Genomic DNA, 72,089 nt, shown 5'->3' on the forward strand with positions numbered 1-72,089 from the left:
ATGAGACCTTCCAAGCAGGAACAGAAGTTACATAATTACAAATCTGTGAACAGATAAGTGATCTAAATCTACCCTTAAGGGATATTAATCGAAAAAGAGAATATTAGTTCTGTAAATAGAGTTAAATTAGAGATATACATTCTATAGAACTGACTGTAATCTAAATAGAGGATCAAAGAAGGTAACTGGAGTATGCATGTCATCCAAAGTAGAAATATTGTACTAGATAAACTAGAAGAAAAAGTAGACAGAGGATATCATAGACATTGAGGTATGAAGAGCTAGTAATTTATATGCTTTGTATAATTCATTAACCAAAGTACTCATTGTAAGAAATGCTAGTCCTCATATGCTCAGTATAGTTCATTGACAGGAAATACTAAATGTTGTGATATTCAATTACTCCAAGCAGACAACTTCTTGAAGATTGTACTACTGTAACAGGGAGTAACACCTTATGATAACTAGTTTGAATCTTCCTGGGTAAACATCAACCAAAAAGGGAAGAAGTAAACTATGGCATGCAAACATTCTCTAAATATGAAAATAATACCTTCTACCATTTTATACTCGATCTTGTAAATGAAAGGTTTCAACCATCTAGCATTCGGTTCCAGAATGGAACAAATATAATGGAAGTTTGTTCATACTATTAAATAAAGACTGCAAATCACAAAATAGAGTCAAGTCGACAGTTTCCAGTCCGGCTTTAGAAGCCATTTAGTTTCAAAAGAAATAAATACATCCTTAACACATTTAAATTATGCCTTGACGACAGAAAACTGTAAAAGTTGTGCCTAAACCTCTGACTCAAACATTCTTCAACAGAGAACCTAAGCAACTTAACCCTCGGTAGAAATGTTCAGACTACACCGTAAAGGATGGGATGTAGCATAGTTCACAATAAAATTTCCAAAACCCTCCATTAAAACCCTAGGTTATGGACCAGCAATATCAGGCACATATCCACTACCAAAATTCAAAGCACGTTCACAAGATGAACCACCAGCACAAACTTCATCTAAGCACCTAAAGAAATCAGTAAGAAAAGTCGTTTCCAACCTGTAAATATTGACGAGGACCCATGAGCTTTAAGTATGTGAATAAAGTCTTCACGGTCACGAAAATCACGAAGTCGACATGAGGTAATACCTGCACCACGCACATAACCGGTTTAGGAATCACTGTGGGAAAAACCAAACAAGATCTCCATCAAGCCTAAAGGTTAAAACACGGAGAAAGCTGCCAGAGAATACTTGAGAGTGGGTAATTCCAATAAATGGCGGTTCGCCTGTACCCAAAAAAACTCGAAGTTAGATAACAGAAATTAAATACTGTTAAGAACTAACAAAACTTAAACCAAACTTGTAGCTCACATTTCCGAGGTCAATAACTGTCCAGGTTTCCCTCCATAGGATGGGAAAGCCGACGGAAGACCCCTGTGAAGTTAGGCAAATAGTCAAACCCCCAAGCTAAGCGAGCTCCCGAAGTAAAATACATCAACAAGCAGCACAAAACACAATAATAGTGAGAAATCGAGTGTGATGGAGTATCTCCTAAAGAGGGCACAGTGTAACTCTCCATGGAACTAGATGGAACGAGCACAAACTCTCGCAAGGTAGCGGAAGACCAGAACAGTTGCAGAGCAACAAACCAAGAACTCAACCTTGCCAAATGAATCATCTGACATCCGAACATGGGAGATGCAGTTACAAGGCTAAACCTTAGCTGCTCTAAGCCGTCAGATCACCAACCCCAGATCAGAGGGGGCAGATCCATCCAGTTATCCCATGCCAGCAAAGCCCTCTGGCGAGTACATGCAGAGGCATTAACCATGCTTGTACCACATATGTACAATGCTGCTAAAATCTAAATAAAAAATTAATTATGTGTGTCAACCCCAAAGATTGTTCATGTGAATCATAAATAGTGGACTAACATGAATTGTGGATGGATATGCATCGAGCCTCGATGTAAGAAACTTTGGGAAATGCGATACATGGTAATAAATATGGTTATAAGGTAAGTTCCATGTTAAAGCTTGCAATCATGGTAAAACTGTTTTTTATTATTATCAATTGATTGAATGTGATAAGTGTTACAAATGGTATCAAAGCTCAGGTTCGCACACTGAGACTTTTGGGAAATCTGTGTAGGTATATATTTATATGTAATATAATAAACAACTAAGTAAATGTGATTGTGAACACAAAGACCGACATCAACAAGAAAAAGGCAGAATGCAGAGGAGTCCTAGACCATTGAACCAACCAGAGACAACTTATATGGAAGCCAACCTTGACATATGGATACGGCTAGGAGTGGAATCTCGTCAAGCCAATGTTGTCCTACTCGAAACTGTTCAACGGTTGCATGCTGAGATGAAAAATTTAAGGACAGATAATGAACGATTACGACAAGAACAGGAGATAATTCCTAAAATTTTATCTAGTCGACAGAATAAACGAGAAACAGATCCCAGTGCTGAAGATAGAAAGAAAACCCCGATAGCCCATCATGGAGAAGATAATGTTGAGTCGGCAGAACAACATGGGGAAGATGAAGAAGGAAGTTCATACAATGTTTCCAACCAGCACAAGACAAAAAGACAGAAATCTGAATTACAAGGGGAATTTAAAAAGATAAAACAGTCACTCTTCGAAGGAGAATCCGAAGAGGCAGCGGAAGCTTGGCTAATTGACATGAGTAAATACTTTCAGATTTATGATTACACTAATAAACTTAAAGCATGTCTGGAAGTTTATCAGTTAAGGGGTAAGGCTACTCTTTGGTGGGAGGAAATCAAAATTGTAAGAAAAATCGATGAAGAACAAGTCACGTGGAAGGAATTTCAAAAGCATTTCAAGGATAAGTATTTAATTGAATGCTATTATGATGAAAAAGCAAAGGAATTTCATGAATTAAGATTGGGAACCTTGACCATGGATGAATATGTGAAACGATTCACCTCCTTACTGCGATATGTACCATATATGCAAGAAGAAGAGGCCAAGATTCAACGTTTCATTAGTAGCCTACCCAATTTTATGAAGGAGAAACTTGAGTTTGATTACCCAAGAACCATGGATGATGCGGTGCAAAAAGCCCACATCTGCTACCAGCAAATGAAACAAAAAAGTGAGGGACCTAAAGGAGGACTAAGTAGGAGGGGGAGGAACCAACCCCCAAACAGACAGACAAAGATTGCTAATGGCAGGAATATACAGCAAAAGCCCTTCAGTAAATTTCCAGCAAGGAACCAGTCCAAAGTTGCCTACTCTGAAAATAGACAGTCGGAAGGGGTTAATAAACCTGTGAATGATTAGCAGCCAAAACAACCCCTGCAATGTTGGGGATGCAGAGAACCCCATTACTACAAAATTGTCTGCATAAAAGAAATATGAAACAACTCTCAAATATGCAAGAAGCTTCCACGGTTGGGGAGGTGGCCAGGAGTATGCCCAGAATTAATGTTGCTCTGGATGACCATCAAGCGGAATACCAACCCACCATGATTGACTGTGAAGGTAGTCGTAACTGACTAATTTCTCATGATTTCTGAATAGTCCACTTAGCAGTCATTGCATCGGGTGATGCCCGCAGGGGTGAATAAGTGGGATTGAAACTAGTGAAATGAATCACAAAGCATCAATCATCACTTACGGGGCTTGCACCCGCTAACCAGGACTTCCCATGAGGTCACCCATCCCAGATCGCCTCTGGCTCAAGCACACTTAACTGTGGAGTTTTCCCCACAGTCAAGCCCACTTAGCTTGCTACCCCATTTGCAAAACCTTAGCAAGTATTGTGTCTCATGAACCATTCAATTAGAGTTCCCTTCACTCTTTTGAATTAAGTATTGGGGGTTTTCACAGTGCATTATATTAGATATCATTTTTTGGGATCAACTGTGTTAAGTAAGTCTTTCATCTATGACCATTTCCATGAGAGGTAGTCATAACTGACTAATTTCTCATGACTTTTGAATAGTCCACTTAGCACTCATTGCAATGGGTGATGCTCACAGGTGGTGGGCTCCAGTATTGCAACAATAATGCTGCAACTCCTGGGACTCCCTTCTTTACCTTTATCAACCCAGTAGTTCGTAACAAACTTGGAAACGACGGTGCTATATGCACAAGTACTAGCTCTTGCCGTGGCTGTCACTTGATTAACTGGCACAAGTCCGCTAGGAGCTTAAGCCAACTTCTATGAGCTCTTAGAAGAAGATTTTAACTGTGATGGATGAAATCTAACTCAAAAGAGGCTAGTCTACTTGCAGAAAGAAGATGAAAGCTAAAAGGAAATGCAAATCCTAGCAAACCCTAGTTTTACTGACTAACCCTACTGATGCAAGAAAAGAGATGAAAGCTGCTGAAATGGATGCCATTAACTCTTGGAAAGGTAAAATGCATGTGACTAAGCTACTTCTGAAGGAAAATATGGGAAAAGCATCTTTTTGTATTTTTGAGTAATTTTGCAGAATTATTATGCATGTGCTTTAACTGTTTTTGACTGTGCAGAGGTTGATTGATGGAAGGAAATGGTGAGGGTGCTTGCAGGAGGTTGGGAAGGTGAGAAGAGGGCCTAAGGGGTCCCTAGCACCCTTCCAGAGAGTTTCACAGTGATTAGATCTCAAGAAACTGCTCATATGATCTTCTACAGGAAGTCTGCAGGGGTTCTACAGGATGTTCTACAGGAAGATCCGAAAGATGATTTTTGAAGGTTTGGAGGAGGAAAAATGGTGGGAAAAAGGAAATAAAGGTTGGATGAGGGTGTTAGAGGGTCTAGGACTCTGTTAATTAAGATAAAACATGAAGGTGATGGCTGGATTGGTTCAAAGGATAAGAAAGCGATTTTGCACAAGAACATAGAAATTATGGTTAGTTGGGAAAGTGTGGAAAATGGAGGGAAGAAATCTTGGATTAGGGGTTGGAGTAGGTTGCATGATGGAGGAAGGGTAGGCAGGGAGGTATCATAGATGCTCTTCACACTATTTCTCAAAACTAATCAAACAAAGACTATGCAAACCAAAGATCTAACTATCTTGACCTAATTTGACCTAGAAACCCAGCAATCATGATGAACAGAACTTTATTGGTAGGGAATCATGTAAGATAACTATGAAAACTAAGCAAGAACAGAGCTACACATGTAATCACAACTGGTATCAACTTTTACAACTGAGAATCTAACACTAGCAATTGCATGAAGAAGCAAGAACAACGTTTTTGTGGCAACAAGGACACCTTGGTCTCAGTTCATGGTCCCAAGGGGGGAGAGGTGAGATCAAGGGTTGCTTGATGGCCTTTTTCGAAGATATTTTCTGTTACCAACCTATCAAATCAACCTAAACATGAAAAGATATTTCAATCATCAAAATAACAAAGCAATATGTTAATCTAAGTAACAAAAATTATTCTAGGAATGCAACAAAGACACATAAAAGTACACAAAGGAGGTATTGGGCACTTGGGTTGGGCCCAACCCCAAGAGCTACAGCCTCCTAAGAAAGATTAGAGCTGGTGCAAAGCTGGATTCATCTTTATTGATCAAGAAATAATAGTTACATCCCAAAAACTGTCTACAAGAAAAAGCTCGAAAATGTGTTGAAATGCAGAGCTAACCTACTGACTAAAATAGAACTAACATCTGACTACAATCTGACTAAAAATTGACTAACATCTGCCTAAAAAATGACTAAATGAAATGAGGCCCTAAGCCTTCTTATTTATACAAATTGAGGACCCCAACAGCCCTCCTAAACTTTAGGGACTCGGCTGCCAAAACTTGCAGTTAACAGCAGTCCTACTTGACTTGCTTGGCTGCCCCTTGTGCTCCGAGTTTTTGATGGAGAATTCGAGGTAAGGGCTCATAAATGAAGGGTACACCTTCCTACAAATCCTCTCCACGAATTTGGTTACCAAGTGCTCATTTAAACCTTTGATTTTGTCTCAAAATTGACTAAAAATCTACATAAAGCACACATTAGACTTGTTGGCATAATGACTAACCCAATTCACTCTATTATCATAAATATAATCAAAAACATGCAATAAACTAATGATAATGGTGGATTAAGTCGAATTAGGAGGCTGAATGAGCCCATATAATTACTCATTTCTGGGGCTCATCATCACCCCCTACTGAAAGTGTTGCTCATCCTCTGAGCAACTAATCTATCTCTTCATCTTTGATTGCTTTGACTGCCTCTCTCACATCCTAGGCTTCTGAGGTGATGTCCTCTTCTCGGTCATGAAACCATGCTTTTCTTTCTACTTCCCCCCATTGCCTGTGCTCCTTTTCCTGTAGCAGTTTTATTAGTGCCTCAACCTCAGCCTGCAGCTTGTCCTCTTCCTGTTGTCCATCAGATGCTTCCTTGCCTGATGGAGGTCCCTCTTGCTGCTGTTGTTCATCCAAAATGGAGGGCCTATCTTCCTTATAGCATCCCTGTAGTTGTAGTTGCTGTTTCAACAACTAGTTCTCTTCCTGTAGTTTGGCCCTCTGATTTCTTTCCACATGCCTTACCATGGCCAATTCCTTTCTTGATTCCTTGAGTTTTCCTTCTAGGTGACCTATGTCTGCCACAACCTTGGACTTGGCAATCCTCATCCAAGTGTGAGTCCTCCCCTTTCTTGTTCTAGTGCAAACTAACATGTTGTAGTATGAGCCCAAGCTAGGCTGAGGGCTTGGTTCCAATATTTCCTCAACCTTTTCTTCTTCCTATGATGGTTTGGCTGCCTTTTCCTCCAATTTCTCAGTCTCTTTTAACTTAGCCAGAGTTTCCTGTAGAACCGTCTCAGCTTCCTGTAGAGTTGTCTTTGAGTCCATCATCCTAATTCTCTCTCTCCAGGTGGAGGTTTTTGGGCTTCCTCGTTCATAGGTGATGGATATCTTTGAAGGAGACTCCTCATTTTGTTTAGTTGTGATGTCCTCAATGATAATTGGCTCCTTTGACTGTGGCTGGGATTTGCCCACTTTGATCCGTATGCTCCTCCTTGCTTTAAAGTACATGGAGGTTTTCCTCTTTCGCTTCCCTTTTTGTTTTGGAGGTGTGCTTAAGGCAGCAAGCACAACTGCTGCCTCCCTTGCCCATATCTTAGGTGATTTCTCCTCTTGCTGTTCTTTTTCCTTGCTTCCTGTAAAAATCCCTGTGTTAACTGTTTCTGTGTGTGTTGCTGAGATCTCAGGGTGTGTCCTTTCCTTTTGTTTTTGTGTGCCTGCTTTCGCTGTGGCAGCCTTCATTTGGGCTTTCTTGGTCTTTTTCTTCCCAACCTTTTTCCTTTTTCGCCTTCTCTGTTTTTGTTGTTGTTTCCTTTTCTGTCTCATGCTCAGAGGTCTTGTCAAATTCCTCTTTTTCCTTCTGTTCTTTCTCTGTTTTTCCCTCTACTTGAATGTCCTATGCTCCCTCATCAATGTTCTTCTCAATTTATTCAATTGGCATGGTGTTGAGTTTGTGTTGTAACCAGAAAAGAAAATGCTCAAGTGGGAAAAAAACACAGTCAATCACTGAAGCAGAGGATGACTGAATTTGATTTTTTTTCTGAACCCAAGAAGGAATTTTTCATGTGCTCCTTACAACATCAAGTAGCAATAATTCTTCTATTTTAAGACTACTGTCACCCAAAATTTGACTGTCTGCTTATGAAAAGAATTTTTTTTTTTTATAGAACAGAGTATAGGGGCACGGGTTCTTTTCTCAGCACATAGATAGATAGACACAGTCGTTTTTTCACACACTCACACAGGCTGGCCCGTATTGCTGCATGTATCTTTCTTACAGGAGAATTTTGAAGAAGGATGGGGAGATTTCAAATGCAGAGAGAGAAGGAAACTGTGTAGACTCAGGGAAATTTGCAAGCAGACTTTCACTTTTTTAATACACAGGCAGACTTCCACTTTCCTTTTTCCCAATCTACTATCGTGTTCAATTTACCCTCTTACTCAAACAAATCATGCATAGAGGATTGTTCTCGAGCCTACCTCATTTGGAGCTAGAAGTTCGATGAAAATTTTGGGTTTTCCTTCCGCAGAGTTGTTCTTTGCCTTTCCTGTAGAAGCCTACCTATAGAAGGCTCTCGTTTCTTGTAGAACGAAACTGCGCTTCCTGTAGATCCCAATAGGCAGGAGATTTTTTAAAAAATGGTAGAAATATTGAAAAATCAGGGAGGAATCTTGCAGAGGACCACTGGTTAGCTGATCTGGAAGTGGTAGATGCGTGCTTCAATTGTGAATGTCATGAAGATGCAGTGAATAAAGAGTGGTGAGAGTTTCAGCCGAGCATCGTTTAACTGCAGCATGATTCATGTGAGAAGATGAGGTGGCAGAAATGTGCATTGTCATTATTCGGACCGTTGGTCCCTACTGCAGTGTCATCATGGGACTGGATGTTTTCTGCCTGTGATCCCTTACCATCAGCTGCGCTAGAGTTCAACATCTGCCACCACCTGTTTTTTTTTAATTTCCCGTGAATGACTATACACGTGTGCTGGGTGACCTCGGATGAGTGCAATCGAACTGGCTAAGGATGTCGGGTTAACTTGCTAGCTTCCTGGCTTAATCCCACCATTTCATTCGTTTATGCACTTTCGAATCATACAGATGCAAAATAGAGGAACGGGGTTAGACACTTACCTGTAAGTCGACGTGCTGCTTGGTCCTTTTTGTTGTTGCATGCTCATATTCTGTGGATGCATGCTGGTCTGTTTGCTGATACATGGCTTATTTTCTGGTGCAGGTATCCTCTGGCTAGATCTACGCTGCAGGAGCCTGCTTCAACGTTCAGATTTGCACCCTCATGCTGTTGATGCTGAATTTTTACAAGACAGCAACTTGTTTTCTCCATAGCTCCCAAACGATAGATCGGATTGACCTGAAACTTTCTGAGCATGCTTCTATCATCATTATGCACCTCCCATAGCAAAATTGTGGTCAATGGATGCACGGATATCGAGAAAAACTGAAAATGGCTGAAGATGACAGAGGTCAATTTCTCAGAAACCGTGCATCAGAATTGGCTGAAACTGCTTGGGTAGGTTACTATCACCTATATGCATCTCCCCATGAAATAGGTTTTGAAATGGATGCACGAATATGGAGAAAATGCAAAAATGGCTGAAGGTGATGGAGGCTAATTTCTTGGAAACCGTGCACTGGAATTGGCTGAAATTGCTCGGGCATGTTTCCATCATCCCTATACAACTCCCCGTAAAATGGTTTTGTAAATGGATGCACGGTTTTCACGTGAGGGAAAAAACAAATTTATGTTCTATGTATTTTTTCTTCAAAGCATTCTGTAGTTTTTTTGCACAGTAAGAAAAAACGAGCTTGGGCTATAATGCAGACTTGGAATTGATGGGAGAGAGGTTTGAAGGTTGTATGAGGACTTATGAACCCTTTAGGAAGCTATCATGTTCGCCAAACTACCTTTTAAAATCCATTCCTAGCTTCCTATAATTTCTACAGGAACTTCCTGTAGAACACCCAGTTTTTAGGAAAGAAGCACAATGAGATGGAAAAAATAATGGAGAAGGGTGAGGGATGGAAACATGGATGTTTCCAGGCCTCATGGACATATTCCCAGCCTTCGGGTCCTCTTCGGAGATCAATTTGGCTTGTTTGTAGGCTTCATGTAGAAGACACAGAACTTCTTGTAGAAGACACAACACTTCCTCTGTCTTTGTTTTGAGCGATCCTCCTAACCTGCAATGTCCTTGCTACAACCTGCAATTATTCAATGGAAATTAAGTTTATTTTTCTTTTTCTTTTTCTCTTTTTTTTTTTAAAACAACTAGGGCGCCTCATGGAGGTTTTCACCCTAATTGCCTGCCCTGGGCGCCTCCAAGGGAGGTTTTCACCCAGGGATCTTATTCTCTTTTTATTTTCTCTTCTTTCCAACCCATTGACCGCCTCATGGAGGTTTTCAATCAATGAGCCAATCTAAGGCACCTCCGAGGAGGTTTTCACCTTGGATTTTTATTTTCCTCTTATTTTCATTTTTTCTTTTTTCTTTTTTTCTTTTTTCCTACCCTACCCTACTTGAAAAACAAAATCATTTTCAAGTATAAGAATACTTCCAATGGAGCCATGTGCACATCGAGATTAGAGACAAAATGATGTGGAGGCTTGAAATGCATGCTTTGACAGGGATCCGGATTTCAGAGACCAAATGATCTGACTTTGAAGGGATCAAACATAGCTGAGGAAGAGAGTACTGCTGCAACTTAGTGACCGTCTAGAACCATATCTCAATATAGCTCTGATATCCTTGGTCCTTTTGCTGATCTGGATCATGTTTCATGTCACCTTCTACCATGACCTTCTCATCTTCCTCTTTTTGCTGATTTTTCTCTTGAATACATGGAGGATTTGATGGTAGCCATGAGGGAGCTCTCTCAATCTCTAATTCTGTTGTCTTCTCTTCATCAAGTGCAGCCCATGGTTCTTCGATCTTCTCTTTTGCATCTTCATCTGCTAGATGAGGTCCTTCAATGATATCAATATAATCTTTGTTTTGCAATACTCTTCCTGAGCTATGGTGAATATCTTTGAGCTCAAGAGGAGTTGTTTGGGCATGTTGTGCCTCAGCATTACAATTGGGTTGAGCTACTCCAATGTGCGGGTTGGGAAATGGTGGTACAGGTAGTTGAGTTGGGGTGTATATTTGAGATGGATGTGGATGGGGTTGTGGTTGGGCAAGCATTTGGGGCTGCCTTGGTGGAGTAGGAGGCGATGGTTGCGGTTGAGCAAGTGGTGGAGGAAAAGGAGCGAGAGGAGAGTTGTATTGGGGCCTCCACCCCTAATGAGGTGCATTCCACTGAGGTTGTGGCTGAGCGTAAGGGTGAAATGGATGAGCAGCTAGTTGGGCATAATATGGATATGTGAAGGACAAAGGAGGAGGTGTGGACCAGGAAGGATGAGTAGGGGAACCCCAAGAAGGCATGGAAGTGGCTTGATAGGGGTTGTAATAGGTCTGGGATGTCCCTTGCATTCCCTGTTGGTAAGGTATGGGTCCATGTGGCCTCCTTTGGTTCATATAATAGAGTGGTTCAGTGGTTCCTTTAGCCCTCTGATATGTAGCTTTAAGTCTGGGCAAGGAGGGGCACTGATTCGTAGGATGGTCTCTTTCACAGACAAAACACACTTCTATGGAGTGCAATGGACATTCATTCCTAGGATGCTTTCTAGTGCACCTAGGACAAAAGATGGCCAAAGCCCTCTCGGCTTCCTCTTGCTTCCTTTGGATCCACAAGGTATCCATTTGCATGGAAAGAAACTGCCTCACCTCGCTCTTGAAATCTTCCATCTGATTTGCAAATTCATTTTTGGATAAGGTACTGCTTCCAACATTTCTGCTTGTAGCCAACATTTCTGGGGGGGTGTTGTGCAAACATTTTTCTGACTTATCTCTACTCCTACAAGGCATGAAAGGAAATCTTTTTCGTTGATTTTTGTTTTTCAAAACTAAAATAGATTGAACTGCGACTAACTAAAATCTATCTTGCTAAAATGAAAACTGCGGAATTGAAATGAAAGCAGGAAAGGACTAATCTATTTTGCTGAAATGGAATTGCAGGATTGAAATGTTAGGCTATGCTTGCAAAATTGAAATTGCGGAATTGAAATGCTAATCTATGAAAGCGGGAAATATCTAATCTACGCTTGCTGAAATGAAATGAAAGCAGGAAATGTCTAATATACTTTTGCGGAAATGAAATTGCAGAATGGAAATGAAACAACTACTCCACTCTTGCTGAAATAAACTACTTAGCAGAAGGTTGTAGTAGAAAATAGAAGAAAAGCAACAATCACCAATACTTTGACGCTTCCCTGGCAACAGCGCCAAAAATATGGTGGGCTCCAGTATTGCAACAATAATGCTACAACTCCTGGGACTCCCTTCTTTACTTTTATCAACCCGGTAGTTCGTAACAAACTTGGAAGTGACGGTGCTATATGCACAAGTACTAGCTCTTGCCGCGGCTATCACTTGATCAGCTGGCACAAGTCCGCTAGGAGCTTAAGCCAACTTCTATGAGCTCTTAGAAGAAGCTTTTAATTGTGATGGACGAAAGCTAACTCAAAAGAGGCTAGTCTACTTGCAGAAATAAGATGAAAGCTAAAAGGAAATGCAATTCCTAACAAACCCTAGTTTTACTGACTAGCCCTATTGATGCAAGAAAAGAGATGAAAGCTGCTGAAATGGATGACATTGACTCTTTGAAAGGTAGAATTCATGTGACTAAGCTACTTCTGAAGGAAAATATGGGAAAAGCATCTTTTTGTATTTTTGAGTAATTTTGCAGAATTATTATGCATGTGCTTTAACTGTTTTTTACTGTGTAGAGGTTGATTAATGGAAGGAAATGGCGAGGGCACTTGCAGGAGGTTGGGAAGGTGAGAAGAGGGCGTAAGGGGTCCCTAGCACCCTTCCAAAGAGTTTCACAGTGATTAGATCTCGAGAAACTGCTCACGTGATCTTCTACAGGAAGTCTGCAGGGGTTCTACAGGATGTTCTACGGGATGTTCTACAAGAAGATCCGAAAGAGGATTTTTGAAGGTTTGGAGGAGGAAAAATGGTGGGAAAAAGGAAATGAAGGTTGGATGAGGGTGTTATAGGGTCTAGGACTCTGTTAATGAAGATCAAACATGAAGGTGATGAATGGATTGGTTCAAAGGATAAGAAAGCGATTTTGCACAAGAATGTAGAAATTAGGGTTAGTTGGGAAAGTGTGGCAAATGGAGGGAGGAAATATTGGATCAGGGGTTGGAGTAGGTTGCATGATGGAGGAAGGGTAGGCAAGGAGGTATCATAGATGATTTGCACACTATTTCTCAAAACTAATCAAACAAAGACTATGCAAACCAAAGATATAGCTATCTTGACCTAATTTGACCTAGAAACCCAGCAATCATGATGAAAAAAACTTTATTGGTATGAAATCATGTAAGATAACTATGAAAACTAAGCAAGAATAGATCTACGCATGTAATCACAAATGGTATCAACTTTAACAATTGAGAATCTAACACTAGCAATTGCATGAAGAAGCAAGAACAACGTTTTTGTGGCAGCAAGGACACCTTGGTCTCGGCTCATGGTCCCGAGGAGGGAGAGGTGAGATCAAGGGTTGCTTGATGGCCTTTTTCGAAGATATTTTCTGTTACCAACCTATCAAATCAACTTGAACATTAAAAGCTATTTCAATCATCAAAAGAAACCTAAATAACAAAGCAATATGTTAATCTAACTAACAAAAATTATTCTAGGAATGCAGCAAAGACACATAAAAGTACACAAAGAGGTATTGGGCACTTGGGTTGGGCCCAACCCCAAGAGCTACAGCCTTCTAAGAAAGATTAGAGCTGGTGCAAAGCTAGATTCATCTTTATTGATCAAGAAATAATAGTTACATCCCAAAAACTGTCTACAAGAAAAAGCTCGAAAATGTGTTGAAATGTAGAGCTAACCTACTAACTAAAATCGAACTAACATCTGACTAAAAACTGACTAACATCTGCCTAAAAAATGACTATCTGAAATGAGGCCCTAAGCCTTCTTATTTATACAAATTGAGAACCCCAACAGCCCTCCTAAACTTTAGGGACTCGGCTGCCAAAACTTGCAGTTAACAGAAGTCCTACTTGACTTGCTTGGCTGCCTCTTGTGCTCTGATTTTTTGATGGAGAATTCAAGGTAAGGGCTCATAAATGAAAGGGACACTTTCCTACAAATCCTCTCCACGAATTTGGCTGCCAAGTGCTCATTTAAACCTTTGATTTTGTCTCAAAATTGACTAAAAATCTGCATAAAGCACACATTAGCCTTGTTGGCATAATGACTAACCCAATTCACTCTATTAACATAAATATAATCAAAAACATGCAATAAACTAATGATAATGGTGGATTAAGTCTAATTAGGAGGCTGAATGAGCCCATATAATTACTCATTTCTAGGGCTCATCAACAAGGGTGAAGAAGTGGGATTGAAACTAGTGAAATGAATCACATAGCGTCAAACATCACCTCTGGGGCTTTCACCCAGTAACCAGGACTTCCCGAGAGGTCACCCATCCCAGATCACCTCTGGCTCAAGCGCGCTTAACTGTGGAGTTTTCCCCACAGTCAAGCCCACTTATTCACCCCCATGAGCATCACCCGATGCAATGAGTGCTAAGTGGACTATTCAAAAATAATTAGAAATTAGTCAGTTATGACTACCTCTCATGGAAATGGTCATAGATGAATGACTTAATTAACGCAATTGATCCCAAAAATGATATCTAATATAACGCACTGCGAAAACCCCCAATACTTAATTCAAAAGGTTGTCCCTATTTTGGTTGATCCTGGTGCTAGTCTAAGCTATGTTAGTCCTAAGGTTGTAGAGAGTTGTCAACTGCAGAGCAGTAAGTTTCAAAAAACTTGGTTAGTGAAATTAGCCGTCAGGGCGAAAAGAAGGGTAATTACAAATACCAAATGTTTTCCTATAACAATTTCAGGACAACCAATTTATGTGGACCTTAACATACTCCCTTTGGGTTCATATGATATTCTAATAGGGATGGATTGGTTGGAAGGACATTGGTCCCTAGTTGATTGTAAGGGGAAAATTATACGTTATATCACTGAGTTAGGGGAAGGAAAGGAATTACAAGGAATCAAGAAAAATATTAATTTGTATCCTATTACTGCTAGTTAGTGAGGAAAATTCATTAGGAAAGGTTGTCACATTTATGCGGTCTAGGTAGGATACATGAACTCCAAAAGTAAAATGACTTCCTTGGAAGATATCCCTGTTATTCAAGAATTTGCTGATGTATTCCCTGAATCCATTCCTGGATTACCACCTAAGCGTGATATCGATTTCATCATTGAATTAGTTCCTGGTGCAGCCCCTATATCCAAAGCCCCTTATCGCATGAGCATACCTGAGTTAACAGAACTCAAAATGCAACTTCAGGAACTTCTGGATAAAGGTTATATCCACCCCAGCGTGTCTCCTTGGGGAGCCCCCGTACTGTTTGTATGGAAGAAAGACAGAACTTTGAGATTATGCATCGATTATCGTCAGTTGAATAAATTGACTATCAAAAATAAATATCCTTTGCCACGTATTGACAATTTATTTGATCAGGTGCAAGGAGCTAGAGTATTCTCAAAAATCGATCTAAGGTCCGGCTACCACCAGATAAGGATAAAGGAGGAAGATATTTGTAAAACTACCTTCCGAATTCATTATGGTCATTACGAGTTCGTGGTGTTGCCATTTGGCCTCACAAACGCCCCAACTACTTTTATGAGTCTGATGCATAATATTTTTCAGCCATATCTAGATAAATTTGTACTGATTTTTATTGATGACATTTTAATTTACTCCAAGAATCAGGAGGAGCATGAAAAGCATTTGAGGATAGTGTTGCAAATTCTGCGAGAAAATCAATTATATGCTAAATATAGCAAGTGTGACTTTTTCAAAAGTCAGATATAGTATTTGGGTCACGTTATATCAGCAGAGGGAATAACATTGGATCAAAAGAAGATTAAAACTATCATGGAATGGACCACCCCAAGGAATATTTTTGATATTAGATCATTCTTGGGCTTGGCCGATTACTACTATCGGTTCATTGAGGGATTTTTGAAAATCTCTTTTCCATTGACCTCATTACAAAAGAAGGGACGCACCTTCCGATGGACAGTTGAATGTTAGCAAAGCTTTGAAAGATTAAAACATCTACTTACCACTGCACCCGTGCTAAAGGTAGCAGATCCAGAAAAATCTTTCGTAGTTTGCACGGATGCAAGTAAAGAAGGTGTTGGCGGAGTGCTGACACAGGAAGGAAAAGTTATTGCCTATGAATCACGTAAATTAAAAGAATATGAGCAGCGATATTCTTCTTATGATCTTGAATTGACAGCAGTAGTGCATGCACTTAAAATGTGGTGACACTACCTATTGGGGAAGAAATTTCTGTTATTAACAGATCACAACAGCCTTACAAATTTATTTAACCAATCTAGTTTAAATGCTCGACAGGCCAGATGGACAACATTTTTGAGTGAATTCGATTTCGAAATGAAACACCTTAAAGGGAAAGAAAATCGAGTGGCCGACGCATTAAGAAGAAAATTACATTGTATTTATGAAGTTCAATTCAACCAAGTGCGATCAAATATTCCTGAAATAATTAAGGAAGCCTCCCTTAAGGACCCAAAGTATGCTTTCCTTTGGCAGCAGGAAAGAGAAGCTCAATTGAAGGGAGAAACATCAGATTATGAAATAAATTTAGATAAGATACTCACCTTCAAACATTGAGTATATGTTCCTAATCAAAATTCTGTCAAACAATTGATATTGGATGAATTTCATAGGAAACTGTATGCTGCCCACCCAGGATACCAGAAGTTATTTTATGCCATCAAGAAAGGTTATTTCTAGCCTGAATTAAAGAAATATGTCACAGAGTACCTATCCAAATGTTTGGAGTGTCAATTGGTGAAGGCGACGCATCAGCATCCCGCAGGGCTACTACAACCATTGCCCATTCCAGAGTGGAAATGGGAGACAATTTCTCTAGATTTCATCATTGGCTTACCTCGCACTAAGAAGCAGCATGACTCAATTATGGTGGTGGTGGACAAGCTAAGAAAAACCGCTCATTTTATACCTGTGAAATCCACTTACAAAACCGTGGAAATTGCAGACATATTTATGAAGGAAATTTTCCATCTGCACAGAATACCCAAAGTGGTAATTTCTGATAGGGATGTAAAATTTACATCCACATTTTGGAAAACACTCTTTTCCGGGTTGGGTACCCAGATTCAATTTAGTACCACCTACCATCCTCAAACAGATGGTCAAACAAAACGAGTGAATCAAGTTCTGGAGGACATGTTACGAATGTTTGTGATGCAACAACCACATAAGTGGGAAGATTACCTCCACTTAGTGGAATTTTCTTATAATAACGGGCATCATGAATCACTGGGCATGAGTCCCTTTGAGGTGTTGTATGGAAGAAGGTGCAGGGTGCCCATAGATTGGAATAGTCCAGTCAATAAACTAGCCTTAGGCCCTGACATGCTAGCAGAAATGGAGGAGACAGTTAAGAAGGTTCGTCAGAATCTAAGAGCTGCCCAGGATAGACAGAAGATGTATGCAGATAAAAAAAGGACATACAAAGAATTCTAGTTGGGGGATCATGTATACCTAAGGGTAAAGCCCCGAAAAATCTCCTTACAGTGGAGGGGTTGTGCTAAGTTAGCACCCCGGTACTGTGGACCTTTTCAAGTCTTAGAATGGATTGGACTTGTAGCATACAAGCTTGCATTACCAAGCCATATCCAGGTCCACAATGTTTTCCATGTTTCCTTGATAAAAAAATATGTGTACAACCCTCAACATATAATTAACTGGGAAAATATACAGGTAATAAGTTATTAGAATACATAACTTCTAAATTAATTGTTTTGGGAAAGTTTTGACGACAATTGTATATGTGCAGGTCGAACTGGAAGGAGAGTTTCTTGCAGAACCTCTTCGTATTCTCGATCGGAGAGAAACCACCTTGTGGAAGCGAGCCATCACCTAGGTTAAAGTGTAGTGGAAGCACTTTGGCCCAGAAGAGGCCACCTGGGAAGAAGAGGAATTTATGCGAAAAGCTTATTCGACATTATTTTCTTAAATCAGAAAGAACACCAGGGACGGTGTTCCTCACATGGGGGGGAGATGTAACACCCCAAACTGCATAGACAATTACTGTGGTTACTAAGTTTTACTTATTACTTTAGCTTTTTACTGTATTAGCTTTTTAATTTATTTTTGAATGTTAAATGACTGAGGCTGAGAGGCCATGATATATTTTGTTACCTGATTAATGAATAATTAGGAGTTAAAGTATTTTAACAAGAATTGAAAGAAACAGTTGTTAACCTCCAGAAACAGTTAAATAAAAGAAACAGTTACCCATCTGCTCCCTCAAGAGGAGGTGGACAGAAAGATATGGGGGAGAGAGTTAAGGGAACAGAAAAGGTTACCCAGGTATCCTTGAGCTAGGTGAAATAAACCAGTGAGAAAGACTTGAATACAGTCGGAGAGGTACGAGACTTGAGGCTGGACTGTGAGTCCTAAAGCCCAAGGTACTTGACTATGGTGGACTCAATTGGTTGTGTGGAGGAGGAAGTGCTCGGGGGAGAGTCTGGACGTAATTTCCAGACTCATGGCTAGGTGGTGAGACCTTCCAAGCAAGAACAAAATTTACATAATTACAAATTTGTGAACAAATAATTGATCTAAATCTACCCTTAAGGGATATTAATCGAAAAAGAGAATATTATTTTTTCAAATAAAGTTAAATTAGAGATATACATTCTATAGAACTAACTGTAATCTAAATAGAGGATCAAAGAAGGTAACTAGAGTATGCATGTCATCCAAAGTAGAAAGATTGTACTAGATAAACTAGCAGAAAAAGTAGAAAAAGGATATCATAGACATTGAGGTAAGAAGAGCTAGTAATTTATATGCTTTGTATAATTCATTAACCAAAGTACTCATTGCAAGAAATGCTAGTCCTCATATGCTCAGTATAGTTCATTGACAGGAAATACTAAATGTTGTGATATTCAATTACTCCAAACAAACAATTTCTTGAAGAATGTATTATTGTAACAGGCAGTAACACCTTATGATAACCAGTTTGAATCTTCCTGGGTAAACATCGACCAAAAAGGGAAGAAGTAAACTACAACATGAAAACATTCTCTAAATACGAAAATAATACCTTCTACAATCTTATACTCGATCTTGTAAATGAAAGGTTTCAAGGATTTAGCATTTGGATTCCAGATTGGATCAAATATAACAAAAGTCTATTCATACTATTAAATAAAGATTGTAAATCATAAAACAGAGTCGAGTCGACAGTTTCCAGTCTGGCTTTAGAAGCCATTTAGTTTCAAAGGAAATAAATACATCTTAAGCCTTGACTACAGAGAATCGTAAAATTTGTGCCTAAACATCTAACTCTAGCATTCTCCAACAGAAAACCTAAGTAACTTAACCCTCAATAGAAATGTTCAGACTACGCTGTAAAGAACGGGTTGTAGCATAGTTCACAATAAAATTTTCAGAACCCTCCATTAAAACCCTAGGTTATGGACCAACAATATTGGGCGCGTATCCACCACCAAAATTCAAAGCTCGTTCACAAGATGAACCACCAGCACAAACTTCATCTAAACACCTAAAGAAATCAATAAGAAAGTTTGTTTCCAACCTGTAAAGATTGATGAGGACCCATGAGCTTTAAGTATGCAAATAAAGTCTTCACGGTCACGAAAATCACAAAGCCGACATGAGGTAATACCTGCACCATGCACATAACCGGTTTAGGAATCACTATGGGAAAAACCAAACAAGATCTCCATCAAGCCTAAAGGTTAAAACATAAATAAAGCTACCAAAGAATACTTGAGAGTGGGTAATTCTAGTAAATGGCAGTTCGCCTGTACGCAAACAAACTCAAAGTTAGATAATAGAGATTAAATACTGGCAAGAACTAACAAAACTTAAACCAAACTTGTAACTCACATTTCTGAGGTCGATAACTGTCCAGGTTTCCCTCCACAGGATGGGAAAGCCGACAGGAGACCCCTGTGAAGTTAGGCAAACAGTCAAACCCCCAAACTAAGTGAGCTCTCGAAGTAAAATACATCAACAAGCAGCACAAAACACAATAATAGTGAGAAATTGAGTGTGATGGAGTACCTCCTGAAGGGGGCACAGTGTAACTCTCCATGGAACCAAATGGAACAGGCACAAACCCTTGCAAGGCAGCGGAAGACCAAAACAGTTGCAAAGCAACAAACCAAGAACTCAACATCGCCAAATGAATCATCCGACGTTCGAACATAGGAGAAGCAGTTACGAGGCTAAACACTAGTTTCTCCAAGACATTAGATCGCTAACCCCAGATCTGAGGGGGCAGATCCATCCAGCTGTCGCATGCCAGCAAAGCCCTCTGGCAAGTACATGCAGAGGCATTAACTAGGCGTGTACCGCATATGTACAGTGCTGCTAAAATCTAAATCAAAAATTAATTGTGTGTCAACCCCAAAGATTGTTCACGTGAATCATAAATAGTGGACTAACATGAACCGTGGATGGATATGCATCGAGCCTCGATGTAAGAAATCTTGGGAAATGCGATACATGGTAATAAATATGGTTATAAGGTAAGTTCCATGTTAAAGCTTGCAATCATGGTAAAACCTTTTTTTTATTATTAATTGATTGAATGTGATAAGTGTTACAATAAGGCAAGATGTCATTTTAGCACTTCACGACAAACGCCAGGCCTATATTGACTTAATGGCCATGATGGACCTACTATTCCATGTCATAAAATTGTTTCTGTATAATATTGACTTGACATTATTATCACTATGGGAACTGGCTAGCTAGGAAAATTGGGAATGATGAATAATTAGGAATGGTGTTGATTCTTAGATAGGGTGTAAAATCTTGGTTAGATTCGTAGGCAAAATGACAGAGATTATTCATGACCAAGGGATCTTCACATTTAGCCGAGTGGCAAATCAAGCATCAACAATTTATGGCATCAATGATGGTTGAATACTCAAACATTGCGATTAGAACATGACAATGTAGCTCTATGGAGATCGCCCAAATCTGGAGATCACTGACTCCTATGACTTGCAATGGTATTAGAGCCCACTCCATTTACCCTACAATACACAATAACAAATCTGGAGGGCTTCAAGCATCCCCAAATCATGCAATAGAACTCTGCACGCTAACGATATCTTTCCAAGACAAAAAAAAAAATCAACATAAATTCCAACACTATTGATTATGTTCAGGAATGAGGTAGATGATATATAAAATAAATAACAGAATGTTACAACATTGACACACAAAGGAGCAAAAACAAAGGAGGTAGTCAAAACAATTTTAACATATTCAATTCTTTTCACACATTGCTTTACCTATGAAGAAACATTTACATATATAAAGACTCAATTCATGCACTATCAACATAGGCATCTAAAACCTCCAATGAAAAATATTAAAATACATACAATTCCATAGAGAACTTTTGCTAAAGCTTTTTGGGCATTTAATACCTACGTGATAGGCAAGATTATCTATAGTACTACACTACAAGGATAATATGTAATTAGAGGCAATTGTCAACAATCAAGAAGAAAATAGGATGAGACTGTAGGAGATTTTGAGTTTGATTAATGGAGCGCGACATTGTTTGTGAAAGAATGTAAATTAACATATGTATTGGACTATAGTAATCTTTGAGTAAGATTCAATTACAGAGATAAATGGGCATATGCTTAACGTCGGGTGTAGTAATCAAGAAGCAAATAAGATGAGACTACAAGGGATTGTGAGTTTGATTAATGGAGCGCAGCATTGTTTGTTAAAGAATGTAAATTAACATATGTATTGGATTGTAGTACTCTCTGAGTAAGATTCAATTACAGAGATAAAGGGCATATGCTTAATGTCGGTATAGTAATCTTTACCTATTGTATTTTCAAAAGTATTCAACCTTAAAAGGTAGATGAGAAACCAAAAATGATTTGACTTTGTTATACTAGTCAAGAAGAAAAAGTATTCAGCCTCAAAATGTAGATTATAAAAGGAGAATGCTTTGACACTATTATACTAGTCGAGAAATGAAACCAAGTTTGTACCATGGTAGAGTATTAGTCTAAACCACTAGTGCATCTCTATAAATGAATATATCTCTTTTCTATTCTAATTCTTTCATTATTCTTCTTTTTCTTTTCTTTTTATAGTTTGATTTGTTATTTTATGTTTAGATTTCCCCATTCACTTATTGTTATCATTTCAAGGATAGGGAAATTCATTTTATTTCCATTCACCCTATAAATGGTAAAGTAGATTTCAGTCAAGCCTAGCTATGGAGTTCTGTACACTTACAAGTAAATGTAAATGTAATATTTTTAATTTGGTGGACTACAAACATGAAAAAGACTATGGAGGTCTTTTTTCACTTTTCTTACTAATATTTATTTAGTCATTCGGTATGACTAATTGTATAAAAAAGGCTAAGTATTGTAACCATATCTACATACCAATCCTGAGTTTGACTATTTGCCATATGCTACTAATCTTCATTGCTTGATGTGTGGTTGGGGCATTATTAAAAGAAATCTTAGCTTTTTATTATATCTTATATTTTAATGGTTTTAGCTCTTTCTCTTATAGAAATTAAGTTATATAAACATTGTAAATAATTTAACTATTGACAAGCTCTATAAAGAAAATTTTTATTTTCATCATCTTAAACATTGAAACCAATTATATCTTAAGTTTTTTGTTATCATTATTATTACCTTTTTTAATGGCCCTAGGGTGGATCCCATAGTGGTTGTTAGTCCATACCACTACCTTTTTGAGCGGCCCAAGATAGATCTTAGAGTGGCAATTAGTCCATACCATGTTGAGTTTTCAGTTACACAAAAACCCAATCGACGGGCTTAAGTGGATCCCATAAGGGTGATTAGTCCATCTGATCAATTCCCAACAAAATAAGTATGAAAATTCAACACTATAATCGCCCCATTATATCATGATATGATATTGACAAAGTTCACTCAAATCAACCTAAAACATATTCAAAAAAAAAATATTCAATAAGTGATCGATTAACATTTCAAATTGATTACCGTCCAGTTTGAAAAATTAAAATATTTCTTTGATTATCAAATACCATTTATATATACGAAAACGATTTCATATACATGTTTTACTGCGAGTTTCAAATATCATATCGAGCTTAAGCACTTTCCATACCCCAATTAAAATTAATATATTTGTTAAAAGAATGCGCACTCAGAGCAACAAAATATTTCTAGTAACAAAACAATGATAAGCCAACTTGATAGACGACTTCTTGCTAGTGTGGTCTAATAGAGGCTACAGGCTGAATCCTCGAGTTCATGTTCTTGCAAACTGCCTGCCTAGTGTAAAGGCGCGGGTTTCTTGCACTGGATATGCTCTATTTATATGTGCCTTAATCTTCCCGGGATTGAGGTAACACAATTCTTCAATAATTTTTCTGAGAGAAGGATCCACGAAGTGCGAGACAAACAAGGAGACTTCATGATTTTTCTGATAGTTCGAACTCTTCATGGTTTTATACATTAAACCCATTTGGCCAGCGAAGGAATGGCTCGCCCTGCAATCCATAGGACACATAAAAATGTCAGCGCAAAGAGAAGAAAATTAACCCTGCGTGACAGGTGAAGGATACATGAACCTTCGACTTAAAAACCCGAAAACCTAAAATTGAAACAGAAAAGAAAATGAATCTTTTTAAAGCACCAGCAGAAGGATACATGAACATTTGACTTAAAAACCCGAAAACCTAAAATCGAAAAAATTAAAATTACGCATATCTCACTGCACCAGCCGGGAATCGAACCCGGGTCTGTACCGTGGCAGGGTACTATTCTACCACTAGACCACTGGTGCAGATGTATATACAGTTTTCTCTCTTTTCTTCCTAATTTATAGAATAATAGTTTCTTTTGCGTTAATCCAATCAACTAAAACCATGTATCTGGTCTGGGTCATTTATATCTGCATTTCACCATCCTGGAATCTGCAGTCGTGCCTGTCATATATGTAATGCCGGCACCGAGGAGTTGGTGTTTGTTGCAGAAGGTCTCCCGTCACAAATTTTGTGATGTCCTCTGCTATCAATCGACTTCCGACAAGTTTCTAGAACAGTCTAGATATAAATTTGAGCCCACATCCCGCGAACTTGTTCAGAGGTCCGTTCTCTCGAATTTTCCTGTCAGGTAATCTTGAGGCTTGAAAATCTCATCAATTTAATGTGAAAATTTCTATTAAGAGTCTTAAGCGAATCATCATGGCCAAGAATTTAAGGACATTAACACAACATGTCGAAATTTCTCGAACTTAAGTGGATTTGAACCAAACCCTAACCTCTGAATTGCTCTGAACGATAATGTCGCGTACCTCGAAAAACTTGCCGCTTTGCATTTGAAGAGAATTACAGCGGATTTTACATACATAATGCGCTACCGCCTCCTTGAATTATTTGCATTTTACACCCATGATCCTACTCTGCTTCTCCTGACCCGTTTTCATAATTTCAACCCAGAATTTTGAAGGCCCTTCCACCCCTGCAGGGCGGGCAAATTGCCCGTTAGGAGGTGATTTGACCATTAAATATAGTTTAAAAAATTACAAAACCGCCAAAATTTTGGTTTGAAATTATAAAATTAAGTCAGGAATGGTGAAAAACGCCAAAATTTTGGTTTGAAATTATAAAATTAGGTCAGGAATGGTGAAAAACGCCAAATTTGATAGGTGGATTTCTTTTGAAATTCCAATCTTTCTCCATGGCCACTTTTCATATGTTTTGGGCTTCTTGTTTTTTTAAGTGGATCTCTTTTGAAATTCCAACACTGCACCCTACTATCCTTCTCCACGGCCACTTTTCATATTTTTTTTGGGTCCTTGTTCTCTTTTTTTCACCTTTTTCAATGGACTTCTTGTTCTCCTTTTTCAATGGAGACAAAAGGTCTTCCAATTCTAACCTTGCATCCTATTATCCTTTTCCATGGCCACTTTTCATTTTTTTTTGGGTCCTTCTTGTTCTCCTTTTTCAATGGAGACAAAAGGTCGTTTAAAGGGACAACGCACTTCAATTTAATTTCATTAATGATATTTTGAAAAATATAAGCTAGTCAAGTTAAACAAGTTGTCTTTAGTGTGATTTTTTGGAAGTTTTTGGGTATTCCTAAGTTAAATCATTAAACATCATCTAGTCAAGTTAAACAAGCTGTCTTTAGTGGGGTTTTTTGGAAGCTTTTTGGGTATTCCCAAGCTAAATGATTAAACACCATCTATTATTATTACTACTAAGTCTCCGCAGACATACATATTGTTGTGGCCACTTGCACTTGCTATGTCTAGGAAGGCATACATACTCTACTCTCTTTTGATGTTGAACCTGTGACCTCTTAGGAGGAAACACATGCTCTTATCCATTAGGTCCACTCAAGTTGTATAAATTTATGATATTGATGTAAGAAAGAAATACCATTGTTGAAAAAATTTAAATGTTAAAATTGGAATTTAACTATATAGTTGCGTCCAGCTCATTATGTAAAAGATAGTGTGATCTCATTTAATTAATAAAATTAAGATATAGTCTAATTTATAGATAAAATATATTTTTTCAAGTAAGATTATGCTTTTATTAAGCAATTTAAACTCAAGTTTTTAAAAATCTCTACCAATTTTTTTTATAAAAATTAACTAGAAAAATTACTCTGAAATAGGTTGTTTCCTCTATAAGTTAATATACTTCTTTAACTATAGAGTTGCTCATAGTATGCAAAAGATGTTCTAATGTCCTCTCTTTTAAACATTTTGACTTTGTCAAATTACATAATATATATATATATATATATATATATATATATATATATTGAGGCAAAATAATCAATTGTAGATTCTTCCCATGATTTAGTTTACCTATGGTTTTGCCAATGGTATCGTTATGTAAGAATATATATATATATATATATATATATATGAATGATCTATCCATCTTATCTCTAGATCTACCAAGCCTCAAGATGAATAAGATTTCTTGACGTGCAAACCACTAAGAGATTTGATCCCTCTCGCCCCTTGGTAGATTGAGAGTTAAGATAGATCTAGGCTAGTTAAAAAAACATTTAATAATGTGAATTATCTCAATTTTCCATTTATAAAATGTAAGTAATTTGGGAAATTTAACCACATTTTTTTATTCCATGGTGATAATGAAAAATATTCATTTTTATCTCACTCGAAACATTGGACCTCATTAAACATGCACATAGTATATTTCAAGAAACCGACATCGACAATATATAGATCAGCGTAGATCCATCTTAAATCCATATCTACCAAGCATCGAGAGGGATCAAATCTATTTTCACTCTAAAAGGTGTTTGCATCTAGATTTAAGATGGATTTAAGTTGGTTTAATTTTCCCCTTTAAATAGGTTGTATTCCACATGAATACCATGGGTCATTTTTATTTTTATTATTAGTTTATCTTATAGGATTTTTTTTGTATTTTTTTATTTTGATGGAGTTAAAAAAATTATATTAAATTATATTAATATTCTTATTTAATTTGGTTTAATATTTTTATTTATTTTTATGTAATTTGACTTAGTAAAAAATGTTAAACATTACATTACAACATCTCTACCATAATTGTTGGAGAGCACCTCGCGGCGCAATAATATTTGTAATTAAGATTAAGACACCATACCATTGCAAGAAAAAAAGACAATTGTGACAAACAATGTAAACTTTGAAATGGAGACTATAAACTCAAAACGAGAACTCTTGCCAAAAAACCCCAAAAAAACATCAAAAACAGTGCTAAAAACGAAAAGTTTGTATACTGGAACGATGTTTTTATTTTTTAGGCGTCAATTTTGAACATGTTTTAAAAATGGCAGTGACTACGAAATTTACTATGAAATTTTCATGCAAAATATAGCTTCAAAATGAAAGTGATGATACTGAAACAATGATTTTTTTTTTTAGGGTCAATTTTCAAAATTTTAAAAAAATGCTAGTAAAACCAAATTTTTATGTGTCAAACAAAGTTGTTTATGAGGAAAAAACACATTAATGTTTTTGGTAGAATATCATTTTTCTTTCCTAAGTATAAATTTAACATGTTTTCAACAATAACATGCTAGATACAAAAGAAATTGAAATTTTTTCAACTATAAAATTAAAAAACCATGACATTATGAACAAATTACATCACTAAATGAATTCAAAAGTCATTATTTGTATATTGAATAAAACATACATTATATCTCTAATTTAATATTGCATTGTAGATATTTTAAACAATAAAATTTATCATAATTAAGACATATAATCCAACAACATAAAAATGCCTCATAACTTCTCATTTAACACCATATGGAAAACATTAATTTTATTTGAACATACAATGCATACATCAGTTATATAAACTGTCCTAAACAATTATTCAAAATCACTCATATTTTCTTGCACACTATCAGAATTCACATCTTCAGATGAGTGACTGGATGCTGACAAAGATGTTCCATATTCTTCTCTTTCATCAACTAGTGCCCCATTTGAGTCCACATGCATGCCCAACATTTCAGGTTTCAAAATTCTTCTAGATCTACGAATGGTTTCAGCAGACTCCCATGTCAACACTATTCCTTCTGGTAACAACCTTTTCAGAATCTCTATCGTCTTGAAGCGAAGAGTTCCTCTCTTTGTTAAATTGAAGTCATAAACAAGTATGTCAACATCCTCCAATTTTAATATGTCTGTGCGGCGGCGATTTATATTTGTACCCTTTCTTTTTCTTTTTCTGCCATTTCTTTTGTCAACTACCATCTCTGGCTTATACACACCATTGAATGGGTCTGTATTTGTGGCATACCAATGTACTTCAACACTTGTAACATCCTCATTTTCTGTAAAAACCTTTATAACTTTAGCAACTTAAAATGGATAGCCATTGGGATCTCCATCTACTAGCACTGCAATCATGCAACTCTCCTTAATATCCTGTACTGAACCCCTATAAAGGTCTTCCGTGGCTTCACGTTGTGCACGAGATCTTCTGGAACCAATATACATCTCTCTTTCTGTTACCTATGAAGAATTAATAATACCTTGAGATTGTTGATGTTCAACAATGTTTACTTCCTCATGTTCATTCGACACATTTTGTGGCCAAATAAATGGATTTTTCAAAGGTATATCTTCATTTGTTGTTGTTGAAATGATATCACTTTGATTATTGAAAAATGACTCCCACCAAACTGAATCAGCAATGTCAAAATACTCATATGTATATCTAATACATTTTTTAATTTCTTCCAGGCAATCAGAATAATTTATATCTCTATTCTGTCTGTGTGCATTCTGAACTTCACCAACTGATTGTAATAACAATGTTTTTGATGCAAATATTGGATGATCTGGAATGAACTTCAAAAATTGCAAACCTGATGACGGTGCCCATTCTGTAGTAGTTGAATACTTCTTGCCCCATATTAGTGTTTTCCCATCAATTTTTTTGATACGAAATTGATGTTGGAAGCTAATGTCATTAAGTTGTTCAAAGGATTTCCCCTCACCATATGATCCCAAAATAAACCTTCGCATGTCAACAGTTTCTTCCAACACATCAAAAGTAGGTTCTGGCATGTATGATTTCTTAATACATTCAATTAGTGATGGCAAGCTCCCAACTTTCTTCCTCCTCAATGTGACTGAAAAACGACTGAACATCTGATCAATATGGTCATAAGTGTGCCCAACAAGAAGGAAACCAACCTTTACCTTTTGAAAAATTCTCAATTCAACAAGCATGTTTAGATATCCAAAAACAACCTGATTTTGTTTTCACGGCAAGTGTTGTCCAATTGTAGATACAAACCTTCAGGAAGATCACCAGAGCAATGAAAAATCACATCATGAATTATGGTTATGGTCATATTTGCATCATTATGAATATTTGGAGCTGTGAAGTATACCCTTGGCAACATTTTCCCATTGAAGACCATACAATCGACCAAGTGAAACTGAATAAAATTTTCCTCCTGTAAATTTTTGGGTGTGCGAACAAAATGTGGTAAAAGTGTTTTCTTCTGGTCCATACCATCAATTATCAAACCCAAATATTTATTCGGATTATCATAACACTTCTTTCGATGCTTGTACAACTTCTTCCTTTCGTTTGTTTGTTGTTCGCGATGCTCCTGAAGTTCTTTGACAATTAAATCTACACAACATAAAAGAAATTCATTAAGAAATATGTCTTCATAGTTGATGACTATACAATTTTAAAAGTTAAAGTTATGAAAAGATGATAACCATATGTCTATGATTTTTAATCGGGTGGACGGAAAGAGTCATAGCCAAATACTGACTTATGATGCTGTTGTGAGAAAACTAACATATGAAGACAAAGAAACAAAAGGAGAGATAGTTAACATTTATCAAAAACCACAATTATTGATTAACTATCTTATAGACATATGTTCAAATGAAGGAGATTGGGTTCTGGATTTATTTTCTGGCTCAGGTAAGTTTTATTATATGGAATTGAATTTCAATATGTTCTTTTTTTAATTAATATGTCATTGTACTAATTTACTTCATTATTTCTTTTGTGCTTGATAATTAGGTACAACACTAGCATGCTGCCTTCAAAAATGAAGAAATTGCATTGCAATTGAGAACAATCCATTACAGTGCAATTTCATTCAGCAAAGAATTAATTCTCTTCAATTTCTTCCAGATGCAATGCAAGAAATTCGGTTGAAGAAAGGGGACTTTAGTGAATCACGTGTGGCAAAAAAGGCAAAGGAACCCCAACCACCATTACATGGAATGTTTGGAAAGACATACATTGGGAGATTCGCAGACATCAAATATTCATTAGAAGAGGAAAATGAGTAAAAGGAAGCAGAAAATATTGTGGAAGAAGACAATGATGAAACTATAAAGGACAAAGAGTTTGGATTACGTGACATTGTTGATTAAATTTAAGTTATGCTTGGAAAACAAGCTTTGCAATGTTTTGACTTTGATATTTTATGAGAAGAATAATCAATCAATTAAGGTTGTTATGCGTTCAATATTTGTAATATGCGATTTTCGCATTGATTTTTAAGTTAATCATTATATTTTGAAGAAAAAAAATGATTATTATTATTTTTTTGACATGAAATTCATTAAAAAAAAAACACACACACACACACACAACAACAACAACTATTATTTAACCATTTTTAGTTAAAATTTTCGTATAAAAATTGTGATTTTGACATGTCAATTCTAGCAAAAAATTATCAAAACGTGTAGTTTTTTTGTTATATTTATGTTAAAATGGGTTATTTTTATGTCCATTGTTAAAAAATATTGTTTTTTAGAAACAATTATGTCATGTGGATTGAAAAATTAATTAAGAATGTATAAATATGTAGATTATCTAAAATTCAAAATATCGACTTTCTAATTTAAAAATGCAAAACAATAAAAACCTCACTACAAAAAAAATTAAAATTAAAATAAAAAACAAGAAAATATGAAGAAAACAACCACTTCAAAAACTATCAAATTTAGAAAATAATTATTTACATTTCATACACTAGAAAATTTAAAGTCAAAAAATAGGTATTTTAAAAAAGGGTTGATGCAGAATACTCACTTTTTTAAACCAACATGAAAATCACTACCATTCTAAAACGTAATGTACATAAAAAAATTAAAGTGGCAAAAACTATGCTCTAAAAAAACATGTGTGTTCTGCATCACCCATTTTCAAAATCAGGGCACTTTTTTGCTATCTCTACGAGACGGGTAACAGTGTCAGTTCTCGTTTCAAAGTTTACATTGTTGACAACATGGTTGGTAATAATTCAAATTTTAGGATTGAAAGTAAACTATATGGCTAAAAAATTTTAGGTTTACTCGAAACTTCCACTTGCCTGCTTTACCCTTGTGATTTAGTTTTTTGTTGATTCCTTCTAATAAATTTGTTGTAATGATTCCTATGCAGACTCTTGGTGTTTCCAGTCTTCGCATTTTTCATGTTCTGAATATTTTTTTGTGACTTTTTACTAACCCAACTCTTACTACCTTCTCCTTTTGATTTCATCTGTTGATAACAGATCCATGCTTTTCGAATGGACTCGTACATGGTTTAATATTCTTAAATTCCAGTCGTTCTTTCATGAACATTGGTAGATTGCTAATGAAACACTGAATTTTGGACTTTTCCTCCCGAATGTAAGGTACATACCTTAACAGGGACGTGAATTTGGTTACAAACTCATCCATAGTGAGTTATCCCAACTGAAGATCATGAATTTATTTCGCCTTATCATCATAAAAACCACTTTGTCAAATACTTCTCCTTGAAATGTTTTTAGAAAGCTGCCAGAGAATACTTGAGAGTGGGTAATTCCAGTAAATGGCGGTTCGCCTGTACGCAAACAAACTCAAAGTTAGATAATAGAGATTAAATACTGGCAAGAACTAACAAAACTTAAACCAAACTTGTAGCTCACATTTCTGTGGTCGATAACTGTCCAGGTTTCCCTCCACAGGATGGGAAAGCCGACAAGAGACCCCTGTGAAGTTAGGCAAACAGTCAAACCCCCAAGCTAAGCAAGCTCCCGAAGTAAAATACATCAACATGCAGCACAAAACACAATAATAGTGAGAAATCGAGTGTGATGGAGTATCTCCTGAAGAGGGCACAGTGTAACTCTCCATGGAATCAAATGGAACAGACACAAACCCTTGCAAGGCAGCGGAAGACCAAAACAACTGCAAAGCAACAAACCAAGAACTCAACCTCTCCAAATGAATCATCCGACGTTCGAACATAGGAGAAGCAGTTACGAGGCTAAACCCTAGCTGCTCCAAGCCATCAGATCGCCAACCCCAGATCGGAGGGGGCAGATCCATCCAGCTGTCGCATGCCAACAAAAAGCCCTCTGGCGAGTACATGCAGAGGCATTAACTAGGCTTGTACCGCATATGTACAGTGCTGCTAAAATCTATATCAAAAATTAATTATGTGTGTCAACCCCAAAGATTGTTCACGCGAATCATAAATAGTGGACTAACATGAACCGTGGATGGATATGCATCGAGCCTCGATGTAAGAAATCTTGGGAAATGCGATACATGGTAATAAATATGGTTATAAGGTAAGTTCCATGTTAAAGCTTGCAATCATGGTAAAACCTTTTTTTTTATTATTAATTGATTGAATGTGATAAGTGTTACAATAAGGCAAGATGTCATTTTAGCACTTCACGACAAACGCCAAGCCTATATTGACTTAATGGCCATGATGGACCTACTATTCCATGTCATAAAAAATTTTCTGTATAAGATTGACTTGACATTATTATCATTATGGGAACTGGTTAGCTAGGAAAATTGGGAATGATGAATAAGTAGGAATTGTGTTGATTCTTAGATAGGGTGTAAAATCTTGGTTAGATTCGTAGGCAAAATGACAGAGATTATTCATGACCAAGGGATCTTCACATTTAGCCGAGTGGCAAATCAAGCATCAACAACTTATGGCATCAAAGATGGTTGAATACTCAAACATTGTGATTAGAACATGACAATGTATCTCTATGGAGATCGCCCAAATCTGGAGATCACCCACTCCTATGACTTGCACTGGTATAGAGCCCACTCCATTTACCCTACAATACACAATAACAAATCTGGAGGGCTTCAAGCAGCCCCAAATCATGCAATAGAACTCTGCACGCTAACGATATCTTTCCAAGACAAAAAAAAAAAACAACATAAATTCCAACACTATTGATTATGTTCAGGAATGAGGTAGATGATATACAAAATAAATAACAGAATGTTACAATACTAACACACAAAGGAGCAAAAACAAAGGAGGTAGTCAAAACAATTTTAACATATTCAATTATTTTCACACATTGCTTTACCTATGAAGAAACATTTACATATATAAAGACTCAATTCATGCACTAACAACATAGGCATCTAAAACCTCCAAAGAAAAATATTAAAATACATACAATTCCATAGAGAACTTTTGCTAAAGCTTTTTGGGCATTTAATACTTGTGTGATAGGCAAGATTATCTATAGTACTACACTACAAGGATAATATGTAATTAGAGGCAATTGTCAACAATCAAGAAGAAAATAGGATGAGACAGTAGGAGATTTTGAGTTTGATTAATGGAGCGCGACATTGTTTGTGAAAGAATGTAAATTAACATATGTATTGGACTATAGTAATCTTTGAGTAAGATTCAATTATAGAGATAAATGGGCATATGCTTAACGTCAGGTGTAGTAATCAAGAAGCAAATAAGATGAGACTACAAGGGATTGTGAGTTTGATTAGTGGAGCGCAACATTGTTTGTTAAAGAATGTAAATTAACATATGTATTGGATTATAGTACTCTCTGAGTAAGATTCAATTACAAAGATAAAGGGCATATGCTTAACATCGATATAGTAATCTTTACCTATTGTATTTTCAAAAGTATTCAACCTTAAAAGGTAGATGAGAAACCAAAAATGATTTGACTTTGTTATACTAGTCAAGAAGAAAAAGTATTCAGCCTCAAAATGTAGATTAGAAAAGGAGAATGCTTTGACACTATTATACTAGTCGAGAAAAGAAACCAAGTTTGTACCATGGTAGAATATTAGTCTAAACCACTGGTTCATCTCTATAAATGAATTTCTATTCTAATTCTTCCATTATTCTTCTTTTTCTTTTCTTTTTATAGTTTGATTTGTTATTTTTATGTTTAGATTTCCCCATTCACTTATTGTTATCATTTCAAGGATAGGGAAATTCATTTTACTTCCATTCACCCTATAAATGGTAAAGTAGATTTCAAAAGTGACTTTATAGCTGCTTTGGGTGGCAGAGAAGTCCAAGTCCGATTCTCATAATGCCATAACAAGTTGTCTTCATGAAACAATTACATGTATGTGCTTTTTTCAGTCAAGCCTGGCTATGGAGTTTTGTACACTTAGAAGTAAATGTAAATGTAATCTTTTTAATTTGATGGACTACAAACATGAAAAAGACTATGGAGGTCCTTTTTTCACTTTTCTTACTAATATTTATTTAGTCATTCCATATGACTAATTGTATAAAAAAGGCTAAGTATCGTAACCATATCTACATACCAATCCTGAGTTTGACTATTTGCCATATGCTACTAATCTTTATTGCTTGATATGTGGTTGGGGCATTATTATGGGAAAATTTATTTTTTAAAGAAATCTTAGCTTTTTATTATATCTTATATTTTAATGGTTTTAACTCTTTCTCTTATAAAAATTAAGTTATATAAACATTGTAAATAATTTAATTATTCACAAGCTCTATAAAGAAAATTCTTGTTTTCGTCATCTTAAACATTGAAACCAACTATATCTTAAGTTTTTTGTTATCATTATTATTACCTTTTTGAATGGCCACAGGGTGGATCCCATAGTGGTTGTTAGTCCATACCACTACCTTTTTGAGAGGCCCAACATAGATCTTACAGTGGCAATTAGTCCATACCATGTTGAGTTTTCAGTTACACAAAAACCCAATCGACAGGATTAAGTGGATCCCAGAGATCAATTCCCAACAAAATAAGTATGAAAATTCAACACTATAATCACCGCATTATATCATGATATGATATTGAAAAAGTTCACTCAAATCAACCTAAAACATATTCAAAAAATATTCCATAAGTGATCGATTAACATTTCAAATTGATTACCGTCCAGTTTGAAAAATCAAAATATTTTTTTGATTATCAAATACCATTTATATATACGAAAACGATTTCATATACATGTTTTACTGCGAATTTCAAATATCATATCGAGCTTAAGCACTTTCCATACCCCATAAAATTAATATATTTGTTAAAAGAATGCGCACTCAGAGCAACAAAATATTTCTAGTAACAAAACAATGATAAGCCAACTTGATAGACGACTTCTTGCTAGTGTGATCTAATAGAGGCTACAGGCTGAATCCTCGAGTTCATGTTCTTGCAAACTGCCTGCCTAGTGTAAAGGCGCGGGTTTCTTGCACTGGATATGCTCTATTTATATGTGCCTTAGTCTTCCCGGGATTGAGGTAACACAATTCTCCAATAATTTTTCTGAGGGAAGGATCCACGAAGTGCGAGACAAACAAGGACACTTCATGATTTTTCTGATAGTTCGAACGCTTCATGGTTTTATACATTAAACCCATTTGGCCAGCGAAGGAATGGCTCGCCCTGCAATCCATAGGACACATAAAAATGTCAGCGCAAAGAGAAGAAAATTAACCCTGCGTGACAGGTGAAGGATACATGAACCTTCGACTTAAAAACCCAAAAACCTAAAATTGAAACAGAAAAGAAAATGAATCTTTTTAAAGCACCAGCAGAAGGATACATGAACATTCGACTTAAAAACCCGAAAACCTAAAATCGAAAAAATTAAAATTACGCATATCTCACTGCACCAGCCGGGAATCGAACCCGGGTCTGTACCGTGGCAGGGTACTATTCTACCACTAGACCACTGGTGCAGATGTATATACAGTTTTCTCTCTTTTCTTCCTAATTTATAGAATAATAGTTTCTTTTGCGTTAATCCAATCAACTAAAACCATGTATCTGGTCTGGGTCATTTATATCTGCATTTCACCATCCTGGAATCTGCAGTCGTGCCTGTCATATATGTAATGCCGGCACCGAGGAGTTGGTGTTTGTTGCAGAAGGTCTCCCGTCACAAATTTTGTGATGTCCTCTGCTATCAATCGACTTCCGACAAGTTTCTAGAACAGTCTAGATATAAATTTGAGCCCACATCCCGCGAACTTGTTCAGAGGTCCGTTCTCTCGAATTTTCCTGTCAGGTAATATTGAGGCTTGAAAATCTCATCAATTTAATGTGAAAATTTCTATTAAGAGTCTTAAGCGAATCATCATGGCCAAGAATTTAAGGACATTAACACAACATGTCGAAATTTCTCGAACTTAAGTGGATTTGAACCAAACCCTAACCTCTGAATTGCTCTGAACGATAATGCCGCGTACCCCGAAAAACTTGCCGCTTTGCATTTGAAGAGAATTACAGCGGATTTTACACCCATGATCCTACTATGCTTCTCCTGACCCGTTTTCATAATTTCAACCCAGAATTTTGAAGGCCCTTCCACCCCTGCAGGGCAGGCAAATTGCCCGTTAGGAGGTGATTTGACCATTAAATATAGTTTAAAAAATTACAAAACCACCAAAATTTTGGTTTGAAATTATAAAATTAAGTCAGGAATGGTGAAAAACGCCAAAATTTTGGTTTGAAATTATAAAATTAGGTCAGGAATGGTGAAAAACGCCAAATTTGATGGGTGGATTTCTTTTGAAATTCCAATCTTTCTCCATGGCCACTTTTCATATGTTTTGGGCTTCTTGTTTTTTTAAGTGGATCTCTTTTGAAATTCCAACACTGCACCCTACTATCCTTCTCCACGGCCACTTTTCATATTTTTTTTGGGTCCTTGTTCTCTTTTTTTCACCTTTTTCAATGGACTTCTTGTTCTCCTTTTTCAATGGAGACAAAAGGTCTTCCAATTCTAACCTTGCATCCTATTATCCTTTTCCATGGCCACTTTTCATTTTTTTTGGGTCCTTCTTGTTCTCCTTTTTCAATGGAGACAAAAGGTCGTTTAAAGGGACAACGCACTTCAATTTAATTTCATTAATGATATTTTGAAAAATATAAGCTAGTCAAGTTAAACAAGTTGTCTTTAGTGTGGTTTTTTGGAAGTTTTTGGGTATTCCTAAGTTAAATCATTAAACATCATCTAGTCAAGTTAAACAAGTTGTCTTTAGTGGGGTTTTTTTGGAAGCTTTTTGGGTATTCCCAAGCTAAATGATTAAACATCATCTACTATTATTACTGCTAAGGCTCCGCAGACATACATATTGTTGTGGCCACTTGCACTTGCTAAGTCTAGGAAGACATACATACTCTACTCCCTTCTGATGTTGAACATGTGACCTCTTAGGAGGAAACACATGCTCTTATCCATTAGGTCCACTCAAGTTGTATAAATTTATGATATTGATGTAAGAAAGAAATACCATTGTTGAAAAAATTTAAATGTTAAAATTGGAATTTAATTATATAGTTGTGTCCAGCTCATTATGTAAAAGATAGTGTGATCTCATTTAATTAATAAAATTAAGATATAGTCTAATTTATAGATAAAATATATTTTTTCAAGTGAGATTATGCTTTTATTAAGCAATTTAAACTCAAGTTTTTAAAAATCTCTACCAATTTTTTTTATAAAAATTAACTAGAAAAATTACTTTGAAATAAGTCGTTTCCTCTATAAGTTAATCTACTCCTTTAACTATAGAGTTGCTTATAGTATGTAAAAGATGTTTTATTGTCCTCTCTTGTAAACATTTTGACTTTGTCAAATTACATAAAATTAATATATATATATATATATATATATATATATATATATATATATATATATATATATAGAGGCAAAATAATCAATTGTAGATTCTTCCCATGATTTAGTTTACCTATGGTTTTGCCAATGGTATCGTTATGTAAGAATATATATATATATATATGAATGATCTATCCATCTTATCTCTAGATCTACCAAGCCTCAAGATGAATAAGATTTTTTGAAGTGCAAACCATTAAGAGATTTGATCCCTCTCGCCCCTGGTAGATTGGGAATTAAGATAGATCTAGGCTAGTTAAAAAAACATTTAATAATGCGAATTATCTCAATTTTCCATTTATAAAATGTAAGTAATTTGGGAAATTTAACCACATTTTTTTATTCCATGGTGATAATGAAAAATATTCCTTTTTATCTCACTTGAAACATTGGACCTCATTAAACATGCACATAGTATATTTCAAGAAACCGACATCGACAATATATACATCAGCCTAGATCCATCTTAAATCCGGATCTACCAAGCATCGAGAGGGATCAAATCTATTTTCACTCTAAAAGGTGTTTGCATCTAGATTTAAGATGGATTTAGGTTGGTTTAATTTTCCCCTTTAAATAAGTTGTATTCCACATGAATACCATGGGTTAATACCATGGGTCATTTTTATTTTTATTATTAGTTTATCTTATAGGATTTTTTTTTGTATTTTTTTATTTTGATGGAGTTAAAAAAATTATATTAATATTCTTATTTAATTTGGTTTAATATATTTATTTATTTTATGTAATTTGACTTAGTAAAAATGTTAAACATTACATTACAACATCTCTACCATACTTGCTGGAGAGCACCTCTCGGCGCAATAATATTTGTAATTAAGATTAAGACACCACACCATTGCTAGAAAAAAAGACAATTGTGACAAACAATGTAAACTTTGAAACGGGAACTATAAACACAAAACGGGAACTCTTGCCAAAAAAACATCAAAAACGGTGCTAAAAACGAAAAGTGTGTATATTGGAACGATGTTTTTATTTTTTAGGCGTCAATTTTGAACATGTTTTAAAAATGGCAATGACTACGAAACTTACTATGAAATTTTCATGCAAAATATAGTTTCAAAATGAAAGTGATGATATTGGAACAATGATTATTTTTTTTAGGGTCAAGTTTCAAAATTTTTAAAAATGCTAGTAAAACCAAATTTTTATGTGTCAAACAAAGTTGTTTATGAGGAAAAAACACATTAATGTTTTTGGTAGAATATCATTTTTCTTTCCTAAGTATAAATTTAATTGTTTTTAACCATAACATGCTAGATACAAAAGAAATTGAAATTTTTTCAACTATAAAATTAAAAAACCATGACATTATGAACAAATTACATCACTAAATGAATTCAAAAGTCATTATTTGTATATTGAATAAAACATACATTATATCCCTAATTTAATATTGCATTGTAGATATTTTAAACAAAAAATTTTATCATAATTAGGACATATAATCCAACAACATAAAAATGCCTCATAACTTCTCATTTAACACCATATGGAAAACATTAATTTTATTTGAAGATACGATGCATACATCAGTTATATAAACTGTCTTAAACAATTATTCAAAATCACTCATATTTTCTTGCACACCATCAGAATTCACATCTTCATATGAGTGACTAGATGCTGACGAAGATGTTCCATATTCTTCTCTTTCATCAACTAGTGCCCCATCTGAGTCCACATGCATGCCCAACATTTCAGGTTTCAAAATTCTTCTAGATCTACGACTGGTTTCAGCAGACTCCCATGTTAACATTGTTCCTTCTAGTAACAACCTTTTCAGAATCTCTATCGTCTTGAAGCGAAGAGTTCCTCTCTTTGTTAAATTGAAGTCATAAACAAGTATGTCAACATCCTCCAATTTTAATATGTTTGTGCGGCGGCGATTTATATTTGTACCATTTCTTTTTCTTTTTCTGCCATTTTTTTTGTCAACTACCATCTCTGGCTTATACACACCATTGAATGAGTGTGTATTTGTGGCATACCAATGTACTTCAACACTTCTAACATCCTCATTTTCTCTAAAGACATGTATAACTTTAGCAACCCAAAATGGATAGCCATTGGGATCTCCATCTGTTAGCACTGCAATCATGCAACCCTCCTTAATATCATGTACTGAACCCCTATAAAGGTCTTCCATGGCTTCACATTGTGCACGAGATCTTCTGGAACCAATATACATCTTTCTTTTCGTTGCCTGTGAAGAATTAATAATACCTTGAGATTGTTGTTGTTCAACAATGTTTACTTCCTCATGTTCATTCGACACATTTTGTGGCCAAATAAATGGATTTTTCAAAGGTATATCTTCATTTGTTGTTGTTGAAATGATATCACTTTGATTATTGAAAAATGACTCCCACCAAACTGAATCAGCGATGTCAAAGTACTCATATGTATATCTAATACATTTTTTTATTTCTTCCAGGCAATCAGAATAATTTATATCTCTATTCTATCTACGTGCATTCTGAACTTCACCAACTGATTGTAATAACAATATTTTTGATGCAAATATTGGATGATCTGGAATGAACTTCAAAAATTGCAAACCTGATGACGGTGTCCATTCTGTAGTAGTTGAATACTTCTTGCCCCATATTAGTGTTTTCCCATCAATTTTTTTGATACGAAATTGATGTTGGAAGCTAATGTCATTAAGTTGTTCAAAGCATTTCCCCTCACCATATGATCCCAGAATAAACCTTCACATGTCAACATTTTCTTCCAACACATCAAAAGTAGGCTCTGGCATGTATGATTTCTTAATACATTCAATTAGTGATGGCAAGCTCCCAACTTTCTTCCTCCTCAATGTACTGAAAAACGACTGAACATCTGATCAATATGGTCATGAGTGTGCCCAACAAGAAGGAAACCAACCTTTACCTTTTGAAAATTCTCAATTCAACAAGCATGTTTAGATATCCAAAAACAACCTAATTTTTGTTTTCACAGCAAGTGTTGTCCAATTGTAGATACAAAACTTCAGGAAGATTACCAGACCAATGAGAAATCACATCATGAATTATGGTTATGGTCAGATTTGCATCATTATGAATATTTGGAGCTGTGAAGTACACCCTTGGCAACATTTTCCCATTGAAGACCATACAACCGACCAAGTGAAACTGAATAAATTTTCCTCCTGTAAATTTTTGGGTGTGCAAACAAAATGTGGTAAAAGTGTTTTCTTCTAGTCCATACCATCAATTATCAAACCCAAATATTTATTCGGATTATCATAACACTTTTTTCGATGCTTGTACAACTTCTTCCTTTCATTTGTTTGTTGTTCGCGATGCTCCTGAAGTTCTTTGACAATTAAATCTACACAATATAAAAGAAATTCATTAAGAAATATGTCTTCATAGTTGATGACTATACAATTTTAAAAGTTAAAGTTATGAATGCTTACCTCTTTCTGAGCCTTCACATTTGTCCCTTTTTTATTTAAGAGAAGAACATGTACTGCAAATCCCCATCCTTGTCTTCTTAGGAATACGGACATTGTTGAATTCTTTCTTCCATACCTTCACAAAATATTGATATGTAATAAACTGGCCATGTCCCTCAGCGCCTTCTGCATATTCTTTGTATAAGTTGTAGATTTCTCGTCTTGAAAAATTATCTGGAATATGTATTGTCTCTCTATTTGGCATACACTCTCCATGCTTTGAAAAGAAACCTTTCATCCATGACATTGCAGTATTTGATAATGGTCCAAACTGTCTTTTATGACGTACTTTTGAATAAAATGTGGGATCCTTTTCCAAATTTTCTTGAATTCTTGAGAGACGAAAATTCTCAATCGAATGAAACATTTTGAAAGCTTTTCTACACATAAATAAATTCCTAATATGATAATCATAACCTGACAATGTAGATTGCACGCACCCAACTAAATATGAATTTTGCATGCTTTTATTCATTGACAAATATCTCTTCCTGCTTTCTAATGCAGATGTGAAATCCATATGTTTCAAGCAATTTTTTTGGCAACATTCACTTGAAATGAGAGCACTGATAGAACTTCTTCTCGTCAGATATTCTACTCTACCCCTTGTATAACTAGAACAACTTGCATTGATACGAAAAGGTCTGCTCCTACTCCTCGATACAATATTTCTTGGCAACATCTCCATCATTGGATCATCATTTGTATAAGGATTTTCATCATCATTAAGAGGAATGTTATCCACACTATGATCAGCTCTGCTTTTCAAATATTGACTTGGAGGATATTCTTCATCTTCCCCTTCTTCAGTGCTACTGTCATAGTCCTTAGAATTCGGACTGAATGGAAAATTTGACTCGATGTTTAATGGATATTCTTCCTCATGTGCATTGTCAGTGCTACTCTCATAGTCCATAGAATTAGGACTACGTCGAAAATGTGATTGTTTACTTATTGAAGATGCTACATCTTGTCCTTTGTCACTGCTACTTTTATACTCATTAGAATTAGGACTAAGTGCATCATCCTGTCCTTCTTCACTGCTGCTCTCATAGTCCTTAGAATTAGGACTAAGAGGAAATTGTGACACTCCATTCTTTTGAAATTCATCATCACGCTCTTCATAATTGTTGCTCTCATAGTCCTTAGAATTAGGACTAAGTGGACACCGTGACACTCCAATCTTTTTAAATTCATCATCCCGCTCTTCATCATTGTTGCTCTCATAGTCCTTAGAATTAGGACTAAGTGGACACCGTGACACTCCAATCTTTTTAAATTCATCATCCCACTCTTCATCACTGCTGCTCTCATAGTCTTAGAATTAGGACTAAGTGGACACTTTGACACTCCATTCTTTTGAAATTTGTTATCACGCTCTTCATCACTGCTGCTCTCATAGTCCTTAGAATTAGGACTAAGTGGACACTTTGACACTCCATTCTTTTGAAATTCGTTATCACGCTCTTCATCACTGCTGCTCTCATAGTCCTTAGAATTAGGACTAAGTGGACACCGTGGCACTCCATTCTTTTGAACTTCACCATCATGCTCTTCAAAACTGCTACTCTCATAGTCCTCAGAATTAAGACTAAGTGGACATCGTGACACTCCATTCTTTTTAACTTCACCATCATGCTCTTAATCACCGCTGCTTTCATAGTCCTTAGAATTAGGACTAAGTGGAATATGTGACTCTTTATTTATTTGAAATTCTCCATCCCCTCTCTCATCAATGCTGCTATCATAGTATTTAGAATCAGGACTAAGTCGAAGAATTGACTTTCTATTCATAGCGGAAGAATTCCCGCTATATTCATCAATATGAATAGAGTTGTTACGCGATGAAGATGTTGATGGTGTATAAATCGAAACTTCACTATCAGAACAATCCATCCCTTTCAAATAGAAGATGTTGATTGATACAAATGGAGAGTCCCCTAAGGATATTATATAGCTTAAAGAATGAAATTTTCCCTCCAAAATTATTCGCTCCAAAAATTTTCGCGAAAATATTTCCCTCCAAAAAGTTTGTTAGATTTATTTACCTTCATTATTTTATTCTACAATTTATTGAAAAATGTAAACTAAATTTTTTTACGAAATAAATCACTAAAATTAAAATGCTACAACTTCTACATTAATTATTCTAATAGTTAAAGTATATAATATTTACTAAACAATTGAATTTTTTTTTTAAATTTTTATAATATATTCTAAAACAAATTAATCCCACATTCAACCCGTTGTAAAACAATTCTACAATATTCGCTTTATAATATTTTAAAACAAATTATCCCACATTAATCTTACGAAAAAACGTCTCTGTAATTTCACTTATATATTAAATTTCATTATCACTATTACTCACGTTACATCCAGGTTTTCTGAAGTTCGTCAAAAGACTCGTGAATTTGTGGAGCAGCTATAATGCTATCAACAACATATTCAACGCAGAATTCTCGCAATTAAAAGGTAAGTTAAATTTTTTTCCTTCAAAATTTTCATATTAAATTAATTTAATGAAGAAGAATTTTTTTTTAATTAATAATTTTTTTGAGCCAAAATAACAATTACGACTATCGTGAGCATGGTGGGCCCGATCAAACTCAATCTTCCAATAGTCGTGGGTGGGCCGCCATGGTGTCGCGCGGTGGGCGGGGAGGTCGAGTGGGGTGTGAGGGCTACGACGCCCACCCCGGCGGCTCGCCCACCTGTCGCGGGGGTTGGGTGATTCTCAGAATCGCCCAACCCCGGCAGCGAGCGGACGAGCTGCCGAGGTGGATGCTGCATTCCTACTCGCCCCCTATCACCAACCCCCCACTCTCGACACTCTGACCCCCTTCAACCACACCTCGTGCCCCTGCCTCCTTACCCCCCCTCCACATCCCCACATGACTCGTCAACACTCCCATCCCTACCCACACCTGCCCCCTCACCTGCACGCCCTCCCCGTCATCCACCACCTCACCTCACGCGCCCTCCCCACGCGGCGACCCTCCCCACCCCCTCACACTCGCCCTCCCGCCCACCTCAGCCACCCTCCCACCGTGGCTCTCCTCACTCCACCCCTTCCCCCCACGCCCACCCTCCACCACTCCCAGCCCGCTCCTTACCCCTCCTACGGCCTCCCACACCCCTCCCCGTCGGGCCCCCCTCCCTCCCCACGCCCTCCTCCCCCTCTCCACCCACAGCCTCCCCCTACCCCCTCCGCCCACGACCCCTACACGCCCACTACCCCCCCCCCACACACCGCACCCCCCTCTCCCCCCCTCCACCACAACCCCTCACACTCCTCCTTGACCCCCCCTCACCCACGACGCCTTGCCTCCCTCTACCTCCCCCATAGTCTCCAGCACACTCCCCCTCACAGCCCTCGCCCCCCCTCTCCCATCTCCCCACCCCCTCACACTCCCCCGTCCCCCCCTCCCTCACCTCTCTCCCCACACCCCCCTCCCCCTCCCCCCACTCTTCCCTCCCCCATGCCCCCCTCGCTACCCCAACCCCCCCCACCTTTCTCCCCCTACCACCCTCTCTTACCCATCCCCAACCCCAACCCCCCCCTCTTCCCCCCCCCAAAACCCAAAACACCCCCATCCACCCTACCCTGCCCCACCTCTCTCCCGCTCCCTACCACGCCCCCCTCCCCCACCTCTCTCCCCACCCCCCTTACCATGCCCGCCCGCCCCACCTCTCTCCCTCCCCCTACCCCCCCCCCCCCCCTTCACCTCTCGCCCCCACCCCACACCCCCTCCCCCACCTCACACCCCTCAACTCTCTCCCCCTCCCCCTCACCCCCCCCATCATGCCCACCCCCCCCCACCTCTCTCTCCCTCCCACCCGCCCCTCCATGCCCCCTCACCCCCCTCACCTCTCCCCACCCCTCTCATGCCCACCCCCCCCACCTTTCTCCCCCCCCATGCCCCACCCACTCTCCTCCCTCTGCTCCCCCCCTCCCACAGCCTCCCCCGCCGCCCTCTCGCCCTCCCCACCCTCCTCTCTGCCCCCCCTCCCCACCCCCTCTTCGCCCCCTCCTCCCCCTCCCCTCCCCCCTCTCTGCCCCCCCCCCTCCGCTCCCACGGCCTCCTCCGCCCTCGCCGGTGGCCCGCCCGACCGGCGGCCGGGCGATTCCGGGAATTGCCCAACCGCCGGTCAAGCGAGGGGGCGAGCCACTGGGGTGGTGCGCCCTTGGAATCGCCCGGCCACCAGTCGGGCGGGGTGGCGGGCCACCGGCGAGGGCGAAGGAGGTCGTGGGAGGGGAGCGGAGCGGAGAGGGGGTGGGGAGGGGAGGCAGAGAGGAGGGAGCAGGGAGAGGGGAGCGGAGGGGGGGGGGGGGGGGGCAGAGAGGAGGGAGGAGAAGGGGAAGGGAGGGCGAGAGGGCGGTGGGGGAGGCCATGGGAAGGGGGGAGCAGAGGGATGAGAGGGGGTGGGGCATGGGGGGTGGGGACGGCGGGTGGGAGGGGGAGAGGGGTGAGGGGGGCGACGGGCATGGCGAGTGGGGGCGGCGGGTGGAAGGGGGAGAGAAGTGGGGGGAGGCTGTGGGCGGTGGGCATGGGGGGGGAGGGCGAGAGGTGAGAGAGGGGGTGGGGCGAGAGGTGAGGGAAGGGGGTGGGGAGTGGGGCATGGAAGAAGGGGGGGGGGGGGGGGGGGGGGGGGGGGGGGGGGGGCGGCGGCGGGTGGGAGGAGGAGAGAGGTGAAGGGGGGACGGCGAGCATGGGGGGGAGTGGGGCATTGGGGGGGGAGAGAGGTGAGGGGCCGATGGGGGGCGAGAGGTGAGGAGGGGGGTGGATGGGGCATGGGGGGTAGGGGGTGAGGCATGGGGGGGGAGAGAGGTGAGGGGGGGGGGGGGGCAGGGGGTCGGTGGGGCATGGGGGGGTAGGGGGGAGCGGCATGGGGGGGAGAGAGGTGAGGGGGGTGGGGGGGGGAGAGGTGAGGGGGGGTGGGGAAGGGGAAGGGGGTAAGGGTGGCGGGGGGAGAGAGGTGAAGGGAGGGGACATTGCCGGGGGGGGAAGGGGGTGAGGGTAAGGGGGGAGGCATGGGGGGCGGGGGGGGGAGAGAGGTGAGGGGGGTTGGGGGTAGGGGAAGGGGAAGGGGGTAAGGGTAAGGGGGGTGGGATGGGGGTGAGGGTAAGGGGGGGGGGCATCGGGGGAGGGGAGGAGAGAGGTGGGGGGGGCATGGGGGAGAGAAGAGAGAGGGGAAGGGTAAGGGGGGGGATGGGAGGAAGGGGAAGCGGGAGGGGGCATGTGGAGGGCGAGGGGGAGATAGGTGAGGGGGCGGCGAGAGGTGGGGGGGGGGTGAGTGGGGCATGGGGGGGAGAGAGGTGAGGTGGGAGGGGGGCCGAGCCGGAGGGGGCGAGAGGTGAAGGGGTAGGTGGGGTGTGGGGCATGGGGGGGGGAGAGGTTAGGGGGGGGTGCGGGTAAGGGTAAAGGCGGGGAGGGGATGGGGGTAAGGGTGCGGGGGGGTAGGGCGTAGGTTGATGGGAAAGGGTAGGGGGGTGAGGGGTAAGGTTAAAGGGGGGCGGGATTGGGGGGCGTGAAGATGGGGGTAGAGGAAGGGGACGGGGGGGTGGAGGGTCGATTTGGGGGGGGGGGGGGGGGGGGGGGGGTTGGGGAAGGAAGGTGGGGAGAGGGGGGAAGGGAAGGGTCGTGGAGGGGAGAGGGGCGGGTTTAGGGGGGCGGAGAGGGAGGTAGGGTGAGAGGGGGGGGTTAAGGGGGAGTGGGGAAGGGAGGTAGGGAAAGGGGGGGTGGGAAGGGTCGTGGGGGGCCGCGGGGGGGCAGAGAGGGAGGTAGAGTGAGAGGGGGGGGGTTAAGGGGGGAGTGGGGAAGGGAGGTATGGAAGGGGGTGTGGGAAGGGTCATGGAGGGGGGGGGAGGTTAAGGGGGAGGAGAGGGAGGTGGAGGGGGGTTAAGGGGAAGGAGGCAGGGGGTTGGGGTGAGGGGTGGAAAGGGCGTGGGGGGAGGAGGGGGTGGATGTGGGTGGAGGGGTGGTGAGAGGGAGGAGCAGGGCGCAAGGGGGTGGGTGAGGGGAGCGCACGTTTGGGGGGAGGTGGGGGCACGTGGGTGGAGAGAGTGGCGGGGAGGACGTGCAGGTGAGGGGGGGCGAGAGGGATGGGGGAGAGGTGGGTGGTTGTGAGGGAACAGGGTCGGTGTGGGTGCGTGGGGGTGGAAGGGGGTCCGGTGTGGCATCCCCGCACGTTTTCCCCGCCCACACCCGTGCACCCCTATTGCCCACACCCACCTGGCCCGCCCGCCCTCACTCGCCTGGCTGCCCACCCAGCCCCGCTGTCCCTCACCCGACCTCCCACCTACCCACCCGTTACGGGTGGCTGGGTGATTCTGATTATACAAATAAAAAATTTATGATATATTTTCGTTGTTAATTTAAGTTAATATGTTTTTATTATTTACTAATTTATGTTTTTCTATTTTTCAGGAAAATGGCATCAAAGAAAATTTCTGTGAATCTTTCTGGACCAAAGGCTCTTAAAGGTGCATCTTCAAAAAACATTGGTGAACGAACTCCACCTGAGCTCATGGCTACAAATCTTTCAAGTGCCTCAAGTGATAAGAAGATAATTTCAGACTGGAAGAATTCAAAAGAGGTGAAATTTCCATCAAGAGTCTGGTATGTGAAAGAAAAAGAAAGCACAAATGTGAATATATATCTATATATTGATATACCGAATGATAATGGAAATTTTGAGGTGATGGGAAGAGTCATAGATATGTGTTCGGTACCGAACACTGAAGTTGTTTATGTACTTACAAAATCTCCCAAGTCACATGAAATGATTAAATACCAACTATCATATTCATTATATGACACGAGAGAGGTATCTACAAAGTTGTGTAAACAAATCGTAAATGAGATGACACAAAACATCGTAAGTATTGTTATTTATATTTGTATTTTGCGTTCTTGAAAGTGTCTCACTATATTTTTTTAACTTTGTTTTTATTGGCATATGATATTTTGTTTGGCAGAATTTTGTTGAAAGTTGTTCAATTAGGTTGGGAGGCATTCATTTCATAGAGCATGATATCATGAAAGTTGTCAGCAATTTCTACTCAGTGTCAGAAGAAGATATGGAAAACAAGAAAAATGTAGTAATTGATGATGCTACAAAACTACATCCAAAGAATCAGAAAAAAATGCCTCTGGTGGATAAATCTAGCAAGGGTAAACAAGTTACTTTTGAGGACGATGAAGTTGAAACTGACAGTGAAGCATATGTTTCCATTACTGAAGATGACATTGGAACTGAGAAAAGTCGTAAAAGACCAAAAGTAACAATGCCCAAGAATAAATCTGTTGAGAATGTTATGACGAAGAAAAGTAAAGTTGAAGATTTTGAAGTAGTCATTACCAGCAGTCAAGAACCTAGTGAAACTTCAAAAGAAAGCAGAGAAATCATTACACCAGGAGCTGATTTAGATGATGGCATTATCAAAACAAAACAAAATGCCATTCGACAGAATTTGACAAAGAGAAACTTAATTGATGGTGGTCGTACATTTCAGCTTAATGTCAGACAAACCTATAAGGCAAGTGAAGGACAATGCCAATATCAAGTCAAAAAGCCACATCATCTGCATGTTCACAACTTGAAGACATTGATGAGGTACAATCCATATGCTCATGTGGTTAGTTATGTGCTTCTTGTTGATCCACTTCAAGTTCCCAACAAAGAAGCATTTGATAAGTCAAAATGTTTTGAATACAATTATTATGTGCTTGGGGGGGAACCATTCTGTAGAAGCTCAAAGACAATTGATGGAGGAATATCCTAATAATCCACATTTTGAAACAATGAAATGTATCATTTATGTTTGTTTAAATGAAACAGAGGCAAAGTTAGTGGCATGGGATCATAATTTAGATAATGAATATAGGATGTCTATGACTTTCATCCAAAGGGTTAGATTTATTCATAGTGAATTTCAAGAAAAATGTGGTGGGGATAGGATAAATGTTACTATAGATTTCCGAAAGGAATTTTGTATGGAAATAGGTTGTTAGAACCTAGATTTACCTCAGGCTGAAAAGGTAGGATCCAGGGCCAACATCAAACCACGCTCAGCCTCGTAGCTATCCCTACGAGGACAGGAGAGGGCTATCTCCGAGTCTATCTCAGCAAAAGATAATCGATGGGGCTTGAGATGACTGAAATATCTTCTGATTTTAGGCTAGGTATGAAGTGCAAGGATTTGATTTGATTTTTTGGGGGTTTTGTTGGAATCAGGGGAAAGGCAAATTTGAGTCTGAGGATGAAGGCCAGTTTTGCAGAGTTCTGATTGGGGCAAGAAAGGCAATCGCTTTAATACTTTGATTTGTAAATATGGAGGGTTCAAACTGGTGAAAAGCTGAAGAGGGAAAGAGGGTATCAAGAATCCTCTTCAAACTGAAGAAAACATTGAAAATTAAACAAAATTGAAAGGCAGAGCACATCAAGCTAATGAATTCTACCTTTGTCACTCATTTGTTTAATTTCAGAAGCAAAAGAGAAAGGAAATGGTACACACAAATATCAGTGAACTTACAAATTATATAGAGAAGAACACCATCAAAACACAGAGCCACGGGGATCCAAAAAAGTGCTGCAAACCCTAGTCTTTCCTTTGCCAAAAATGTAGAAATCAAATGTACAATGGAGTGCCAAGCAATCCCAAGTGTCCAACCCTGAAAATGACTGAGAAATTACATGATATAGACAAGCCTAACTCCTTCCCATGCCTCTAGGGGTCGAGCTCATCATTCTAGGAGCTGTTTCAACCATATCTAAACAAGGAACTGAAAAATAGGCAATGAAACAACTTGCCTCTATATAAAAGGAAACTGATTCATTCACTATCTTTTCACTTTTTAGTGAATGAATCTACATGGATGAGTAACAATGTGCCAAAATTACATCAAATTCATGAATTTACATCAAGATAAATCAAGAGTTACATGAAAAAGTGAAACTAGTCAAAACTAGGCGAAATTCTGAGCTGTTGAGTGAAAAATAGGCCAAATTTCCCTATGCGTCGTGCCTGAAACCTGTATGCGTAGCACAACTTTGAGGCTAATTTTGAGGGCCTTCCTGAAGTCAAAATTGAGCTCATGATAGCTCGTTGGAAATACCTGCCTATCTACTTTCCAACCCAAGTGGAATTTCTAGATTTGGTGTCCATTTGCCCCTCCAAAAATCCAATATCCTAACACTGCTTCATGTGGGTGCAAAAGGTGGCAAAGAGGTCATTTTTTGTGTGTTTCTGACCCTTTAGGCAACCCAGAACTTGATGAAATCCTTAGGTAATTCATGAGCATGCATAAATTTTCATAAAATATCCAGAAATACAAAGTTTTCCTCCAGAGGATCTCCTAATTATAAGCGTGCGCCAAGTGGCGCTACGCGTTGGGCAGGAAAATTTGTGTTGAAGCCAAAAAATTCAAAATTGACAAAATTTTCTCCAAATTTGCTGAAATTTGGACTGAAGGTCCATCATTAAGTATCATGCTCAGCCAAAGAATCTTTGGCCAAGATTTGGAGCCTATCATGCCTTTTGCGTCGTTTTAGTGCCCTCCTTAGTCTTGCCTTCAGGATTTTGATCCTTGCTTTGCAAACATGAGTTCGTGCCCAATAATGGTTTTTCATGTTCCTGAGCATGTCCTTGTCTTTGTTTGCCGTTGCCAACAACTTCTCAATATGAATGTTGACTCTTTCAAGCCAAAACTCCCGATGCTTGCTAATGTGTGAGGTTTCTTGATGAGATTTATGGTGATTAGGTTTTTGCTGCCAAAGGTATGTTTGTATGAGGGGCTATGGAGGGAATGTGGAAGAACTGTGTATGAGAGGTTGGGTAGATTTTTTGTAGGGCTTTTAAGGGAATGAGGGGGTTTTAGGGAATTATTTTTAGATTTTGGGAAAACAATTAGGGTTTAGGGAATTTTGTGGTTTGTATTTGGGTTTTAGGAAATATGAATAGGAGTATATGATTAGTGAATTAAGGGGTATGTAAACTTGGGAAATAAAGGAAGCAAGGGGAGTATGGAACTAGGGAGTGATGGGGTGGAGGGATACTTGGTAGTAAAATGACCAACACAAAACCATAGCAGCAATCTCCTTTGACAACTTTGAAGGGATAGGGTTTGCTTTCCTTAAGACACTTCACCATTCGTCAAGCACCATCAACAACCATCAATATTGGATGAAAAACCATGAGAGAAGTTCAACCTACTTGTATTGATGGCAATGCATGCATTTTGGGCGATTTTGGAGCGAATTTGGCAATTTTCGGGCTTCCTGGTTGTGTGCGCCGCTAGCATACCCAATGCGCCGCGCCCAATATATGCGCCGCGCCCAATATATGCGCCGCGCCTGTGCAAATTTGAACTGCAGTTTGAGGCCCAGTGCACCGCGCCGGTCACTAGGAGCGATTTTCACCCAATTTTCTCTCTTGCTCAACAAAATCACTTTGCCTTGCTTCTCCTTTGCAAATGAACTCTTCAAATGATAAAATGGCTTATAAACAAAAAGCTTTTAAATTTTTGGCTCATCAGACCCACTTTTACAATGTTTTTAAAATGAATTTATTTTGAACTCTGTTTTTTGGACTTTTTCACTGCATTTGGGCTTTGGGATGAACAAAATAACCTCTGCTTTGCTTGTCTTGCAGGTGTTGAAGCTTCTGGGGCTAAGGAAAGAAACCAGGGTGCAGGTGAAGAAATTTACAATGCGAGAAACAAAATTTTCATGATTTTTTACAATAAAGGCTAAATACTTTGTTTTTTAGGAAAAACACATTTTCGAACACTTGGTGATGAAATTTATTGATGTTACAACCTCCTCATGGCCTGCTGGTAATTATTGGACACTTTAACACATTTTTTTACAAAACTCTAATGAAACCCTAGACCTAAATGATAATGAAACCCTAGAAAAGACTTCTGTAATCTTTAAGACAAAAAGGTGACTGTATACAATTTTTGATGAATAAACATGAGCCAGCAGGTAAATGACATGAGGGAAACTGTACAACTAGCCACTACCATCAGATGATCCTTGCTCCTAATGGAATGCAACTAACTGAGCGAGACACCTAATATGCAATGCAACAAGAGGATTTGATCTCTGACGGAGGGATGAAGATACCGACACAAACATAAGCTATCAAATTGAAGAGAAAACCAATTCAAAAGGTGGATGTAGGAATTTACAGGGTAAGTTCCTCAGAAAGAATACCAAAAGGACACCGCTCACAACCAGATCTCAAATCAATACACCAGTATTTTTGACGTGGTTAAAACCCTCAGAGTGCAAGGAGGGAAACAGTCCACGGCCTGTCCCAACGTGGGTACAAACAATTTATTAATCAAAGAATGAAAATTTACATAAGCTTCTCTCATGCACGGATTACCCGAACAATGACCCTCCATGCGCTTTAAATAGAACTCATGGACCAATCGGGTGTCAAGCCACGGATCAAGTGTCGATAATACCGAGGTGAGAGTGAACCGTCAGATCACTACATATCGTGACCGTCGGATTGTAAGTTACAATATGTACAACGGTAAAGAAAGACACTTTACCTAACTCTATACCTAACTCTAAACTAGACCAAGTTGATCTTAACTATATCCTATGTGTCGGAATATCCTAACATCCCCCCTTAAGAACAACTTGGGATAGGATTGAAGGATTTACAAATATGACACAATAGGAGAAGGAAGGAGGCACTAGAGCCTATCCCCCCTTAGTGACAACTTCCTGAACTCCAAGCATATATCGAAGTTTAGTGAACTTCGCCTCTGTGAGAGCCTTTGTGAAGATGTCTGCAATCTGATCATCTGTTGGACAATATTGCACTTCAAGAACATGGTCATGAATGAGTTTTCTGATGAAGTGCATGTGTAGTTCGATGTGTTTGCTGCGCTGATGCTGGACTGGATCTTTGCATAGCTGAATGGCACTTTGATTATCACACCAAAGGGAGGTTGGATGCTGCTGCTCAAAGCCAAACTCTGATAGGATCTGACGAAGCCACAAGGCTTCCTTACTAGCTTCCACGGCACCACGATACTCTGCTTCTGCTGACGAAAGAGAAATGGCAGCCTGTTTCTTACAAGCCCATGTAATAGGTCCTGAACCAAGAGTGAAGACATAACCGGCAGTAGACTTCCGATCATCAGGGTCACCAGCCCAATCAGAATCAGTGAAACCAACTAACAGAGGAGCTGCTTTGGCACTGTAATGAATCCCAAACTGTACTGTACCTCGAACATAACGAAGTATTCTTTTGGCTGCTTTCCAATGACTTTCACGGGGGTTTTGCATAAAACGAGCAACAAGGCCAACAGCAAAGGAAAGATCAGGACGAGTATGGGTTAAGTACAAGAGTTTTCCTACAAGTTGACGGTATAAGGTAGCATCAACTTCAGGAGAAGAACAAGAGACTGAAAGTTTGACTCCAGACTGAAAGGGAGAAGGGGCTGGCTTACAGTCTTCCATGTGAAAATGACGAAGAATATCACAAGCATACTTGGACTGGGAAAGGGAAATACCCTCCTTGGATTGCAAGACTTGAAGACCGAGAAAATAGTGTAAGTGTCCTAAGTCTGTCATTTCAAATTTCTTTTTAAGGATAGACTTCACATGGTTTATAAGGTTGGGATCACTACCAGTAAGGATAAGATCATCAACATAAAGAACAAGGATGATAAGAGAGTCACCCACTTTCTTGGTGTAGACAGTATTGTCAGAATGACACCTAGAAAAGCCAGATTCTAAAAGAAAGCTATCCATTTTGGCATACCAAGCCCGAGGAGCCTGCTTGAGACCATAAAGGGATTTCTTAAGTCGACACACAAGGCTTGAGTCTGTTTGTATGAAGCCAATGGGTTGTTCCATATAGATTTCTTCCTGCAAGTCCCCATGCAAGAAGGCAGATTTAACATCCATTTGATGGACTTCCCATTTTAAAGAGGCAGCAAGGGAAAGAACAAGGCGGATAGAGTTCATTTTGGCAACAGGGGCGAAGGTTTCAGTGTAGTCAATTCCTTCAACCTGTGAAAAGCCCTTAGCAACAAGACGAGCTTTATGTTTATCAATTTTGCCATCTGGTCCATACTTGGTTCTGTAAACCCATTTACATCTTACAAGTTTTCGTCCCGTTGGTAGAGGAACAAGATCCCATGTATCATTTGTCATCAATGAATGATATTCTTCATTCATAGCTGCTTCCCAATGTGGATGGCCTGAAGCTTCTGCAAAAGTGTCAGGATCATGATTTACTGGAGCTTGAGCCAGTAAAGAAGAGGCTCTTTCAAACTGAGAACGTGTACGTCGCTGATCTGTAGGATCACCGGCAAGATCACCTGCTGCATCTCGAGTAGCACGGACCCATCTTGGAAGTTGAGGATCCTGAGAAGGTGGGGGAGGATTGTCATCCTCACTTTCATCATCTGAAGAAGAAATGTTTTCAAAAGTAGAAGAGATAGGAAGAGGTGGCACATCCGCCGGACTAGGCTCGCAGGCCGATTTATTTTCATCAAATTTTACATCTCTTCTAATGATAACATTTTTGGACTTAAATGGAATAAGTCTGTAACCTTTTACATCTTCAGAATATCCAACAAAAGTGCATTTCTCACTCTTAGGTTCTAAAGCTTTATGCTTTTCATCTGGAATATGGGCCCATGCTTCACTTCCAAACACACGAAAGTGACTTACATCTGGTTTAATGGAACTCCAAGCTTCTTCTGGAGTGATATTCTCTAGAACCTTAGTAGGAGTGCGATTGATTATATAATTTGCACAATTAATTGCTTCGGCCCAAAAACTAAGACTGAGTCCTTTAGATTGCAGCATACAATTAGCCATTTCCTTTAAGGTGCGATTTTTCCTTTCAGCTACACCATTTTGTTGTGGAGTGTATGGAACAGTATGTTGCATTTGAATTCCATTTTCAGTGCAAAAGTTGATGAATGTGTTTTTAACATATTCTCCACCATTATCAGTTCGTAGCTTAAGAATTTGATGTCCAGATTGTTTTTCAACAAAGGCTTTGAAGGCCAAAAAAGTGTTAAATACTTCGCTCTTGAGTTTTAAGAAGTATACCCAAGTGCGTCTGGAGAAATCATCAATGAAGGTTAAGAAGTACTTGCAACCAGAGAATGAAGCAACAGGAAGAGGACCACATAAATCACTGTGCACAAGCTGTAAAGGGGCTGAGGCGTGCCAAGAGGCACGTTTGTCAAAACTGTCCCGATGATGTTTTCCGAGTACACATCCGGAACAAACACCATCTCTGCAAGATATCATAGGAAGACCTGTCACCATATTTTCTTTACATAGATGCTGAAGGGAGCGATAGTTTAAGTGACCAAATCGCTCATGCCAAAGTTTGCTCACTTCATCATTATGAGCAACAAATACTGAGGGAAGATTTGATGACCCAAAGTTGTGAAACTTATACAACCTTGTGGAATCATCAGCAAGACCAGTAGCTAGAATCTGTTTAGGATCTTTTAGATCCTTGATTACAACATCATGAGGTGAAAATTCAACAATTTTACCTTCACCTGAATGAGTTATCTGATAGACAGATAGAAGGTTGGAGGATAAGGTTGGAACACATAATACATCATTAAACTGACCATTGTCTAGATGAACAGTTCCAGTCCCTACAACATTAAGAGATCTATCATCACCAACATATATATATTTGGTGTTACAATCTTTTAAAGAAGAAAACATGGCTTGGTTTTTGGCCATGTGATAAGAGGCTCCAGAATCAATGAGCCACTCATGAGAATGAGAAGAAGAAGAAGATACATTTAAAGCATAACCAGACTGAGATGATTGACAACGACATGCAGAAAGTGCCATTCCGGAAGTTGAAGTTGAAGTAGGCTCCACATGGATGTTATGTTTCTTCATTGCGGCTTCCAAGGCTTCCATCTTCTTAAAGCATTTAGATTCTAAGTGGCCATCTCGATTACAAAAGTTACAATGTCTGGCAGTCCTCTTCCATTTGTTTTTATTGGTCTTGTCATTTTGCTGAAATGATCTTTCATCTTGAGGCTGAGTTGGTTTAGGACCATTCCTTTGAGGATAAGACTTCTTAGGATTCTTTGAATTTGGTTGCTGCTGGGCGGCTAACGCTTTCGAGGAAGAGTTTCCAAGATTAAGAAGACCAAGGTGTAAGAGTTTTTCTTGTTCTCTTATTAAGGAATCACAAAAGGAGTCAAAGGAAGGGGGTTTGTAGTCTTTGCCTTGACAAATGAAAGCTTCCCTTGTAGAATGGAAAGTGGAAACAAATACAGAGTACGCTGGTCCCAACTTAGTAAGGATGGAATAAATAAGGTTACCATCTTCTTTCTTAACTTTAACACCTTCCAAGAGATATCTAAGGGTCTTGAATTTGGACAAGAAATCTTCAATGCAAGAAAAATTATTAGGATCCAAAGTAAGCAACTCATTCTCAAGTTGATGGGCTCTAATTTCATTTTTAATCCCAAAAACTTTAGCAAGTTTTTCTAATGCTTCATGAGGAGTTTCAATCTCTGCAATGTGGAATCTAAGATCAGGAGAAACAGACATTCCTATCAAACCACGTGCTTGATCTTGTCTATTTTCCCATTTTTCGGCCTTGTCTTCATCTTTGGGTTTCTTCTCTTGGTCTGTGGCTATTCTGAAGAGACCTTTACTTCTAAGTAAATCTCCCATGTAGGCTACCCATTGGAAGTAGTTAGTGCTGTCAAGAATGACTTGGCATGGACTTTCCATTTTTTGAAAAAATCCTGAAGCTGAAGATGCTGAAAGTAAGTGGTCCAATGGATAGATCTCGAAAAAATAGGCGGTTTTAAAAAAAACGGCTCTGAAAAAGGCTTCCGGATGAAGAAGTTATGGCTTTTTGAAAAAATAAATTGTTGACGTTGCCGGCAAAGTGCGCGAATGTGCGGGAATGAAAAAATCCGCCCCCACAAAATGGAGACTTGAACCCAAGACCTCTACTCTCTTAAAAGGTCTTTGAACCAATTGATCTCTACAAAATATTTGTGAGAGAGAGAGAGAGAGAGAGAGAGAGAGGGGGGGGGGGGGCGCGGGCCTCGATTTGCGTGCTTGCCTTGGGAAGGCTCTTTTCCCCTACAAAACACAAAACACAAAACCCAACACGAATATGCAAAGAAAAACGAACCTTACGGCTCGAAGTTAGCTTTAGCCAAAAAACTAGAATTTTAAAAAAAAAATCTCAAAGTTAGCTTTTAACCGAAAAACTAAATATTTTTCTCAATGTTTCTGATTTTCCAAGATCACACTAAGGTGCAGGGAAAAGAGCATACGCATGAGAAAAATCCTTTCTTTCTGTTTCTGATTTGCCCAGATCGCACAGAGTCGCAGGGCAAAGAGCATACGCAGAAATGAAAGGTATAGATCCGGGAAAAAAAAGGCTAAATAAACCGAAACCGAAATAAGCAGAGAGAAAATGACAGTAAACTGCAAAAAACACTGTATACCTCCCGATCTGAAAAATGACGCAGCTAGGGCTACCGGAAACCTTTTCGCGTGAAACGAAAGGGGTTCCTCACTGAAACAGATGCTCCGAACGCAACAGAGCAGTCCTCTCGGCCTGAAAGCAGTCAGAAACAGCAGATCTAGGAAACGACAGCCGCATGCAGTTCTACCGGCTTCAGATTTGGATCACCAACGGACGCGGCCCTCAAATAACTCTGATACCATGTAGGAATTTACAGGGTAAGTTCCTCAGAAAGAATACCAAAAGGACACCGCTCACAACCAGATCTCAAATCAATACACCAGTATTTTTGACGTGGTTAAAACCCTCAGAGTGCAAGGAGGGAAACAGTCCACGGCCTGTCCCAACGTGGGTACAGACAATTTATTAATCAAAGAATGAAAATTTACATAAGCTTCTCTCATGCACGGATTACCCGAACAATGACCCTCCATGCGCTTTAAATAGAACTCATGGACCAATCGGGTGTCAAGCCACGGATCAAGTGTCGATAATACCGAGGTGAGAGTGAACCGTCGGATCACTACATATCGTGACCGTCGGATTGTAAGTTACAATATGTACAACGGTAAAGAAAGACACTTTACCTAACTCTATACCTAACTCTAAACTAGACCAAGTTGATCTTAACTATATCCTATGTGTCGGAATATCCTAACAGAAAAGGCAACAAAAATAGTGATTTATTCAGAGGTGTTAATAACATTTCCAATTGGCATTTAGAACTGAAGATGTTTGGAAGTTGATTGATGAGATTTTCAGCATGTGGGAAGACATTGACATTAAAAACCAGAGGGTCAAAAAGTCTAAGCCATTGATATGTAGCAACAGTAATCAGGTCCTGAACTGAAGCAACTTCCAGACAATATGACTATCACGCCTTGGAGGGCGATGCAAGGAGTGAAAGATGAAAAAATTGTCAAAACAATATTATCTTGTGTGAGGTTAGGGGAATTATCATTGGAGGAAATGTCTGAAGAATTTCAAAAGTAAGTTTGCTAAATTATTTTTATTTATTTCTAGATTATAGTTATCTTTTAAATAAAACATGTTGTTCTTGGTAGTATTTATTATACATATCATTATATTAACTTTTTCTTACTTTATCTATGCAGTCACAAAGTTTACATGAAAATTCAAGAACAAATGGTTAGATTGTTGAATGAATATAGTTGGGATGATGTTGTATGCAACTATCCAGATTCAAGTTCTACATCAACATTAAAAGCTTTTTATCTTGCATTTAAAAAGGTATCTTGATTTATACATTCATTTTTCTTCATCTGTGTACTATTTTTAATTTAAAACTTACACATATATTTTTTTATTTGATAAAAGATGAGGAAGGAAGATAATGGAGCACCAGACAGTTACAAGACTTTTATTGAAAAAATAAAGATCGAAAGACTGAGGAAGCAACATATTAAGAATGTTGAACTTGATCCAACTCTTAATCATTTCATCTGGAATGGGCTAGACATTATTCAATATCAAGTAATACAAGGCGACTGTGAAGACATTGCTAAACTCATACCAAAAAGGGATTATGCCCTAGTTATTGCAGATATTCCCCATGGTTTCAATATTCCAAACATTTACTATGATAGTGACCCTTATACTTATTAAGCTTTTAATAAATTGGTTGCAGGATTTGTAGAAGTGACGCCATCACCATTATGGAGATTTGTGACATTTCATTCAGCACACACTTGGCAATGATATTGTCAAGCTTCAAGGGGAAAACAAATTCAGGGATGCATCTTACATGGTAAGACGTTTAAAATGTATATTTGATTAATGTTGAAAAATTCATTTATGTACAAGTTAATTGAACTTTTACTATTTCATGTTACAGGCAAAAGTCAAATCTTCTTAACAATAAAGATCAACAATTTATAAATGACTGTGAGTTCATTCATATTGGTAGTTGGGCAAAAGATGATAGCCATATGTCTATGATTTTTAATCTAGTGGACGGAAAGAATCATAGCCAAATATTAACTTATGATGCTGTTGTGAGAAAACTAACATATGAAGACAAAGAAACAAAATGATAGATAGTTAACATTTATCAAAAACCACAATTATTGATTAACTATCTTATAGACATACGCTCAAATGAAGGAGATTGGGTTCTGGATTTATTTTCTAGCTCAGGTAAGTTTTATTATATGGAATTGAATTTCAATATGTTCTTTTTTTAATTAATATGTCATTGTACTAATTTACTTCATTATTTCTTTTGTGCTTGATAATTAGGTACAACACTAGCATGTTGCCTTCAAAAAGGAAGAACTTGCATTGCAATTGAGAACAATCCATTACAGTGCAATTTCATTCCGCAAAGAATTAATGCTCTTCAATTTCTTCCATATGCAATGCAAGAAATTGGGTTGAAGAAAGGGGACTTTAGTGAATCACGTGTGGCAAAAAAGGAAAATGAACCCCAACCACCATTATATGGAATGTTTGGAAAGACATACATTAGGAGATTCGCAGACATCAAAGATCCATTAGAAGATGGAAATGAGCAAAAGGAAGCAGAAAATATTGTGGAAGAAGACAATGATGAAACTCTGGAGGACGAAGAGTTTGGATTACATGACATTGTTGATTAAATTTAAGTTATGCTTGGAAATCAAGCTTTGCAATGTTTTGACTTTGACATTTTATGAGAAGAATAATCAATCAATTAAAGTTGTTATGCGTTCAATATTTGTAATATGTGATTTTCGCATTGATTTTTAAATTAATCATTATTTTTTGAAAAATAAAAATGATTATTATTTTTTTTGACATGAAATTCAAAAAAAAAAAAAAAAACTATTATTTAACCATTTTTAGTTAAATTTTTCGTATAAAAATTGTGATTTTGGCATGTCAATTCTAGCAAAAAATTATCAAAACGTGTAGTTTTTTTGTTATATTTATGTTAAAAATGGTTATTTTTATGTCCATTGTTAAAAAATATTGTTTTTTAGAAACAATTATTTCATGTGGATTGAAAAATTAATTAAGGATGTATAAATATGTAGATTATCTAAAATTCAAAATATCGACTTTCTAATTTAAAAATGCAAAACAATAAAAACCTCACTACAAAAAAAATTAAAATTAAAATAAAAAAACAAGAAAATATGAAGAAAACAACCACTTCAAAAACTATCAAATTTAGAAAATAATTATTTACATTTCATACACTAGAAAATTTAAAGTCAAAAAATAGGTCTTTTAAAAAACGGGTATGATGCAGAATACTCACTTTTTTAAATCAGCATTAAAATCACTACCATTCTAAAACGTAATGTACATAAAAATAAAAATAAAATAAAATAAAATAAAAAAATAAAAAAAGGTGTCAAAAACTATGCTCTAAAAAAAACATGTGTGTTCTGCATCACCCCTTTTCAAAATCAGGGTATTTTTTTGCTATCTCTACGAAACGGGTAACAGTATCAGTTCCCGTTTCAAAGTTTACATTGTTGACAACATGGTTGGTAAGAATTCAATTTTAGGATTGAAAGTAAACTATATGGCTAAAAAAATTTAGGTTTACTCGAAACTTCCACTTGCCTGCTTTACCCTTGTGATTTAGTTTTTTGTTGATTCCTTCCAACAAATTTGTTGTATTGATTCCTATGCAGACTCTTGGTGTTTCCAGTCTTCGCATTTTTCATGTTTTGAATATTTTTTTGTGACTTTTTACTAATCCAACTCTTACTACCTTCTCCTTTTGATTTCATCTGTTGATAATAGATCCATGCTTTTTGGATGGCCTCGTACATGGTTTGGTATTCTCAAATTCCAGTCGTTCTTTCATGAACATTGGTATATTGCTAATGAAACACTGAATTTTGGACTTTTCCTCCCAAATGTAAGGTACATACCTTAATAGGGACGTGAATTTTGTTACAAACTCATCCATAGTGAGTTATCCCAACCGAAGATCATGAATTTATTTCGCCTTATCATCATAAAACCACTATGTCAAATACTTCTCCTTGAAATGTTTTTAGAATGCCCCCCAAGTCACCCCTTGTTCGGTCATTGTATGAACAACATTAACCTCTTCCAACCACATCGTAACCTTCCCCTAAAGCTGATAAATGGCTAATATCGCTTTTAAATTGTTATCATATTCATAAATTTGGAAATATTTATTAATATTGATCAGCCAAGCCTCAATGGCTTCCTCCATTTCCCTGTCAAAAGTTGGAGGCTTAATCTTTTTAAACTCTCCTTTCAACTCAGTTTTATGTTTCTTATTTTTCTGGTAATCTGTTGCATTGTTAGATTCTTCCTCATTTCCCCCTTGTCTCCTTCCAAGTGTTGAGTATGGCTCCCTTTAGGAAAATTTTCACCCCTTTATCTTTGTTCCTCGTCTCTGCCATTATCACCAGATTTGGGTACAAAGTTACGATAATCCTGGTGATCAAAAATACTTTTTAAGATCTCCTCCTGAACACACATCAATCTTTCATTATTTTCTCGAAGACTATCCATTTCAGTCCTTAATTGTTGAATGGTTTCCAACAACATGAAAGTGGAGTTTTGTTTCCTTGCATCCAATTATATCCACATCTCAAGATTGCCTCCTAAGGTAGGTGTACCTCTAGCTCCTCTCCGCGTTATGCCTCCACTCTCTCTCTCTCTCTCTCTCTCTGTTCACAACATATATGTAATTATTAATCAAATACCCAAATAGGCCTTAGTATTGAAACCTAGGCCCTGATACCACTTGTAACACTCACCAACAGTCAATAAGGTAAAAAGAAAATAAATTACCATACTTATGGAAAAAATACCTTAATTAATATATATCTAGATATATATATCTATATATATATATATATATATATATATATATATATACACACACAAGAGTAATATGAATATTGTAACTATGTGTTGAGACTTCACACTATTCATGGATGATGATGGTTCTTTTGTGTTTTTTTTATTTAAACATTAGGTTTCGACGCCAATACATCTAAATTTACAAACCTTATGTTCGCACTTTATTTATGTATCGATCTATTCTATACACGGTTTTGAAAATATAAATTAACTCCAAGTGTTATGGCACCACGTAGTGGTTTCTAACTGTAGAAAATCATAAATGTTGTACTATTGTTATCTCTGCTAGGATAGTAGGTGGCATGATCATGATCGTCCAATTCCAAACCCTACATCAAACGATGGAGAGGTGATCAGGTGCTCAAAATTATGCTAAAAAATCAAGGTCGCTAAAATGGTATAAACAAACGCATAGTGATCGTCATACTAAATTTGGCGCAACTCGTTTCACGCAAAACAGACTCCATATGACTCCATAAATGAGTTTTGTCCACTTTGTCCAAATAGGCGAATTTTCAAAAAAATGGGTAGCCCAGTCAACAGTTTGTACTGCTAACGTGGCACTCACTAGGTAGGGTATGTGACAATTGATTGGGTCAAACTTTTCTCAGTGAGTTAGATCGTGCCAAGTGGCACACTCTAATTGGTTGAAATTTATGGTTTTTTATTGGTTGGTGAGGTGGCCAACCACGGGCTAACACGTGGCCCAGACAAAGGCCGCCACATGGCAGCCCAGGAAGCTGCCAAAAATTGGTTATAGACTAGATGGAGACAACGGGAGTTGAACCTCCAACCTCCCATAAAACAAACAAACAACATTACCACTGCGCCCATGAGTTGTCACTTAATATAACATGGTGGCGCATTTAATTTAAATGGTAATATTGCAAGGTATGGGGGGTCAAGCGGACTTAATCGCCTCCCATGTCAACAATACACCGGCGGTCCACTAATCGCCAGCCTTGACCGCTCCATCGACTGTCATCTTCGATCGTCAGCTCTAACTGTTTGGTCATTTTCCCATGTGAACGCTCTCACAACTATGATGTAACCACCGGAGGGAGGATGAAATGCCAGGGGCCATCCCCTAGGCACATGGCCCCCCATATGCCTATAATTTCTGGTTTTCAGGCCTCAGCGGCAAAGTTAACCATCCGACAAATCCGTCCGAATTTCGGCAGATTTGGTGGCCTGTCAGGGAAAAATGGGGCGAAATCGTAGGATGATGTCAGATTTTGGGGAAAATGTAGAGCGAATAGTGGGAAAACTAGGAGAGGTCATAACTTCTCCAGTTTTTTACCACATTGGGTGCAAAAAGAGGCTAGGTAGCCATTTTTGGACATTTTGGACTCATTGGAGTAGGTTTCAAAAGCATTTGAGCATTATAAACACATAGTTTTGCACATTTGAGCATAATAGAGAGGCCAAACCCATTAGACGCTGGACCAAGGAGACGTAGCCCAGGAAGGGTGAACTTCTTCATCATGTTCCTGTTGTGATGTGTTTTTGGTGATGTTCTATACATTTTTATGTTGTTGTTCAGTCTCTTATTTATGTTAAAATTTCTCATAAAAACTCATTTTTCTCTTGTAAAACTCATGAATCCTTAAGCACATGAATAACATTTTGTTATCTAATTTGAGGAGGATCTTAGCCTGGAAAAATAATATTATTAATCCGATCATTTTGGTATCAGGGCACTAGGTTTTCTTTTTGCAAGAAGGTTTTAATTGTTTGCAAGTTTATGTCATACTTACAAGGTTAAAACTCAAAAGAGAAGAAGGGAAGCTGGTTGGAAGCCCTAAAGTTGCATCAAGGGGAAGGAGGGCAAGGTTGCTACCATCTCCAACACCCGTTCATCCTCAAGTTGCATTTGAGACTCCAGAGAGCATGTCTTATGAAGGAGAGCCTACAAACATGACAGAAGATGAGAATTTCATCAGGAAGTCTTTATTTGATATGAAAAAGATGGTAAAGGTCCTTTATGAAGAGAGGAATACCAAGCTGCGAGGTGAAAGATCCAAACCTCCCAAAGGAGAAGGTTCTTCAGGAGGAGGTAATGGAAATGGAGATAAACCTCCACCCTCTCCACAATCTTCTTCAGCTACTTCTTCACAAGCATCTTCACCCTCTTCCACTAACACAACCCTTACTCATACTCATCAACATACTTCAAAAGGAACTGGTAAATCACCCTTATTAAAACTTGATGTTAAATTTGAGCTACCCATGTATAATGGTGAAGTGAATGCAGAGAAGGTTGATAATTGGGTTCGTCAGTTGGAGGTCTATTGCAGAATTCAAAACCTTCAAGAGGATGACATAAAGATTTAGTTAGCTTCCTTGAGAATGGAGAGTGCAACACTAGTATGGTGGGAATCAAAGACACAAGAGGAGATAAAAAAACACAGTAAGAACTCAATTTCTTGGTCTGATTTCATTACTACAATTAAAAGACCATTCTACCCTCTAGTTTATATGCAGAAAGCCATCATGATTAGCAGAACTTTCGACAGCTTAAAGGTCAAAATGTGCAAGATTACACCCAAGAATTCAGAAAAAAAAAATTCTTTAATGTTACGTGTAAATTTGCAATCACAAGACACGTTTCTGAAGTACATAAGGGGTTTGCACAGTTACCTTAGGCATACTATTTTAACGTTTAATCCCAATAATCTTGATGATGTGTGTGTGCAAGCCACTCATCTTGAGGCAAGAGGGAAAAAAACTCTAGAAGAAGGTAGTAAAAAGCCATTTAAGAGTAAAGGAAAAGAATTTTTCATTTCTCTTTTTATCTTTGGATTTCTATTGAACGATCTAGGACGTAATCTCGGACATAAAGAATAGTGAAAAAAGTCTCTAGGTTAATTTCAAAGGGGAGGGAAAGAAAAATGCATTTGTCAAGAAGGAAGGAGAGAAACTAACATGCAAACATTGTTCCAAAGAGGGTCACGATAAAGCTTATTTTTGGAAGCTTCATCCCAAAATGAAACCAAAAAAAATAAAAAACAAGGGAAAACAAAAGACAACTGCAACCACTCAACCGGATTTGGGATCTGATTCGAGTGATGGAACTAAAATTACAACCGTGGGTATAAAAGGAAAAAAATCCATTGCTAGCACTAGTTCTTCAAATTCACAAAATGAAACTCCAAATGAAAAGAAGATGATAGAACTTTTTCACATAAGGGTGATCTCAAAACATAGCAAGATTGATACACTTTTCGATAGTGGCTCTCAAGCCAATCTTATCTCTGAAAACATTGTCAAAAGTTTAAACTTGGAAACCATTTCACATCATAAACCATATCCACTTGGATGGGTGTGTGACAATGCACAATTGCAGGTTACTAAAAAGTGTAAACTGAAATTCACCATTATGAAAAAAAATTCATAGATGAAGTGGAGCTTGATGTTGGGCCATTAGACATATGTGGCATAGTTTTGGGCAGCCCATACCTCTATGAAAAAAAAGTTATCTTCCATAGATATGAAAACAAATACCATTTGTTCAAATATGGAGTAGAATATATTGTGAGAGCTCATAGCAAGAAATGAAATCTTTCACTTGTTAATGCGGGGCAGATGAAAATACTAGTGAATTCAAGAAATAATTTTGTGCTTCTAATGATCAAACCCAATAATGATATTGATAATGAGGCTTTTAAAGGTTTTGATTCAAAATTGAAATCTACATTGGTTGATGTAGTTAACCAATATGATGAGATGTTTCAAGAACCAAAGGGATTACCTCCCAAGAGAGGTATCCAACATGAGATACAGTTGCAGCAAGATTTTCCTCTTCCTAACATTGGCATGTACAGGATGTTAGTGATGGAAAGTGCATAAATTAAAAAGAAAATTCAAGAGTTGTTGGAAAAAGGGATCATCGGGCCATCTTCCTCGCCATGTTGTTCACCTATTGTCTTGTTGCCAAAGAAGGATGGAACATGGCGCATGTGTGTGGACTTTCGTGCATTGAAAAAAATTACAGTGAAGAACAGTTACCCATTGCCCAAAATAGATGATTTACTTGATCAATTGAAAGATGAAAATTATTTTACTAATTTGAACTTAAGGAGTGGCTACCATCAAATTAGAATAGTTGAAGGAGACATTTGGAAGACAACATTCAAAATAAAACAAGGTTTGTTTGAATGGCTAGTTATGCCTTTTGGTTTATGTAATGCTCATGTTACATTCATGCGTGTGATGAATGATGTGTTGAGGCCATTTCTTAATGATTTTTTTATAGTCTACTTAGATGACATCTTAATTTTCAGTGAATATCGTGATGAGCATGTCATGCATGTACGAAAAGTACTTGATGTCTTGAAGAAAGAACAGTTCTATCTTAAGATGTCAAAATGTGAGTTTGGAAAAATTTCTTTAGTTTACTTGGGTCATATTGTTGGAGGAGGTGATTTGAAAATAGATCCCTCCAAGGTTGATGTCATTTTGAATTGGTCAAGGCCCCACGGGGAGTTCGCTCAATGAACCTCTGACCTATCACGTGCGTTTGTGGCATATTAAACAATACCCCTAATTTGACTACATATTAGAAAATCCCCCTAAAATCACATTATTTAACCCCTACCAATATGAACCCAATAGACCTTCCCAATTTAAAAAAACCCCTACTTCCACTAGATATTGTAGGTATCCATTTTTTCATTAACATTTTTTATAGTACCCCTTTATATTTTTTCATTAACTTTTAGCTCCATTTTTTATACTTGCCAATATAAAAACCCTTTACCCCCTATATATCCCCCAATATATTATGTCTTTTTTTCCTCAATATATATCCCCCAATATGACCCCATGTGGTATGGTATTGCTCCCCCGGTGAAGCCCACGTGCAAGGCCCAAGACAGTTACTGAGGTAAGAAGTTTTTTGGGAGCAACCCAATATTGAAGGAAATTCATTGCTAATGTTTCCTCTATAGCAGCGCCTTTGCATGCATTGACAAGTGTGAAAAAGGTTTTTAAGTGGGGAGGAAAACAACAAAAGGCCTTTGATGCATTGAAGGAAAAGATCAATTCAGCTCCAGTACTTACACTTCCAAACTTGAGACAGTGATTTGAGATTCAGGCTAATGCTAGTGACTATGCCATGGGTGCAGTCCTCAAGCAACATGGTAATCCTATATTTTGTCATTCAGAAACTTTTAATGGTGCAGTGATTAACTATCCTACACATGACAAGGAATTGTATGCATTGGTGCTAAATGTGTAAAAGTGGAAACATTTCTTGATGGGTAAGGAAATAATCATTCACATTTACCATCAACCATTGCAATACTTGCAATCTCAATCAAAGTTGTAGCGATCAAGGCACTTCCAATGGATGGGTTTTCTTCAACAACTCCACTTGGTAATCAGGTATAAGAAAGGTATCTACAACAAAGTTGTTGATATGATTTATAGGTTATTTTTAGTGCAGCTACTTTACTCAAGCATAATTTTGTATTGCATGAAAGTTATATTGAGAAATATGCATTAACCAATGACTTTCAAGATGTTTATGCAAACTTGAGTCGAGGTAACCAAGTAGAGGAATTTGATTATCATTTGCATGATAACTTGTTGTACCATCTTGGAAAGTTTTGTATTCCACAAGTAGAAAGAGTTAACATCATAAGAGAGGCACATACTTCTCTTATTGTTGGTCATTTCTATGTAACTAAGACAGTGGCACATCTATAGAGGTGTTTTATTGGCCCCGTATGCTTGAAAGTGTGTCACGTTTTATTGAAGGATGTTCATTATGTGCAGTCAATAAGCCTAGCAATAGGAAGTTAGGATTGTACGCACCACTTTCGGTCCCTTCATGACCGCGGGAGAGTGCTTCTATGGATTTTGTAGGAGGTCTTCCATTGTCAAAAAGAGGTCATGGTTATTTGTATGTAGTTGTGGATAGGTTCAAAAAAATGTGCATTTTGATTCCATGTAAAAAGAAAGTTACAGCTTAACAAAATTCTCAGTTATTTTTTCAAAATGTATGGGTGCATTTTGGATTGCCCACATCAATTTTTAGTGATCGAGATTCTCGCTTTGTTGGGAATTTTTGGTCAAGCTTGTGGGGATTCATGGACACCAAGTTGAAAAAGAGTACAACTTTTCATCCACAAACAGATGGTAAAACAGAGGCGGTGAACAAAATAGTGATACATCTTCTTCGTGGGTATTGCAGTAAGCATCCTAAGTTATGGGATGAACATTTGCACTATATTCAGCATGCTTGCAACCAAGTCGAGCACTCTTCAACTCAAACATCACCATTTGAGGCATGTTTGGGATACTCGCCTAAATCTCCTTTGGATTTCATTTTTGGCAAAGATGTTGCTTTTGATGGTCACAGTGACATAGGAAAAGCAAGAAATTTCATTGAACAAATCTAATTGGTACACCAAAGAGTTCAATAACAGCTTGAAAAGAGCCAAGGCAAGTACAAAGCAAGGCACGACAAGCATCGTGTAGATCACAAGTTCCAAGTTGGTGATGAAGTTTGGCTTCACATTAGCAAATAAAGGCTCCAAGGAGAAGGTAAAAATCTAAAACCAATTAGATATGGTCCATTCATAATTTTGGAAAAGATTGGTAATAATGCCTTCAAGTTGGATTTGACTTCAAATATGAAAATTTATGTTGTTGTTAATGTTGAGAATTTAAGGTTGTGTGAGCCTCCTTTGATTGAAGATCAAGGAGAGAATGTTCAAATTCCATCTATTGAAGACTTTTCTCTAGAATTCCTTGATGAGCTTCAGTAAGACACTATACTTGACAAAAGAACAAGGACATCAAAAAGAGGAAGTGTCAACTATCTTTGAGTGGGGCTCAAGGGAACAAATCCTTCAAAAGCCAAATGGATAGAAATTGGAAAGGTGAGGAATTGTAACATCACATGCTGGACAATTGAAAGTGATTTTTTGGGGTCCAAAAGGCTTCCATTGAGGAGGAATGATCAAGTGCTCAAAAATCAAAGCCATTAGAATGGTGTGGAACTTGAACGAATGTGTAGTGCTCGTCATCCTGAATTCAGCGCAACTCGTTTCGTGCGAAACGGACTCCGTTTGACTCCAGAAATGAGTTATGTCCACTTTGTCAAACAAGCGAATTTTCAAAAAAAATGGACAACCCAGTGAGAAGTCTGTATTGCTGACGTGGCATTGACTGGGCAGGGTATGTAGCAGTTGACTAGGTCAAAATTTTCTCAACGAGTTAGATCATGCCAAGTGGCACACTCCAGTTGGTTGAAATTTATGGTTTTTTATTTGTTGGTGAGGTGGCCAACCATGGGCTGGCACGTGGCCCAGTCGAAGGCCACCACGTGGCAGCGTAGGAGGCGACCAAAAATTAGCTATAGACCGGGTGGAGGCAGCGGGAGTCAAACCTCCGACCTTTCATCACAAAAACAAACAACATTACCACTACGCCCATGATTTTTCACTTAATATAACATAGTGGTGTGTTTAATTTAAATGGTAATGTCGCAAGGTATGGGGGGTCAAGCGGACTTAACTGCCCCCCATGTGAACAATACGTTGACGGCCCACTAACTGCTAGCCTTGACCACTCCATCGACCATCGTCATCGACCACCAGCCTTAACCGTTGGGTCATCCGCCCAGGTGAGCATTCCTGCAACTGTGATGTAACCATCAGAGGGAGGGGGCCAACACCGGGGGCTAGCCCCTGGACACATTGATCCAAATTGGATCCATAAAAGGCTGTCAAAGAACCTTGACTGTATCGAGTTGAAACAGATCCTTGAAAAATCTAAAACAGCAACCAAAAACACCCTGATCCAATGGCAATGGCATCCAATGCGGAACGACGAGGACCTCGGTCAAAGCGCGCTGACCGAGGCCCATGGAGACTATGCGGGAGGTCAAAGTAGCCCCTGGGAGCCCTGGATTGGGAAAAGGAGGTGATTTTTGATGCACGATTACTAGGAAAACAGGGCCAAAGTGGAGGAGCCTTAAGCACTTTGGTCTCATTGAGAGCTGGAGAACCGCAAGCAGAGGAACGAAAAGTGCTAAAAGGACAAAGGCGGGACCCACCGAGCTTGAGAGATTTGAGCCACCCCAGAGAGGGATCTGTCCGGGCTGAGCACCACGTTGGGCTCTTGCCACTATAGACCAGAAGGTCACGGAGCTGGTAGGGAGAAGAAGAGTCTGTGTACTCCAATGGCTTGGGGAATCCAAGAAACCACCCTGCCAAGAAAACCTGCTTTAGGAGAACTCACATTGAGTCCCTGCATTGTAAATTCTCTGCTTAAAGACACAATAAAACAAGGCCACCACTGAAAGCTGGACCGGAGACGTAGCCCTGGAGAATAGGGTGAACTCCTTATTAAAATTGCTTGTGTCTTTATGTTCGCTTACTATATTCCTCTATTGTCTTTCCATTTAAATGTCTGTGTATTGGCAATCTGATCGATCTGTTGCTTAAATAACACAGAACACACACCAGCACATGAGTCTGTAATACCTTTTGTTTAATAAATCTTCAACTAGTGTCACTTATAGGGTGATTATCAGATCACACATGCCCCTCCATATGCCCATAATTTTTTATTTTTAGGCCTCAGCGGAAAAGTTAACCATTCGACAAATCCGCCCGGATTTCGGCGAATTTGGTGGCCCGTTAGCGGAAAATGGGGTGAAATTGTAGGATGATGCCGGATTTTGGGGAAAATGTAGAGCAAATAGTGGGAAAACTAGGAGATGTCATAACTTCTCCAGTTTTTTACCAAATTGGGTGAAAAAATAGGTTAGGTAGCCATTTTTTGACATTCTGGACTCATTGGAGCAGGTTTCAAAAGCATTTGAGCACTGTAAACACAACAATTTATACATTTGAGCATAATAGAGAGGCCCAAGCAATTGGAAGTTGGACCAAGGAGACGTAGCCCAGGAGGGGTGAAATCCTTCATCATGTTTTTGTTGTGATGTGTTTTTGGTGATGTTCTGTACATTTTTATGTTGTTGTTCAGTGTCTTATTTATGTTAAAATTGCTCATAAAAACTCATTTTTCTCTTGTAAAACTCATGAATCCTTAAGCACATGAATAACATTTTGTTATCTAACCTGAGGAGGATCTTAGCACATCAAACGTTGGAGAGGTTTTGGGTTGGTTTATGCCAACGTCCTCCTCCCTGTCTACCGTCGAAAACCTCTCATTTAATCTTGCACCTGGTGTTGCACCGCTTCTTCTGGTTAGGGTTTTTCCTACCTCGTCAAATCCTTGCTAGCATGAGACACTTTTGTTTTCTTTCTACCTAATCATTCATTGCTTCATGTGTTCGCCAAGTTTAACACTTTTTGATCTTTTAGGGAACATGGCGATGGATGTTTGTGGTAGTCTTTCACCTCGACGGCAAGGTTTTTTGTTATCTCAAGCCACTCAGGTTTTAGGTAATCTCGTCTTTTCTGAGGGTCTGGGCATTTTATTCACTTTTTTTCACCATCACACACAACTAACTTCTGTGCTTCCTCCAAAGTTCTCTTCAGCAACGATTGTTCTGCGCACAGGTAATTCATTTGGTATTAAGGGTTCTTGTCTGCGTACATTTTTTATTTATTTTCAGCTTGGGTGTATCCACCGTGTATTAACCTCCTCATTTTCTTGTAGGTGAGAAACTCACTACCAAACCCAACTTATGCTCTACGACTTTGGTGTTTCCTGCAACAACGTTTAATACTTGAAATGTTCTTCTATTCCAGGTTTTTGGAGCCCACATCTTTAATTTATGCACATATGCTTTTAGGGTTTTACCCCAGTTGAAGTTTTGGGTTCAGTTCTATTATTATTTGGATTGTCAACAATTCTGCCTTGAGCAAGTGATACTGATTATTGCTGACAATTGTATATGTCGCTGCTGATTTTGAATACACGCCAACTATATTTATTTGATGTATTAGGGTTTTTATGTGGTATAATTGTTTTGGTTGTTCCTATTGGTTACAAATTTTATTTAAGTTATAAACTAGTTTTTCTCTGGACGATTTTTATTGTCCTTGTTTTATTATAAGGTT

At 38.5% G+C, this 72,089-nt stretch overlaps 2 non-coding genes across 2 annotated transcripts; both read right to left on the minus strand.

Moving 5' to 3' along the window:
* Window positions 1–23,477: 23,477 nt before the first annotated feature.
* Window positions 23,478–23,548, minus strand: TRNAG-GCC (transfer RNA glycine (anticodon GCC)). The gene has a single exon. It is a non-coding gene; the product is annotated as a tRNA-Gly (tRNA).
* An 11,618-nt stretch (window positions 23,549–35,166) lies between these two features.
* On the minus strand, window positions 35,167–35,237 carry TRNAG-GCC (transfer RNA glycine (anticodon GCC)). The gene has a single exon. It is a non-coding gene; the product is annotated as a tRNA-Gly (tRNA).
* Between the last annotated feature and the right edge of the window lie 36,852 nt (window positions 35,238–72,089).

Source organism: Pinus tabuliformis, chromosome 6 (genome assembly GCF_031772625.1).
Source record: "Pinus tabuliformis cultivar Carrire ecotype Pingquan chromosome 6, CPIR1, whole genome shotgun sequence".
NCBI lineage: Eukaryota > Viridiplantae > Streptophyta > Pinopsida > Pinales > Pinaceae > Pinus > Pinus tabuliformis.